This window comes from Hyperolius riggenbachi, chromosome 6 (genome assembly GCF_040937935.1).
Source record: "Hyperolius riggenbachi isolate aHypRig1 chromosome 6, aHypRig1.pri, whole genome shotgun sequence".
NCBI classification, from domain to species: Eukaryota; Metazoa; Chordata; class Amphibia; order Anura; family Hyperoliidae; genus Hyperolius; species Hyperolius riggenbachi.
The window spans coordinates 91,569,914-91,642,002 of NC_090651.1; the positions used below are offsets into that span (position 1 = coordinate 91,569,914).

Here is a 72,089-nt window from a genome sequence, read left to right on the forward strand (position 1 = left end):
ACATGTCAAACGTTCCATCATTTTGCCATAATTGGCCTGCTTGGTGTTAGTAGTTTTCAGATCATCAAATCATTATATTTGTGATCTGTTTATATAACGTTCTATTTGGCTACAAATTACCATAGTTTCTGTGTACAGATCACAAATATAATGATTTGATGACCTGAAAACTACTAACACCAAGCTGGCCAATCATGAATCCACAGTTATGGTTACTAATGCACTTAAGGAGCCCATACACTGGTCGATTTCAGCGATCGATCGATTCTATAGAAATCGATTCTATCAAATTCACCATTTGATCAATTTGCGGCCGATTTCGATCGATTTTATCTATCTGACAGGATGGAAAATTTAGGTCGATCTGCTGCTGGCAGCAGATCGATGGCCCATAAAGTTGCATTGGCTCTGATGGTCCAATAATGCATTTAAAGAGGATCTGTAACATAAAAAGATCCCCTGGGGGGTACTCACCTCGGGTGGGGGAAGCCTCCGGATCCTAATGAGGCTTCCCACGCCGTCCTCCATCCGTCAGGGGTCTCGCTGCAGCCCTCCGTGGAGTCCGGGCAGCGGTGACGTCATTATTTACCTTCCTGGCTCCAGCGCAGGCGCTCTGACGGCTGTCGGCTCCGAACTACACGGAAATACCCGATCGCCGTCGGGTCTGCTCTACTGCGCAGGCGCAAGTTTCCGGCGCCTGCGCAGTAGAGCGGACCCGACTGAGATCGGGTATTTCCGTGTAGTTCGGAACGGAAAGCCTCCACAGCGCCCCCCGCTGGAGCCAGCAAAGGTAAATATTAAACTAACAGTCGGCACAGTCGCCGGCTGTTCGGAGGGCTGCGGAGAGACCCCCGTGGGACAGAGGACGGCGTGGGAAGCCTCATTAGGATCCGGAGGCTTCCCCCACCCGAGGTGAGTACCCCCCAGGGGATCTTTTTAATGTTACAGAGTCTCTTTAAGGGGCCCATAAACTGGTCGATTTCAGCCATCGATCGATCGATTCTATAAAATCGATCGATCAGAAATCAATTTTATCAAATTCCCCATTCGATCGATTTGCAACCGATTTTGATCGATTTGATCTATCTTACAGGATGGAAAATCTAGCTCGATCTGCTGCTGATAGCAGATTGATGGCCCATAGAGTTCCATTGAATTTAATGGTCCAATAATGCATTTAGATCGATTTCCAATAGATTTCATTTTGAAATCTATTGGAAACCTGTTCCTAGTGTGTGGCACACAACAGATAGATTCCTGTAAGATTGAACTTGACAGGCATCTGCCAGAAAGCTATCTGATGGTCAAATCTGCTGCAAATCTATAAGTGTATGGCCACCTTTACACACAGCTCATACTCAGTGCTTAAAACTGACTGAGGCTGGGTGCACACATAACAGAGCGTGAAAGGTTGCGTTTTCTGTCATCTATGGGGGTTTTTGTGTGGGTTTTTAGTACATTTGCGTTTTTTCTTTGCAGATGCGTTTTTCAAGCGTTTGTGTGCGTTTTTATGCATTTGTGTTTCGCATATACAAAACCCATATGCGTTTTGTATGCGCTTTTCAATTGTATTTTATGGTAATCCCTAAGAAAACAACAGGAAGCGGAAATACATCAGAAAACAATTCTTTAAAATAAAAACGCATGTTAAACGCAAACGTAAAACAAAAAAAACCGCATACCATTGCGTTCTCATTGACTTCCATTATGTGCGTTTCTGAATATTATGCAACAAAACCTGCATTTTAAAAACGCATGTTTGCAAACACATATGCGTTTTTGTATGCATTTTTTCCTGCAGCCTATCGACTTCCATTAGCGACAAAAATGCAGTGTTTGCTCTGCATCGTTAGCGTTTCTGCTACATGTGCACCTAACCTGTATGTTCTTTATTCCATATACTTATTCTTCTTATATGCATCCTCTATTTATAACCAGCTGAGTCACTATCCGCTGGTCTCCTCCTCTGCATAGCCGCTTATACACACTATACTTCCTGCTGAACCGACACCCCGAAGCAGGAAGTATAGTGTGTATAAGCGGCTATGCAGAGGAGGAGACCAGCGGCTAGTGGCCGGTAATTGGAACTCAGGCAGGTGAGTTGCTCTCTACATTGCTTCCTGTTGCTCTCTACATTGATTCCTGCAGCTCCCCCTCCATCACTGCGCCCCCCTCAGGGCGGCCACACGGCTCTACAAAACAGGCCTGATCCTGACTCTATGGAAGGAGTTAATAAGCCTGAGGTAGAGAATATAACCTTGTGAGAAAATCATAACCATAAAGAAAAAGTAACATTAATAAGCAGATATAAGATGGAACTTTGCCCCATTGTAGAATGGAATCTCCACTTTCACACATATCATACTTGATCAGATAATGACTCAGATGCTTCCAGCTAGTTGTTATGCCTGGTACATACACACCATGCAATTTCCCATCAGATAGACGGGTCCAAACGATGATTTCTGGCAGGTTCTATCTGATCTGATTTCTGATCATTTTTCTGATGCATTTTTTGTAGAAGTTTTTGTAAAGTTTAATTGGAAAAACGATCTGAAATCAGATCTGATCTGTTGGAAATTATCAATTTTACCAGTCTATCTGAAGGAAATTGCATGGTGTGACCCAGGTATAACGCCTATAGGGCGTAGTCTTCCCAGTGAGTAAATCCTGGTAGACACTTTCAATTATAATTGGCCAATCACTAACTAACCTTACCAACATGCACTATGGGAGCCAACAGATATTGGATTGAATGAGCAGATTGTGTAGGCAAACAATCATACTACATATAGCTAGGTTCACACTTAGTCCGTTAACATACCTGTGGCTCCGTTTTTCAGGCCGAATCAAAGTTGGAGCCACGGATACCAGTGTTAAAGATAGCAGTTCTCTTCACCCATAAAAAAAACATATCTGTCTACGTTCAGCGGGACCCGTTTTCAATACCTGAACGGACGGTCTGAATTTGCAACATTTTCAAGGACCCCCACTAGAGGGAGAGCGGGGACAGGGGACCTAGGTGAGGGGGGGGGGGGGAACTACCCCCTCCCTGCTGCCATTTCCATGGACTGGAAATGTCCCCTGTGGCTTTACCCTAGCCTCCGTTTTGTTTAGGAAAAAAAAAGGGAACCGTTTAAAACGGATTCTATCCTGAACCGACAAGTGTGGACCTAGCCATAGGTGGTATAATTGGTCAGTAATTGGCCAATCATAATTGAAAGTGTGTACCAGGCTACTAAACATGTCAAACGTTCCATTGTTTTGCCAAGATTGGCCTGCTTGGTGTTAGTAGTTTTCAGATCATCAAATCATTATATTTGTAATCTGTTTATATAACTTTCTATTTGGCTACTAATTACCATAGTTTCTGTGTACAGATCACAAATATGATTTGATGATCTGAAAACTACTAACACCAAGCTGGCCAATCATGAATCCACAGTTATGGTTACTAATGCACTCAAGGGGCCCATACACTGGTCGATTTCAGCGCAATCAGAAATCGATTCTACCAAATTCCCCATTCGATCGATTTGCGGCCGATTTCGATCAATTTGATCTATCTGACAGGATGAAAAATTTAGGTCGATCTGCAGCAGATCTACCTAAATTTTCCATCCTGTCAGATAGATCAAACCGATCGAAATCGGCCGCAAATCGTTAGAATGGGGAATTTGATAGAATCGATTTCTGATCGATGGCCCATAGAGTTGCATTGGCTCTAATGGTCCAATAATGCATTTAAGGGGCCCATACACTGGTCGATCAGAAATCAATTCTATCAAATTCATCATTCGATCGATTTGCGGCCGATTTTGATCGATTTGATCTGTCTTACAGGATGGAAAATCTAGGTTGATCTGCTGCTGGTAGCAGATCGATGGCCCATAGAGTTGCATTGGATTTAATGGTCTAATAATGCATTTAGATCGATTTTCAATAGATTTCATTCAAATCTGTTCCTAGTGTGTGGCACACATCAGATAGATTCCTGTCAGATTGGACTTGACAGGCATCTGCCAGCAATCTATCTGATGGTCAAATCGGCTGCAAATCTATAAGTATATGGCCACTTTTAGATCGATTTCGAATTGATTTAATTTTGAATTCTATTGGAAATCTGTTCCTAGTGTGTGGCACACATTAGATAGATTCCTGTCAGATTGGACTTGACAGGCATCTGCCAGAAAGCTATCTGATGGTCAAATCTGCTGCAAATCTATAAGTGTATGGCCACCTTTACACTCAGCTCATACTTAGGGCTGGTGCACACCAAAACCCGCTAGCAGATCCGCAAAATGCTAGCAGATTTTGAAACGCTTTTTCTTCTTTTTCTGTAGCGTTTCAGCTAGCGTTTTGCGGTTTTGTCTAGCGGTTTTGGTGTAGTAGATTTCCTGTATTGTTACAGTAAAGCTGTTACTGAACAGCTACTGTAACAAAAAACGCCTGGCAAACCGCTCTGAAGTGCCGTTTTTCAGAGCGGTTTGCGTTTTTCCTATACTTAACATTGAGGCAGAAACGCATCCGCAATCCAAAAAATGCCTCACCCAGGCATTTTTCGTTTCTGCAAAACGCCTCCCGCTCTGGTGTGCACCACCCCATTGAGATACATTGACCAAGCAGATCCGCAGCCGCAAGCGGATCTGAAAACGCCCAAAAAGCCGCTCGGTGTGCACCAGCCCTCAGTGCCTAAAACTGACTGAGGCTGGGTGCACAGAGCGTGAAAGGTTGCGTTTTCTGTCATGTGTGGGTTTTTGTGTGTGTGTTTTTAGTACGTTTGCATTTTTTCCTTGCAGATGCGTTTTTAAAGCATTTGTGTGCGTTTTTATGCATTTGTGTTTCGCATATACAAAACCCATATGTGTTTTGTATGCGCTTTTCAAATGCGTTTTATGCTAATTCCTAGGAAGACAACAGGAAGCGGAAATACATCAGAATTTTTTTTAAAATAAAAGCGCATGGAAAACGCAAACATAAAAAACGCATACCATTGCATTCCCATTGACTTTCATTATGTGCGTTTTTGAATATTATGCAACAAGACCTGAATTTTAAAAACCGCATATGCGTTTTTATATGCATTTTTCCTGTGGCCCATCGACTTCCATTAGCGACAAAAACGCAGTGTTAGTTCTGCAACATTAGCGTTTCTGCTAAGTGTGCACCTAACCTGTATGCTCTCTATTCCATATACTTATTCTTCTTCCTATATGCTTCCTCTATGTATAACCAGCTGAGTACTGTGAGGTCATCAGGTAATCTCAGCATCCTCTATACCCAGCTGAGTATTGTGAGGTCATCAGGTAATCCAAGCATCCTCTATACCCAGCTGAGTATTGTGAGGTCATCAGGTAATCCCAGCATCCTCTATCTATACCCAGCTGAGTATTGTGAGGTCATCAGGTAATCCCAGCATCCTCTATTTGTACCCAGCTGAGTATTGTGAGGTCATCAGGTGGGAAAAAACAGCTGTAACTGATCAGTCAAGTTTTCATCTGGAAAGACAATTTACAGCATGTCAGTACTGTTTGCATGTAATTGATCATGTACTCTGTACTAAGGATTTGATTAAATTTACTTCTTTTCATAATTCACACTGATGTAATGCTTCCTGAGTGAGGTTTGTTGGCTTTTTTGTATATACTGACTTTGCTTATCTTTTCAATAAAACGTTAAAAGAAAAAATACATATATATATATATATATATATATATATATATATATATATATATATATATATATATATATATATATATATATATATATGTGTGTGTGTGTGTATATATATATAACTCTATGATTTTTTTTATCTATTTGACAGGTATATATAGCCATCATTTCTGATATCATTTGGTATATCTGCTCACATTACTTTTTCTCTGGCTACTATATATGTATATATACCACTTTCATTACCAATTTCATTACCATAATTGCTGTATTGAAATCCCTATGTGACTCTATGATTGTTGTTTAAATAATAAAAAAGAATAAATACTAAAACATTCCTTCCTTTCTTCCGTTTTGGCATCGGAGCTGCGATCAGCGGCAGAAGCGCCCCGCTCTGCTCGGCGGTTTCTAGGCGAATGCCTCGCTCCCGCTCCTCGCTCCTCGCAAAGCCACAGAGCGGACCATGTTGAGAACAGACACAGCCCCCGCGCGCAGCTGTGTCACACTTGTGCTTCTTCTCCCGCCTCTTCGCGGGGTTTTCAGGCGATCTGCGACCCCCAAACCCGGGACCACCCGCATATCTCCATCTCCGGACTCCCCCCAGAAGACCCGAACAGGAATCCCGGAGGAATGTCGCCGCTTTCATGTGGAAATCCCCCGATCCATGGGCGCCACCTGGCGGTCACAGCACTAGCGGCGGGGATACGGCTGTTCGGGGGCAGATTGCGGGGGTGAGAGGAGGCAGAGAGGGGAGATCGCTGCTGGGGGTGGAGGAGGCCTCTCTGGCAGATACCTGTAATGCTAATTGGGGCCTCCAGGGGGCAGTGATGGGGAGCTATGAGCAGTTTTGTGTGATAGGAAAAGCACAGAGCCTGTCACGTGACCCCGGAGCTGTCGGCACTGGAAGCTCAGAAGTGGCCCTGTCACCGTAGAGGGCACGTGCAGAGGGGAGGGGCTCTGGCACATCCCCCCGACCCCACTTCCATACAACAAAGGTGGCTGCAAGAAGCCACGCCCCTGGCTCCGATAAGCTCCGCCCCCAGTCGCGAGAAGCTCCGCCCCCAATCCAGGACACTTTGGAGAGGCAGCTCTGACAGGAATTTGGGAGCAGGTGAGACTGTGCATCCCTGATAGCAGCACCCACACTGATTCCCCCCCCCCAATCACCCTCACTGATCCCTCCTCCCCCCCCCAGCACCCGCAGTAACTTCTCCTTCATCCATACACCCACACTGACCTCTTTCCCAATCACCCACACTGACCCCTACTCCCTCCCCAGCACCCACAGTAATTTCTCCCTCACCCCCCCCCCCCCCACACACACACACACACACACTGACCTCTCCCTCCCCCAATTACCCACCACTGACCCCTCCCCCCCAGATCCCACAGTAATTTCTCCATCACCCACCCATCCTCCCCCCCTCCCTCCAAACACACACACTAACCCTTCCCCAGCACCCACAGTAACTTCTCCTTCATCCATACACCCACACTGACCTCTTCTCCAATCACCCACACTGACCCTTACTCCCCAGCACCCACAGTAACTTCTCCCTCATCCACACACACTGACCCCTCCCCCCCAGCACCCACGGTAACTTTTGCCTCACCCACCCACACTGACCTCTCCCTCCACTCACCCACGCTGATCCCTCACCCAGAACCCACAGTAACTTCTCCCCCCCACACACACACACACTCTGACCTCTCCTTCCACCAATCAAGCCATGCTGATCCCTCACACCCCCCCCCCCAGAACCCACGGTAACCTCTCCCCCCCACACCCACACTGACCTCTCCCTCCACCAATCACCTACACTTACCCATCACCCCCCCCCTCCCCGAACCCACAATAACTTCTCCCCCCCACACACACACACACACACACACACACACACACACACTGACCTCTCCCTCCACCCACACTAACCTCTCCATCACCCACACTGACCTTTCCCTCCCACCAGCACCCACACTGACCTCTCCCTCCCCCACTCCCACACTAACCTCTCTCACCCGCCACAATCCACACTAACCTCTCCCTTCCCTGACAACCACACTAACCTCTCCCTTCCCCACCACTCACACTAACCTCTCCCACCCCCCAGAACCCACACTGACCTCTCCCTTACCCAACAACCACACTGACCTCTCCCTTCCCTCACCCCTACACTAACCTCTCCCACCCCCCAGAACCCACACTAACTTCTCCCTTCTCCAACAACCACACTGACCTCCCCCGACACCCACACTGACCCCCCCCCCCCCCAGCACCCATCCTGACCTCTCCCTCCTCCCAGCACCTACACTGAGTTCTCCCTCCTCCAGCACAAGTGGCATAGGAATCACCATAGGAGCCATAGTGGCTGCTGTGGCGGCCTTAGCCAAGGGCCCTATTCTCTTTTCTGGCGTTAGGGGGGTCTGCTGCGAGCCTCATGGAGACCCATGGCGGTCCCCCTGAAGTGTACAGCTACCAAAGGGGGGACATTTCACCCTGGGCCGGCTTCACAGATGCAATAGAAAATACAGCTGTAACACCGCGACCACTCGATTAGCTCCACCCCCACCTCTGTACCAGTCCACCTGGCTGTCATGCCTCCTTACTGCTTTCTGTGTTGGGTGCCAGGGATGTGATGCTCCTGTCATGCTCCTGCTATTTGCTGCTGTGGTGCTGTGCTTCGCCCCTCCGTCCTGGAACTTTCAATCTGGAAACCGTGGCGCAAGTGCCACATGTAACATTGCTGCATTTTCCCCATGGGCTAAAGTGCTCTATTTTCCCTATAGGCTAAAGTGCTGCATTTTCCATATGGTCTAGTGTGCTGCATTTTATATATTGGCTAACGTGCTGCATTTTATATATTGGCTAATGTGCTGCATTTTCCATATGGTCTAGTGTGCTGCATTTTATATATTGGCTAACGTGCTGCATTTTATATATTGGCTAATGTGCTGCATTTTCCATATGGTCTAGTGTGCTGCATTTTATATATTGGCTAACGTGCTGCATTTTATATATTGGCTAATGTGCTGCATTTTCCATATGGTCTAGTGTGCTGCATTTTATATATTGGCTAACGTGCTGCATTTTATATTTCCCAATGCCTTATGTCATCACACGAATGGGTAGATGCGCCGCCCACTCTACCCCATAGGACGTCATTATTTATAAATTTGCATACCTAGCCTGCCCCCCCAGTCTTTTTTTCGTCCTCGGAACTCACCTCAGGGATGTATGTATACAGGAGGCTATTTTTAGCCACATCATTTTTATTTTTACCCCCTACCTACTGTATTTACAGTGTTTTATCTGGTGGCCTCGGCCAGTGAAACCCCGTATACTATAAACTAGTTTGGGGAGGGGCTGCCAGTTTGCTGGTGTCGGGCAGCCCGGGTAAGCTTTATGAGTGATCTAAATGATCTGGAGCAGTGCCCGAACAAACGTACGTGTAAGCCGCTAAATGCGTCTTCCTTTGGCTGTGGAGTCCTTTTCCCTTTCATGCTTCCCTTTGCCTCTCTCTCCCCGACGAGCGCCGTCTATGCGTGCGCTCCAGCTTCCCCTCTGCGCTCCACTGAGACTTCCGGGTTCCGGACTTCCGCCGGAAGTGAGGTAGCGGCCTCTTGCCACTCCACAATTGGCCAGATTGAGCCGGAGGTATGCGGAGAGCAGGGGAGGGTTATTTAATCTGTCAGACACGGCGTCTTCCGTGCTGACAGTCGGAATGGAGGGGGAGAGAGGCGCCCACGCTCCAGGAGAGAGCCGTGCGGATCCAGCACAGCACATGCCCTCAGGGCAGGAGACTGCAGATAGGTGCTGGCCAGCTCAGGAAATAGAACGTTTTTTTATAGTACCTTTTCTTTTTCTTCTTCTCACTTCTGTCCTTATCCTTTCAGCTCATTCAGCTGTACCTATGGACTCCACAGCAAGCACCTCAAACCAGCATCGCGCTGAAAGGTAGGGGGAATGCAGGTAGGTTCTCTTGCCCGCATTACTGAGTGCATGACTGACAGGCATGTTCTGTTCAGTCCTAGGAAACACCGCAGTAAGAAGAAAAAGAGCACCAGAAGCAGATCAAGATCGAAGAAACGAAGCCCTGTATGTTATTACTACCGGGACAGGAGCCGCTCGCCCAGGAGATACAGATCAATATCTCGGAGTCCAAGAAGAAAGGGATGCTGGGCTTGCAATAAGGACGTTATACCGGGGAAAACGGTTTGCGAAAGGTGCTTCACAGAAATGTCTTCGGAGTCGCAGCAACCTCCGGTGGATGTATCGGAACTAATAAAGCAGGCAGTCCAGGACTCCATAAAGGAGTACATAGCATCCCTCCCATCACAGCCTTCAACATCGACAGAAGCACAACAGCAACCGCTAGCACTCACTGATGACCTTACAGCGGCAGGTTTTGACTTTGCACTAGTTGAGCCCTATGTCTGCGCAGTACGTGAGGCTATACAATGGGAAGAGGAAACAGAGGAAGAACCAGGAGCAAAAAAGCAAAAGGAATACTATTCTCACTTAAAGAGGAAAGTCACGCCTTTTCCCTTCATGGATGAGATTGCTGAGGTAATCGATGAAGAATGGCAAAAAATCGAAAGAAAGCCTCCACTAAATAACAGACTTTCCAAATTGTATCCAATAGATGAGGAAAAATCTAAGGATCCACACGGTGCGTTTGCGCACTCGATTTCCCGCTCGATTCCCGTCAATTCGTTTATTTCCAACATGTCCGATTTGGATTTCGATGGATCGTTAGGTCGATTCGCATGCAAAGTATGCCGAATCAACCTAATGATCCATCGAAATCCAAATCGGACATGTTGGAAATAAACAAATCGACGGGAATCGAGCGGGAAATCGAGTGCGCGAACGCACCGTGTGGATCCAGCATAAGAAGTTAGATGATCCTCCAGTGGTGGATGCTTCCGTAATGAGGTTAGCTAAACCTACTACATTACCGAGAGAAAATACTGGTTCCTTTCGGGACGCCCTTGAAAGAAAAATCGACAGTGAACTAAGGAAGATCTATACTAGCTCAGGAGGAGCAACTAGACCGGCAGTGGCACTCACGTCAATCGCCAAGGCCTTGAGGGCATGGACTCTAAATATAACATCAATAGTTGCATTGCATAAGTTCCTGAGTCTCAGCAATCATGTTTGGTAATCTTAGAACCCCAGCATCTGGATTTTCCAATTTCACAGTTGAAGAGCTGTGGTTCAGATTCTCAGGCACTGTATCCTGATCTTTCTGTTTCTATACCTTGTTCTAGCTCCACGAGTGGTTCAGAGCATCTGTTATGCGAACTTGAAATCACACAATCATTGCCTTGTTTAGAAAATGTTCCAGTAAATTCGCCCTGTACCATGAATTACTCACTTGTTTAGCAGCTTTTTTGAAATTACAGTCCACTCTAGTAAAACTTGATGAATCTTTGTCATGTGAAGCAGAAGTGATTGAAGCATTGTCCTTGTCAGCAAGTGTTTTAGATACTTTGCCCTGTACACAGTCTGATTTAACCAATTATGTTGAGTCCCTCTCTGATATTGCAGCAGTCAGGGAACTCCAGGCCTGTCCTCTGAATGTTTCAGACATTTTGCCCTGTAACATGGATAATTCTGAGTCTCTGGAAAAAATAATAGAACTCTCAGAATTCCAGTCCGGTTTAGTGAGTGTTCCTGAAACCCTGTCTTGTACCTTAGGAAATTCTGGTTCTCTGGCCGGTGGGGCAGAGGTTCCAGAGTCCCCTTCCTGTCCAGTGAATTCCTCAGTTTTGCCTAGTTCAGTGGGGGTTGCTACAATACTGACTTGTTTTGCAGCTCTTTTGGAGCTCCAATCCAGTGTACTGGATGGGTCACTGTCCAGTCCAGAGGAAGTTGCGGAGTCCGTGTCTAGTTCAGTGCATACATCAGAAGACTTGTCCTGTCTTGTTAATGCCCCTAAACCTGATTTGTTAATAACCTTGCTAGATTCAGCGACATCTAAGTCTGATCCTGCATTCTTTAGTGAGAGTCCAGTAGCTGTGAAGTCTAGTCATGATGATTTTTTTTTGCCCAGTCCTGGTTTCGGTCCTAAAGTGACTGACTCTGAGGTCCGCAGTTCCTTGACATGCCCAGAAGCTTCTCTTGTGCCAGTGTGCCCAGATGTGCTTCGTGTGACAGAATGCCCGTGTATCTAATGTGTTAGCGTGCTCAGATGCTTCCTTAGTGGAGACATGTTCTGATATTGCCAGTCTGCCTGCATGCCCAGAAATGGTTCTGGTCCCTGAAAGCCCTGATCTTGATGTTTGTCCTTGTAACCCTGACTCTGGAATTGCCGTAGGTTCCATAGGGGTTCTTGATAGTTCCCCATGTGAGCCTAAGGGGCGTTCTAACCTTTTGGGATCTCTATGGAGCTTCAAAGTGTTCTGGGAGATCTCTGAGGTAACTTGTCCTGGTACCTTGGACTGGTTCAACAGTGGGTATTGTGTTGGTAAGGACAGTTCCGGTGGGCATTGCAAAGGGTTTGGCATTTTTGGACAGTCCCTGGAAGGTGGTGGGTATTGCTCAGAGAGTTTCAGGGGGCTTATTCCTGGAAATCACGGCTCTAATGGGTATCACACTGGGGCTTGTAGTACTGATGGGCATGGTTCTGTAGGTTCTGGTTCTCATGGATTCTAGTCTTGAGGTGAATGATTCTGGAATTTGGTCTTGTCGGGCTGTCCCGGCCATTAAGAATTATCAGTCAGATTGCTTTACTGGGAATGTCAGTTTTGAAAGGCGTCTAGTATCCGCCTTTAAAGGGAAGGTTCAGGGAGGGTGGTTAAAAAATAAAAATCAATTTCCACTTACCTGGGGCTTCCTCCAGCCCGTGGCAGGCAGGAGGTGCCCTCGCCGCCGCTCTGCAGGCTCCCTGTGGTCTCCGGTGGCCGACCCGACCTGGCCAGGCCGGCTGCCAGGTCGGGCTCTTCTGCACTCCAAGGCCCGGCACTTCTGCGTCCCACGCCGGCACGCTGACGTCATCGGACGTACGCCGGGCTGTACTGCGCAGGCGCAGAACTACTGCGCCTGCGCAGTACAGCCCGGAGGACATCCGATGACGTCAGCGCGCCGGCGTTGGACGCAGAAGTGCCGGGCCTTGGAGCGCAGAAGAGCCCGACCTGGCAGCCGGCCTGGCCAGGTCGGGTCGGCCACCGGAGATCACCGGGAGCCTGCGGAGCGGCGGCGAGGGCACCTCCTGCCTGCCACGGGATGGAGGAAGCCCCAGGTAAGTGGAAATTGATTTTTATTTTTTAACCACCCTCCCTGAACCTTCCCTTTAAGGGGGGGGGGGGGGTACTGTTATGATCACTTCTGCAGCATGTACTGCTGGCTGCAGTTGTACTGTAGCCAAGCAATTTTTGATTTCTTTACATGCATTTGCTCGCATAGTTTTGCTTGCATTCACACTAAGTGATTCCATCTGCAGTCGCTCTGCAGTTCATGGCAGTTTGGGATGCTCTTGTAAAATCAAACAAATTAATTGTCTGTTGCAGTGGAGCTGCAATCCCTTTCATGCAGGTTGCATAGTTTTGTCTACCTTTTCCTGCTGCCAGCTTGTGACTGATTATCATTCACCTGTGTGGGAATCTGCATGTCTGCTCCCATTGGATGACCTCAGTATAAAGAGCTGCTTCCTGCAGTGCTCCACGGGCTATCATAGTTTCAGTTTCAGTCTGTTACTCTGTTTGCGATTAGCTACCTCGTTTCAGTCTGTCTTGTTTATGGGCGCTTGCTGTTACTGAGTCAGTGACTAGTTTAGCAAGCATTCATTCTATCCACCTGTCCTGATCTTTCTGAGTCCGACCTTGTACTGAGCCACTATTAACCTCCTTAGCAGTATGGACGCGTTATTGCGTCCATTACCGCCGGAGGACGCCGCTCAGGCCCCGCTAGGCCGATTTTCATATTTTTATTTTAAAACACGCAGCAAGCACTTTGCTTGCTGCGTGTTGTATACGATCGCCGCCACTCGCCGCCGATGCGCCGCTACCCGCCACGTAAGGACCTCCCCCCCTCCCGAGACCCCTGCGCAGCCTGGCCAATCAGTGCCAGGCAGCGCTGAGGGGTGGATCGGAACTCCCGATGATTTCACAACGTCGATGACGTCATCACGATCATCGCCATGGCGACGGGGGAAGCCCTAAAGGAAATCCCATTCAAGAACGGGATTTCCTTATGGCTAACAGCGCCAGCGGCGATCGGAGGGGTGGGAGGGATGCGGAAAGGAGGGGGGCATCATGTAGCTAGTGCTAGGCTAGCTACATGATTGAAAAAAAATATTAAAAAAATAGCGCTGAGCTGCCCCCTGGCGATCTTTAATAGAACGCCAGGGAGGTTAAGTATTGTTTGTGGTTGCTCGGATCTACGCCTGCTCTGTGCGCCACATCTCTTACTGGAATCAGTCCTCTCCTCCACTAGTGCGTTCGCACTATAACTGGGGATATCCTGGTTCCTTGTGCTTGCGTGTGTGTCTCCTTCACGTCAGGATATGCATTACATGCTGACTGTGCAGAATATACCACCGAGCGTGACAGATAGGATATGCTCACACAAGAGCGTGATTAGGAATAAAGATAGGAAGCAGGCAGTCTCCACCCACTTTGCTGAACATGGCCATACTGTATCCCAATTAAAAGTGCAGATCATAGATGGGGTTCCCCCTAATTGGAGAGGTAGATTGAGTAGGGATGATGAACTATCAAAAAGAGAAGCGGGATGGATAAGAAGATTGGGTGTGTTGGGGGAGGGAGGCCTAAATCATGACTATGACCTTGGTTTTTGTATTTAGCGATATGATGCTGTATATTTTTATATGTATAATTTTCTTTTTTGCTCTATTTTTACAGAGCTTTCATCTTACTGGGAGGCGACCTCAGGAGGGGACATAGCAGATGAGGTTGGAAGTCTATGGCTCCTGGAGAGGTAAATGTGCTTTGCTAGCAAGCCGTTGTTGCTTTGATCAATGTTGACTACTTCTGTTTATGCCTATCACCATGACCACGCTTCCCCCATAGAGGTGGTGTTGGCGTCCGATTGGCCGCTTTGTGGCATGTGGCCGCTTGGAACTGCGTTGTGTAAACATGCAGGGCCGATCGGTGTAGTTGTTAGCCATTCCCCCCTTGCATCATTTGATGCTATCAGGGATGGTCGTAGTCAGCCAACTTCGCTACTCTGGAACTAGGAGTTTTACGCAATTACGCTTCGAAACTACGGCTTTGAAATTAAATATTCGCTTAGTATGCATTTTGCAGACTACGTGTTAAAATACGCATTTACGCGTAGTGGTAAGCATAGTGTATGCGGATGCTTATGCCTGTATGCAGAAAATGTTACGCAATAATTTCTCTATAAATGCTTATACCGGGAACTCTTGTATGCGTACATTCCCTTTCCAATGCGTAAATTTGTAAGCATACAATCGCACGCGGAAAATTAGCAGCGAGTAACGCATTCGTAGTTCACTACGCAATACACATGTTAACTACGCATAGTTGGTATAAGCAGTTCTTCTCTACACGTAAATTCGTAAGCGTAGTTTTGAAACTTTACCTACGAACTACGATGCATAGATGCGAACTGCGATGCGTAAATTCGCACTGGCGTAGTTTCTTCTCATCTCTGGACGCTATGCGCCCGGATTGGACACTGGGTGGAGGCTTGTCCATGTGCTGGTGACGTCAGTGGGTTTCCGTGCAGAGAGCCATAGACTCATATGTGCAGTGCTGTGGGCGGCTGCAGACCTCGTATGTCATTCTACACTTTGCATAAAAGGCTGTCAGTTCCCCACTGAGTCCGCCAATGTCCTAGTAAGCAGATTGGCTGTGGGAACTTTGATTTAATTGGTGGATGGGTCACATGGTTGCTATATAAGGATGTAATGTGTGATGCATTTGTATGGGCTTCTCAGCTTGATAAAGGGCTTTGAGACCAGAAACAGCGGGCTGTCTCTGCATAGCCCAATGATTTTATTGTTTTTTCAATAAAAGAGCTTATATTGTTGCAGTGCCAGCCTCCATCCAATCTTTGACTAGTCATTTAGGGAGGTCAGCCACGATGCTATGAGGTCTGATGTCATTGCATGCAATGTGTTCACATTTGCACTAAGAGGCTCACTGCTGTCTGTCATTTAGGGGGGTCAGCAGCACTGACATGAGGTCTGATGTTCTTGCATATCATGTGCTAAGGGACCCACTGCTGTCAGTCATATAAGGGGGTCAGCTGCACTGATTTGAGGTCTGATGTCATTACATATCATGTGGTAACAATTGCACTGAGGTGTCCACTGCGGTCAATCATGTAGGGGGGTCAGCCGCACTGACATGAGGTCTGTTATTGCATATCATGTGGAGATTTAATCCCTACCATAGTCTTATGTCTATATTGTAGTCTAGGGCCAATTTTGGGGGGAATACAATTAACATATCTGTATGTTTTTGGTATGTGGGAGGAAAACAGAGTGCCCGGAGAAAACCCACGCAGACACAGGGAGAACATACAAACTCCTTGGAGATGTTGGCCTGGCTAGGATTCGAACCACAGACCCAGCGCTGCAAGAAAAGAGTAGAGTTGGGCCGAACGGTTCGCCTGCGAACGGTTCCATGCGAACTTCAGTGGTTCGCGTCCCGCAGGCGAACTTTTGTGGAAGTTCGGTTCGCCCCATAATGCACCATGAGGGTCAACTTTGACCCTCTACATCACAGTCAGCAGGCCCAGTGTAGCCAATTAGGCTACACTAGCCCCTGGAGCCACTCCCCCCCTAATAAAAGGCAGGCAGCGGCGGCCATTACGCTCACTCGTGTGCCTGCGTTAGTGAGAGTAGGGCGAGCTGCTGCAGACTGTCTCTCATAGGGAAAGATTAGTTAGGCTTAGCTTGTTCCTGTCTGCATACCTGTTCTGTTCAGTGAGCCAACCATACCTGTTCTGTTCAGTGACCCCACTGGATACCTGCATACCTGTTCAGTGAACCTGCCACTGCATACCTGTTCTGTGAACTCACCACTGCATACCTGTACTTTGAACCCACCACTGCATACCTGTTCAGTGAACCCACCACTGCATACCTGTTCAGTGAACCCACCACTGCATACCTGTTCAGTTAACCTGCCACTGCATACCTGTTCTGTGAACCCACCACTGCATACCTGTTCTGTGAACCCACCACTGCATACCTGTTCAGTGAACCCACCACTGCATACCTGTTCAGTGAACCTGCCACTGCATACCTGTTCTGTGAACCCACCACTGCATACCTGTTCTGTGAACCCACCACTGCATACCTGTTCAGTGAACCCACCACTGCATACCTGTTCAGTGAACCCGCCACTGCATACCTGTTCAGTGAACCTGCCACTGCATACCTGTTCTGTGAACCCACCACTGCATACCTGTTCAGTGAACCTGCCACTGCATACCTGTTCTGTGAACCCACCACTGCATACCTGTTCTGTGAACCCACCACTGCATACCTGTTCTGTGAACCCACCACTGCATACCTGTTCTGGGAACCCACCACTGCATACCTGTTCAGTGAACCCACCACTGCATACCTGTTCAGTGAACCCACCACTGCATACCTGTTCAGTGAACCCACCACTGCATACCTGTTCAGTGAACCCACCACTGCATACCTGTTCAGTGAACCTGCCACTGCATACCTGTACTGTTCAGTGAACCCGCCACTGCATACCTGTTCTGTTCAGTGAACCCGCCACTGTATTCCTGTTCAGTGAACCCGCCACTGCATACCTGTTGTGTTCAGTGAACCCGCCACTGTATACCTGTTCAGTGAACCTGCCACTGCATACCTGTTCTGTGAACCCACCACTGCATACCTGTTCTGTTCAGTGAACCCGCCACTGCATGCCTGTTCTGTTCATCAGCCAAGCGACCATATGGGCTGTAAAGCCACCAAAACCTGCACTCTCGCCATGGTGCGCACCAGTCCAGCACAGCCGTCACTACACAAACAGCTGTTTGCGGTGCGTTACACGGTGAGTTTGGTGTGTCAGTGTGAAGCAGTACCTTAATTACACTACCTGATTGATGTATACACATGCAAGATGTTTTAAAGGACTTTAGGCCTGTCATTTAGCATTCAATGTGATTTCTGCCCTTAAAACGCTGCTTTGCGTCAAATCCAGATTTTTCCCGGGGACTTTTGGCATGTATCCCACTCCTCCACCTGGGGGTCCAGGTGTTAGACCCCTTGAAACATCTTTTCCATCACTTTTGTGGCCAGCATAATTTTTTTTTTCAAAGTTCGCATCCCCATTGAAGTCTATTGTGGTTCGCGAACTTTTACGCGAACCGAACCTTACGCGGAAGTTCGCGAACCTAAAATCGCAGGTTCGGCCCCACCAACCACTACGCCACCATGCTCACCACACCCTTATGCCGAATGCATCAGGTAACTGGGTGCAACAGCAGTTACAAATCACTCCTAGCTCTGCTGAGGTGTACTGGTTCTGAAAGAACCTGCTGCCATCATAACAAAAATTACAAATCAGTCATAAGTAATTATGTCACTACACAGTAATACTTTTATCTAAGTAAAATTTAAAAAAATATATAGTTTTATTAATGAAATGAGGTTTGATTAGAAGGATTTCACTCTTTCCTTGAATATAGCTGTGATATTCCAGAAAATATATCTGCAGTTATTCCTGTCTCCTTACACAGGTTGTGTTCCAGTAAATGTAGCTACTTTCCTTTAAATTACACCTCCAGCACACACTGAGCATGTACGAGATTTCAGAGGCAAGGGGAGCGGAGAGGGGCGGACTGGGGAGTGCAGTTTCACAGGCTGAGGGCAGGAGAAGCAGGCAAGTTTGCCTGTGTAATGTGACAAGCAAAACATGGCCGCTCTCATTTGATCACAGGAAGAAATAATCATATACTGTTGAAGCTGTTTGCAGCTAGATTCAGAGGAGTAGCTATGGGTGGGCAAGGGGGGACATATGTCCCCGTGCACAGCACTGTGAGGGTGCTCAGCATGGCCACTGCATCCCCACGTGCATGAGAGGTGGCTCGCTGGCTGCTCAAAGTGCCCCTGCTTCTCTCCCTCCCTCTGCAGAAGTGGTAACAGCAGCAGAATAAGGCTATCTAAAGGGGGCACATCGGACTATCTAAACAGGGCGAAGGGGGGCATATCTGGCTAACTAAAGGGGCACACATTTGTCTATTTAAATGGGGGCACATCTGGCAATCTGAATGGGGTAAGGGGGCACATATAGCTATCTAAATAACATTTGACTCCACCAATGACCACATTCTGATGTGTGGCCACGCCCATTTTGTCCAGAGGGGGCACAAAAACTGTCTTTGTCCCCGGGCGCTGAAAACCCTAGCTACGCCTCTGGCTAGATTTACTGTGTAAACCATGTAAACTTTAGATAAGATATATAGACAAGGTACTTGCTATAGTTAGTTTTTCATCTCGGATCCACTTTAATCATCCAGGAGTTTGAGAGCTCTATACCAGGGGTAGGGAACCTTTGCTTGGGAGCCATATGTGGCTCTTTTGATGGCTACATCTGGCTCACATACAAATCAGTAGGGGTTGATTCACTAAGCTACACTGCTCAAGCAGCGCAGCTTAGTGTGGCAGCGCAAGTAACGTTTTCAAAGTAGTGCATGCAACTGCTATAGCATGCACTACTAACTTACTCTTGCTCCCCCCAAAACGAACAACTGCTCCAATTGTCCCACTCTGGATCCTGTCAGGTCCAGTGACTTTGTAGAACGAGATCCCCGCACTTTGATTAGCTCAATAGGCTACCTGTCACTTGACAGGCAGCCTATTGGGCCAAAGTGTGGGTATCTCGTCCTACAAAGTGAATCAACCCAAGTCAGCTAGCTAATTGTACAAGCTGTTAGTCGGTATTTCTCCTGTCTAGCTCTTGGGAAAATTGCTGATGTTGCTGAAACCCAAGAGAAGCTGAAGACGTTTCTGACACTCCCGCTGCCCGGCGGATCAACTGTATACACATTACCATAGCAACAGGGACGTGAGCCCTACTGTCCCAGTTTGAAACATATTGTATGGCTCTTTTGGAGTTACATTTTAAAATATGAGGCGTTTATTGCTCTCTTAGCCAAAATGGTTCCTGACCCCTGCTCCATACTGTTTAAAAGCAGCAATAAAGAATGGTTTTACTATAAGATAAGTGGCTTTTTATGAGGTACTGTTGTAAAGAAACCGTTGACAGGTGTGGTGCTGGGCCAAGGGGGAGAGGTGGAGTGGAATAGACAGACATGCCCAAGATTTTGACCAAGGTATTGATGTTTAACCACTTTACCCCCAGCTGTACAGATATCTCTGTCCCTTTTTCCATCCTTTCACCCCCAGGGACGGAGATATCCGCACCTCCCGCCGCTTCCCGCGCTCCCGCTCGCTTGTGCACACGCACCAGCTCTTGTGCACGTCGCTGCCTGCTCGCCCGGAGATCAATGAACAGGAAAAACCGGTACCGTTCGTTGATCTAAGCCCTGCAATGATCCGCTACTTCTACGAGAAGCAGCGCGATCATTGTGAGGGAAAAAAAAACGTTTCCCAGCCTCATAGCACTTCCTGCAAGCGTCCTTTTGACGCTTGCAGGTCGCATAAACAAAAAGTTACTGTGGCCATCTTGTGGCCAAATAGTAAAACTACACCCTAAAGCATTTTTTATATTCAAATACATTAGTTTTACACAAAAAATTAACTCATTACCTCCCACCCTCCCCAATTTTTTTTTTGTAATAAAAAAAAAATTACATAAAAAAAACATAAATAGTTACCTTAGGGACTGAACTTTTTAAATATTTATGTCAAGAGGGTATAACACTGTTACTTTATAAACTATGGGCTTGTAATTAGGGATGGACGCAAAACTGAAAAAATGCACCTTTATTTCCAAATAAAATATTGGCGTCAAACATTGTGATAGGGACATCATTTAAACGGTTTTATAACAGGGACAAATGGGCACATACATTTCATGGGTATAAATTACAGTAGCATGCATTATTTAAAAACTATATTGTCCGAAAACTGAAAAATAAGGAATTTTTTCCCAAATTTTATTCCTATTTTCCCATTAAAACATATTTAGAATAAAATAATTCTTGGCATAATGTCCCACCTAAAGAAAGCCTAATTGGTGGCAAAAAAAAAACAAGATATAGTTCAATTCATTGTGATAAGTAATGATAAAGTTATAGATGAATGAATGGAAAGAGGGCTGAAAGGTGAAAATTGCTCTGGTGCTCAAGGGGTAAAACCCCTCAGTGGTCAGGGCCGGCGCAGGGGTGCAGCTAAAGTTTTTGTGGCCCCAAGCGGACTGTAGTAAGTGGCCCTTCCTGGCAAAAAATGGGTGTGGCTATCCTGCATAAGTGGGCGTGGCCATGACATGTGGGTGGAGCGGGAGGACGGATTGGGGCGGGGCTGTTTGCGGGGAAAAATGGATGTAGGGGTGATTGAGGCCTGTGCAGCACGCCGCGATGAAAGATGGGTGTGGCCATGACATTGTATGGGCGGAGCTTAACCGTAGCACAGCAAATATAACCAACTATGACCATTAAATAATAAATGCAGCAACAGTTACCCCAGACACCAGAAAATAAAACCGCAATTTGTGCAACATTTCAGCAGAAAACAAACGCAATTTGTGCAACATTTCAACAGAAAACAAACAGAATTTGGGCCACATTTCAACAGAAATCAAACGCAATTTGGCCCACATTTCAGCAGAAATCAAACGCAATTTGGGCCACATTTCAGGAGAAATCAAAAGCAATTTGGGCACATTTTCAGCAGAAATCAAACGCAATTTGGGCCACATTTCAGCAGAAATCAGACGCAATTTAGGCCACATTTCAGGAGAAATCAAACGCAATTAGAGCACAGTTCAGCAGAAATCAAACGCAATTAGGGCACAGTTCAGCAGAAATCAAATGCAATTAGGGCACATTTTCAGCAGAAATCAAACGCAATTAGGGCACATTTTCAGCAGAAATCAAACGCAATTAGGGCACATTTTCAGAAGAAATCAATCGCAATTAGGGCACATTTTCAGCAGAAATCAAACGCAATTTGGGCACATTTTCAGCAGAAATCAAACGCAATTTGGGCACATTTTCAGCAGAAATCAAACGCTATTTGGGCACATTTTCAGCAGAAATCAAACACAATTAGGGCACAGTTCAGCAGAAATCAAGCGCAATTAGGGCACAGTTCAGCAGAAATCAAACGCAATTAGGGCACAGTTCAGCAGAAATCAAACGCAATTAGGGCACATTTTCAGCAGAAATCAAACGCAATTAGGGCACATTTTCAGCAGAAATCAAACGCATTTTGCATATGTTAAGTAGTGTTGGGCGAACAGTGTTCGCCACTGTTCGGGTTCTGCAGAACATCACCCTGTTCGGGTGATGTTCGAGTTCGGCCGAACACCTGACGGTGCTCGGCCAAACCGTTCGGCCATATGGCCGAACTAAGAGCGCATGGCCGAACGTTCCCCGAACGTTCGGCTAGCGCTGTGATTGGCCGAACGGGTCACGTGGTTCGGACCCGAACGCGCTCTGATTGGCCGAACTGTCACGTGGTTCGGGTAAATAAATACCCGAACCACGTCATATCTCCGCCATTTGTCTGTGGGTTTAGCTTTGGGTAGGCAGGCAGGGTAGTTCGCGCTCCAGCCACGCTAGCCAGGGTCCCCCCCAGTCATTGTGTGTCACTGCTGGGAACAGTAGTACACCGCTCGTTCAGCCACACTATATAGCATTCTGTGTACTGTTCTGTGTCTGCTGGGAACAGTGGTACACCGCTCGTTCAGCCACACTATATAGCATTCTGTGTACTGTTCTGTGTCTGCTGGGAACAGTGGTACACCGCTCGTTCAGCCACACTATATAGCATTCTGTGTACTGTTCTGTGTCTGCTGGGAACAGTAGTACACCGCTCGTTCAGCCACACTATATAGCATTCTGTGTACTGTTCTGTGTCTGCTGGGAACAGTAGTACACCGCTCGTTCAGCCACACTATATAGCATTCTGTGTACTGTTCTGTGTCTGCTGGGAACAGTAGTACACCGCTCGTTCAGCCACACTATATAGCATTCTGTGTACTGTTCTGTGTCTGCTGGGAATAGTGGTACACCGCTCGTTCAGCCACACTATATAGCATTCTGTGTACTGTTCTGTGTCTGCTGGGAACAGTAGTACACCGCTCGTTCAGCCACACTATATAGCATTCTGTGTACTGTTCTGTGTCTGCTGGGAACAGTAGTACACCGCTCGTTCAGCCACACTATATAGCATTCTGTGTACTGTTCTGTGTCTGCTGGGAACAGTAGTACACCGCTCGTTCAGCCACACTATATAGCATTCTGTGTACTGTTCTGTGTCTGCTGGGAACAGTAGTACACCGCTCGTTCAGCCACACTATATAGCATTCTGTGTACTGTTCTGTGTCTGCTGGGAATAGTGGTACACCGCTCGTTCAGCCACACTATATAGCATTCTGTGTACTGTTCTGTGTCTGCTGGGAACAGTAGTACACCGCTCGTTCAGCCACACTATATAGCATTCTGTGTACTGTTCTGTGTCTGCTGGGAACAGTAGTACACCGCTCGTTCAGCCACACTATATAGCATTCTGTGTACTGTTCTGTGTCTGCTGGGAATAGTGGTACACCGCTCGTTCAGCCACACTATATAGCATTCTGTGTACTGTTCTGTGTCTGCTGGGAACAGTGGTACACCGCTCGTTCAGCCACACTATATAGCATTCTGTGTACTGTTCTGTGTCTGCTGGGAACAGTGGTACACCGCTCGTTCAGCCACACTATATAGCATTCTGTGTACTGTTCTGTGTCTGCTGGGAACAGTAGTACACCGCTCGTTCAGCCACACTATATAGCATTCTGTGTACTGTTCTGTGTCTGCTGGGAACAGTAGTACACCGCTCGTTCAGCCACACTATATAGCATTCTGTGTACTGTTCTGTGTCTGCTGGGAACAGTAGTACACCGCTCGTTCAGCCACACTATATAGCATTCTGTGTACTGTTCTGTGTCTGCTGGGAATAGTGGTACACCGCTCGTTCAGCCACACTATATAGCATTCTGTGTACTGTTCTGTGTCTGCTGGGAATAGTGGTACACCGCTCGTTCGCCACTGTATAGCATTGTGCTCTGTGTCGCTGCTGGGAATAGTGGTACACCGCTCACCCGTCACTGTATAGCATTGTGCTCTGTGTCGCTGCTGGGAATAGTGGTACACCGCTCACCCGTCACTGTATAGCATTGTGCTCTGTGTCGCTGCTGGGAATAGTGGTACTGTATAGCATTTCTGTACTGCCACTGTACTGCTGCCAGTCAGCGTGTACTGTAAGGATAAGTGAAATGAGGAAGAAATCCGGTGAAAGAGGGAGGGGCAAGGGAAGAGGTGTTTCCCCTGACGGTTCACGTACAGGCCACAGGGGAGCACCCAAGAAAACCCACTCAATACCGCCCATGTTGTCCAGGACAACAACCCTCACAAATCCAAAAGAACAGGACCAGATAATTACTTGGATGACCTCTCAAGCGTCCAGCAGTGGGTTAAGCAGCACCAGCACATCACGCACGAGGTCCGAGTCCTCAGCCAGTTACAAGGAGCCAGTGGGCACAAAGCTGACACAACCGGCAGCGACACCACGCACACAACTGCCAGATAACCAGTCCGATGAATTACCTCAGGACACAATGGGGTATTCGCAGGAGCTATTCCCAGCCCAACAAACTTCCACCTTTCAAAGGTCAATGGAGGAACAGCCAGAAATGTTGTGCCTGGATTCACAACCGTTAACTGTGGGAAATGCACCGCGCACTGAAATACAAGGCGAGTCCGAAGAGGACTCGGAAACCCAAATCCCAGAGCAATTTGGGCAGGAGGGGTTGCAATTGCAGGAGGTCGGCCGACAAGATCTGGAAGACGACGTTGGAGTGTGCTGCGCAGAGGTTGTTGTGGGGAGCTCTACTCCACGGCGGTGGCCCACAATGACATATGACGAGTTTGAGGAGATGGAAGAGGAGGGTATGGACAATGTGGACAGAGACCCAGATTTTGTTTGTGAACGAGAACATCGCCGTCGTAGCAGCAGCACAGATGAGTCTGTTGAAGAACACACTGCTGCACGAGTTCGCCTTGTGCCACAAGGTAGGCGGCGCGCAATTTCAGGCACCACAAGCGTGGAAGTTCAAGTGAGAGGCAAAAGAGGAGCAAACAGAAATCGCCAGCAAGGAGGCAGGTGCTCCAAAGTCTGGGCTTTCTTTGAAGACTGCACTGAGGATGTTACCATGGCGATTTGCAAGGTGTGCAAGACCCGCCTGAGCAGGGGGAAAAATATTAACAACCTCTCCACCACCAGCATGAGCCGTCACATGCTATCCAAACATCCCACTCTTTGGGCAAACGCGTCAGGACAGGGTACCAGAAACAACACTGCCTCCCTTGGGTTCACCAGACTCACCACCAGACCCGCCTCAGCAGCAGCAGTAGCCCAGCCATTGCGTGGTTCACAACATTCACAAACATCAGACGACGCTGACACTGTCACTTTCCGGAGTAGTGCTCTTGAGGTCTCCCAGTGTTCATCAAACACAACAACCAACAGCCCTTCCGTGTGCAGCGCTACGGTTCAGTTGTCTGTGTCGGAGATGTTTGAGCGCAAGAGGAAATTGCCAGCAAATGACCCCCGGGCCGTGGCAGTAACAGCCAGCATAGCCAAGCTTCTGGCCTGCGAAATGCTGCCATATCGATTGGTGGAGACAAACAGCTTCAAGGGCATGATGTCAGTGGCCATCCCACGTTACGTGGTTCCCAGCCGCTACCACTTTGCACGCTCTGCAGTGCCTGAGTTGCATGAGCACGTGGTCAGCAAAATAACCCGAAGCTTGAAGAATGCCGTTGCCTGCAAGGTTCACCTCACCACTGACACCTGGACGAGTGCGTTCGGCCAGGGTCGATACATCTCCCTTACCGCGCACTGGGTGAACCTTGTGGAGCCTGGCAGCGATTCCTCACCTGCTACGGCACGGGTGTTGCCCACGCCACAAACAGCTGCACCGCCGTCCCTCCCACTGGATAACAGCAGCACCTACCTCTCTGACTCCTTCTCCTCCAACGCATCTCAAAGCTGTACCTCATCCGGAAACGCTAACCCAGCAGCAGTAGGATCGTGGAAGCAGTGCAGCACAGCTGTTGGCATGCGTCAGCAAGCGTTGCTGAAGCTAATCTGCCTTGGGGATAAGCAGCACACAGGGGAGGAAATTTGGAGGGGAATAAAGGAACAGACGGATTTGTGGCTGGCACCGCTGGACCTGAAACCGGGCATGGTTGTGTGTGATAATGGGAGTAATCTCATTCGCGCTTTAAGGTTGGCTAAGCTGACACACATCCCTTGCCTGGCGCACGTGATGAACCTAGTAGTTCAGCGGTTCCTGAGGACATACCCAGGCGTGCCCGATCTGCTGTTGAAGGTGCGTCGAGTGTCCAAACATTGTAGAAATTCCAGTACTGCTTCGGGGGCACTCGCCAAGATGCAGGAGCGCTTCAATCTCCCCCACCATCGCTTGCTGTGTGATGTCCCTACGCGCTGGAATTCTACGCTGCACATGCTAGCCCGCTTTTGCGAGCAGAAGAGTGCAGTGGTCCAGTACATGACGGCGCAGTACCGAGGCGCATCCGGCCAGCTGCCAAGCTTCTGTGGATCCGATTGGGCCAACATGTTGGACCTCTGCCAAGTCCTCCAAAATTTTGAGCAATCCACGTTGCTTGTGAGCAGTGACAACTCTTCAGTCAGCATTACCATACCACTGCTGTGTTTACTGAAGAGGTCGATGTTAAAAATCAAGGAAACAGCTGTCATGATGCAACTGGGGGAATCTGAAGGAGAAAACGATCAGCGTGATGGTACCAACATCAGGCCATCCGCCTCAGGGAACGCTGGCCCCAGCAGCTATGACGAAGAAGAGGAGGAGGAACAGCTGGAGTTGGAGCAGGAATTTCATGCCACCACTGACGAGGGCCAGAGCGGTGCACGTTGGACTTCCACAATTCAACGCGAATGGTCAGCAGAAGCAGACCAGGAGGAAGGTGACGACTATGATGCATCACAACAACTATCACAACGCTCACAAGAGGATGATGAGGATTCTGGTAGGACTCTGGCACACATGGCTCAATTCATGCTAGACTGCATTGAACGTGACCCACGCATTGTGCGCATTCTGGACAACACCAATTACTGGGTTTATACCCTTCTGGATCCACGGTACAAACACAATGTTCCAAAACTGCTTGAAGAAAGAGTCAGACAGGTCAAAATGGAAGAATACCAGCAGGCCCTTGTGGAGACTTTAGAGAGGAGATTGACATCCTCCCCCTCCTCTAGCCAGTTGTACGCAGACAGACTGACTTCCGCAAACCCAGGACGACCAGGAGGGCAGCAAACAACGCAAGCCGCAGCTAGTACCCAAAAGGGAATGGTATCGGCAGTGTCCTTGGAGTGGGAAAATTTTCTGACACCCATGCAGCCGCAGCCCACTGAACAGCAAGCGTGCAGATCCACCTCCAACACCGATCGCCTGGAGAAGATGGTCAAGGACTACATGTCAGATGGCGTAGCTGTGTCGAACCATCCATCTGCACCCTTCAACTATTGGGTATCGAAGCTAGACACCTGGCACGAACTGGCAATGTACGCAATAGAGGTGCTGGCTTGCCCGGCAGCCAGCGTTATGTCGGAACGCTGTTTCAGTGCTGCCGGAGGCATCGTCACAGATCGGCGTATCCGCCTCTCTACAGAAAATGCAGACCGTCTGACTCAAATTAAAATGAATCAATCCTGGATTGGAAATGACTACGCAACACTCCAGGACCCCAACCAAGTAACATGACCAATGAACATCTGGGATGGTGTTGCGTTTCCGGGCCCTGTTTATTGAACCTCTCATCTGTATTACATTTATGACTGCATGGCGGCAAAAAGCATTGCTGCTATATCCGCACGCTTTTTGTCCACATGCAAGGCCTGGGTTGTTGTGTCTCACAAAGCGTGGCCTTCTCCTCCTGCGCCTGCTCCTGTTCCATCACGTCTGCTGCTGCTGGGTTAGCGTTGCCGCGTGGTCCCTGTTTATTGAACCACTTATCTTTATTACATTTATGACTGCATGGCGGTACAAAGCATGCTATCCGCACGCTTCTTGCCCTCATGCAAGGCCTGGGTTGTTGTGTCTCACAAAGCGTGGCCTTCTCCTCCTGCGCCTGCTCCTGTTCCATCACGTCTGCTGCTGCTGGGTTAGCGTTGCCGCGTGGTCCCTGTTTATTGAACCACTTATCTTTATTACATTTATGACTGCATGGCGGTACAAAGCATGCTATCCGCACGCTTCTTGCCCTCATGCAAGGCCTGGGTTGTTGTGTCTCACAAAGCGTGGCCTTCTCCTCCTGCGCCTCCTCCTGTTCCATCACGTCTGCTGCTGCTGGGTTAGCGTTGCCGCGTGGTCCCTGTTTATTGAACCACTTATCTTTATTACATTTATGACTGCATGGCGGTACAAAGCATGCTATCCGCACGCTTCTTGCCCTCATGCAAGGCCTGGGTTGTTGTGTCTCACAAAGCGTGGCCTTCTCCTCCTGCGCCTGCTCCTGTTCCATCACGTCTGCTGCTGCTGGGTTAGCGTTGCCGCGTGGTCCCTGTTTATTGAACCACTTATCTTTATTACATTTATGACTGCATGGCGGTACAAAGCATGCTATCCGCACGCTTCTTGCCCTCATGCAAGGCCGGGGTTGTTGTGTCTCACAAAGCGTGGCCTTCTCCTCCTGCGCCTCCTCCTGTTCCATCACGTCTGCTGCTGCTGGGTTAGCGTTGCCGCGTGGTCCCTGTTTATTGAACCACTTATCTTTATTACATTTATGACTGCATGGCGGTACAAAGCATGCTATCCGCACGCTTCTTGCCCTCATGCAAGGCCTGGGTTGTTGTGTCTCACAAAGCGTGGCCTTCTCCTCCTGCGCCTGCTCCTGTTCCATCACGTCTGCTGCTGCTGGGTTAGCGTTGCCGCGTGGTCCCTGTTTATTGAACCACTTATCTTTATTACATTTATGACTGCATGGCGGTACAAAGCCTGCTATCCGCACGCTTCTTGCCCTCATGCAAGGCCGGGGTTGTTGTGTCTCACAAAGCGTGGCCTTCTTCTCCTCCTGCGCCACCCTCCTCCTGTTCCATCACGTGTGCTGCTGCTGGGTTAGCGTTACCGGTCCCTTTTCCTGGAACCTCTTATATGTATTACATTTATGACTGCATGCCGACAAAAAACATGTTACCTGTGCAAAGAAAACAGACATTTCCCGCATTTAAAAGACAGTTTTCCCTTTGAAACTTTAAAATCGATTTTCTCAAAAACTATAAGCTCTTTTTGCTAATTTTTTTTTCCTCTTGTACCCACTCCCAAGGTGCACATACCCTGTAAATTTGGGGTATGTAGCATGCAAGGAGGCTTTACAAACCACAAAAGTTCGGGTCCCCATTGACTTCCATTATGTTCGGAGTTCGGGTCGAACACCCGAACATCGCGGCCATGTTCGGCCTGTTCGGCCCGAACCCGAACATCTAGATGTTCGCCCAACACTAATGTTAAGGAGACCATTGGGAATAAGAGGAAAAAACAATTTTTCAAAAAGACCTTATAGTTTTTGAGAAAATCGATTTTAAAGTTTCGAAGGAAAAAAAGTATACTTTTAAATGCGGTAAATGTCACTTTTAGTAGCAAAGCTAGTGTAATTTTACATGTATCAAAAGAAAGAGCAATACATTTCCTGAAGGGGTTTCCAGGGGGTCCATACGCAGCCGCAGCGCTTTGGCCAGGGAACGCTATACAGCTGCAATATGGCTGCATGAAGATCCCTGGCATTTTTACCTATTTTCCCAATTTTTTTTTATGTTTAGAGTGTGGGAAAGTTTTTTTTAAAAAATTATGTGGGGTCCCCCCTCCTGAAACTTTTTAACCCCTTGTCCCCCATGCAGGCTGGGATATCCAGAATGTGGAGCTCCAACCGATTGGGGCTTCACACCCTGACTATACCAGCTGTAAAAAAGGTCCCTTAATGCCGATTTTTGTTCCAGGGTATCTGTTGGGGGCCCCCCCCCCAGGTTTATTTTTCCATGGGGCCCCATTGTTGCTTAAACCGGCCCTGTCAGTGGTGAAGTGGTTAAAGAGGAACTATACCAAAATAAGTCAATACATTGCAAAGTGAGACGTTGAATGAGCGTTGCTCCCTCATGAAGGTTTGAAGGCAGCTGAAGTGTCCTAAATAGGGATGACCACTGATATGCAAATTGTTCCGAGCTGATGCAAATGTATGCATCTCATTGATCATCCCTAGTAAGTAGTGGAGCGTTTGCCTCGTGTAACAGCAGCACACTGAGTATCTTAAGCGGTGCTGGATACACAGGCAATTTCATCATGATATGAATGCTGGGGCCATGCAGCGGCACGGAAAGCTCGGGGGGGGGCGTGGCTACAAGCGCCTATTTAGCATAACTTTTAATTAATAATGAATTTTAAAAAAATATATAAAAAAGGTCCATATTTATTAGTGTTTATTGTATTAACCTCCTGAGCGGTATGGACGAGCTCAGCTCGTCCATCACCGCCGGAGGCTGCCGCTCAGGCCCTGCTGGGCCGATTTGCTTCAAATAAAAAGCAGCACACGCAGCCGGCACTTTGCCAGCCGCGTGTGCTGCCTGATCGCCGCCGCTCTGCGGCGATCCGCCGCGAGCAGCGGCGAAAGAGGGTCCCTCCAGCCGCCCGAGCCCTGTGCAGCCGGACCAATCAGTTCCGGCCAGCGCTAAGGGCTGGATCGGAGGCGGCTGACGTCAGGACGTCGTCTGACGTCCATGACGTCACTCCGCTCGTCGCCATGGCGACGAGGAAAGCCAAACAAGGAAGGCTGCTCATTGCGGCCTTCCTTGTTTGTTCTGGGCGCCGGAGGCGATCGGAAGAACGCCTCCGGAGCGCCCTCTAGTGGGCTTTCAGTTGGCTGCATGAAATAGTTTTTTTTTAATAAAAAAAAAACCCTCCCGCAGCCTCCCTGGCGATCTCAATAGAACGCCGGGGAGGTTAAGGCATAGTGAAATGTTAAGTTCAGGTCCACTTTAAGTGCATAAGGTTGCGGGGAGAGGAGAGCTGCATTATACATTAAGGATTGACATGGTTTTATAGCATGCTGTGGAAAAAGTGTAAGGGCTCGTCTCCACTAGTGCGGCGTGCGTCTCGCAGACGCACACCGCACTGAGCCGGTGGGCGGGATCGCAGGCGAATCCCATGAGCCGTGCCATGCACGGCTATGGGATTCGCAGCCTCCGAGGCGAAATCTGCGGGGGGTTCCGGGCGAATCGCTCCAGCAAGCGATTCCATCGCGGCGCCGTCATCCCCTATGGCAGAGTTTCTCCGTGCGAATGATGTGCGGGGAAACTCTGCAGAATCGCGGTGAAACCGCCCTAGTGGAAACGGGCCCTAAGGGACATACATGGGCTGAAAAAATGAATGCTACATCAATAGTACTCCAGCAATTAACAACTAGCAGTAGGAATGGATTATAGTAGAAAACGCAACGTGGACTTTAGTACTGAGCTCAACGTGTGCGTGGACTGTGGAGGCCTCAGGGTGTGCGCCGGTGAAGGGCCCACGGATGTCCAATTGTGATTGGGAGACCGATCTGGTTTGCATAGGTGAGAGCTGGGTGATCAGAATTGGTCATAACCCTCACAGTGATAGTGGGATTTACATATGCAATCTATATGTACTGACTGTGGAGGTTTATGCTTCACGGCATGCTGAGACTTTTTGTATGCCACTAATAAATTACAATTTTTATATTGACATGTAAAGATTGAGGTAGTGTGTTTTTTGGTGTTGTTATACTGGGTGCCTATCGGCATCTACAGATCACTCTGCTCCATCAGCGGGGGCCCCAGATGAATTCTACCTATAGGCCTCATTTCTAGAACCGGACCGGACCTTATTACTAGAACCGGACCTGGGTCAGAGCATCTCCAAAATGGCAGATATTTTACGGATGGTCTTGGTATGGAGTCCTTAACATCTATCGAAATTGATCCAAGAAAGGATAACCTGTGACGTGGTTCATAAGTTTAAAGTTCATTGATGTGCATTTAGCCTCATGTGCAGCCACAAACCAATCAAAAGTGACCCTACAATGGGCTTGTGAGTATCAAAACTAAATTGTGGAGCAAAGAGAGAGGGTGGATCTGATCTGATAAACCATATTTTCTTTGGCTTTAAAAATCCTCTGATTTTAGTCTAACTGAGCATCTTTGGGATGTGCTGGGAAAGCAAGCCGGATCTGAAAGCCCCATCTCATACCATGCAGGACTTAATAAACTTGATGCAAACATCCTGGTTCCAAATTCCGCAGGACGCGTATACACCTAGAAAATGACACCTGGAAATGTAGGTGCTGGATAAAGGTGCTAGTTAAATAACATCAATGTTACTGATATTCTACTTGTTACTGATATTCTACTATTGGGTGCCAGATAATGCCGATAGAAGAATATTGGTTATGTGTAATGATCAGTGGAACTCTGCTGGTCAGAGTGAGCTCAAACAGACTAGTTAGCAATACAACAGTAATAAGTACAGCAAAATGTCAGTATTTTAATAAAGGTGTGATCACACGTGTTTTGGTGCACAGTAGCTCAGGAGTACTAAGTGATAGTCCCTGGCTGTGGGGACTATCACTCCTAAGTGATAGCCCCTGGTTGTGGGGTCTATCACTAATTCAAGAGAGGTCGTACAAGCAGGGTCGGTAACAGATCGGTCAGGTGGCGGTACAAAATCAGTAAGCAGAATCGTAGTCAGAGTATAGCCAAGGTCGGCAACAATCAGAAATGTGGAGGTACAGAATCAGAAGGCTAGTGCAGAGTCGAGGTGGGGCCGAGGTCGGCAACAAGACAGAAAGACTGAGTACAGAATCGTGAGGCAAAAGGATAGTCAGAAGTTCAGGCAAGGTTCATACACATAAAGGCAACAATATCAGTTATAATTATAGCTATCAAAATAAGATCCTAAGCTATGTGTGAAATCCCTGGGGTCCTGCCGGATCAAAGCACACTAGGAACTAACTAAGGTCTGAGAGCTTAACCGCAAAGTTTCAGCAACAGCAGACAACGATGCACTGACAGCCCCGATCTTAAATACATAAGGTATACCTGCGGCTCCACCCACTAGCCCAGCCAATCAGACGGCAAAGGGTCAGACCAGAGTTGTCAGCTGACCGGCCGGTCAGCTGACCTTCCTCCTCAGCGCATAAAGGTCCTGTCTCTGGGGGCGCGCGTGCGCCCTTCTGTTCTGATGTACCCTGGAGAGACCTGACCTGGTGCGAAGCGATGTTGAGGAAGCGGCTGCGGAATCCGCCGTGACGTCAGACGCGAGAGCGGCGGTCGCGCAGCTCTCTGCTGCAGAGGTAATTTTGCTACTACTGACATTATGTTAATTATACTCTACTATCATTTAACTAAACCTACCTCTCACACTAGCTCTCCCCACCTACTCCTAACAATAACTTACCTCTTACCTGTGCCTAACACTAGCCTCACCCCACCCGCACCAATGCCTAATATTAATAGTTAATGGATGCGTGGTTCAGCTACATAATAGCTGAACCCGAGGCAACCTATCACTTGCCTCCATTGATATATGGAATTTGGCTACTTAGTAGCTGAAGTCTTTGTGCTGCTTTCTCATTCCCTCTGCCAATATCAGGGCTTTGGCTTTTTGATAACACCACTTAAACCACCTTTACTGCTATTTGGAGGTCAGTTGTTATGTCCATCTGTGCACCTAGGTGCTATGTACGCCACTTATACATTTAAAGCGTAGATATTAAAGAGAACTGTTGGTGAAAAAATAAGCCTATACAATGTAAGGCTCTCTATTACTGCTGCACGGATTGGCATGTGGTTGGATTAATCACTCACCTGCTCTCTGGTAATTCATTTATGTCCGAAACTCCACACCCCTTCACTGCTTACCGTCACGTTTCCGAAGTTTTCCGAATCTCTTCAGCCACCCTTACCGACCTTTCCGCAGCCTGCCCAAGCTGTGGCCTAATTGGTGGTTGCTAAGCAATGGGCAGGCCAATGCGACACAGATGAGAGTGGACTGGACACAGCTTTGTTAGACTTAGAGAACCTGAACTGAAAATTAAAAGTCAAAATAAACATACGCAGGTCATACTTACCTCCCGTGTAGTCTACTCATCAATCTCTTTCTCCTCTCTGTTTGTCCATTGTGGTGGATGGAATTCTCCATCCTCCATCTTGAAAATGGCCATTACTCCATAACAGCTTCCTGGTCAGCACAGTGTTAAACTGCAATATTGACCATTTGAGCCATAAGGAAACATGGACATTGCACATTCAATTGTAACTGATAGCAGCTGATATATAACTGACGGCAACTGGTATATTTTAGTTCTGACAAAATATTGTCAGAACTGGAAGGGATCACTGTAAGAAGAAAAAGGTGAGCTTCTGAGAGGAATTGACAGCGAGGTAAGTATGTAATATTCATTTGCATTCATCATGTGTTCATTTTAAATAATTTTACTCAGTTCAGGTTCCCTTTAAGAAAAAAACTGCTGTGTCAGCTTTGCCGGGAAGAGTAGTGGAGTTTCTGACACTATTTAATATGGGCAAGGGGTGAGTAACTAACACTACCACCCACCGAATCATGCAGCAGTAATAGGGAGCCTTGCATTGCAGGCACTCTATTTTTCACCAATGGTCTTATTTAAATGGTACACTGTGCATCGCTATAGCTGCAATTAACATTGTGGTTTATGCAGCACCCAAGCTTCCAGCCAGGAGGAGGCATCCAAATATCCTGCTTCCCACTGGACACCACTCGAGCTCTTGTGGAGTCCATACCTCAGTGGCGCCAGCACAATGTGAGGCAAGTGGTTGGACTGTTTTAGCCAATCAGTGTGTTTTTCCATGTATAATATATTCCTGTAATGCCATTTAAATAAATGTGATTTAAATGTGTTATTAATAGAGATTAGTTTTAATTATTTTTATAGCTACCAGAATCAGACTTTGAGGGGGCTGAGCTGGAACTTTATACGGGGCTAATTATAATTGGGAGTAAATAATTAATTATCCTGCAGCTTGATTAATTAATCAAGCTGTAGGTTAATTACTTCTTTGCTCCTAAATCTGATTAGCCCCATGCTAAGTCCGAGTCAGCCTCCATTAATTTGATTTATGTAGATCAAAATTGTAATGTGAAGTCAGAAGAAAACCGTAACTATTTTTATTGCATGGATGGAAGCAGACTTAAAAACAAACTGTACTAAAAGCAAATAAAAGAGGGATGATCAAGGCAAACGTTCCCTTACTTGCAATAATAAACTTACATCTGCTAGAAATGTAAATTAAGATAAATATATTAGTAAGTAATCCAGACCACAACAGTTAAAAATATTTTGACAATTATAAAAAAAAACAACTTCCCCCACTACACATGCTACTTATGCTACCCCCCCCCCCCCCCCAATAGCATTGGCCATTGGGGGTGGCAGGCATTACTTGCTTTCGGTAGGTGGTTTGCTACCTAGTATCCCCCCCCCCTTCCCCATCTGTATGGGCTCATCCATCTTTTCCAGGCAGGCCCACAGTCTAACTCAGTTTGATTAGTTTGGAGTGCCTACAGCAGTGTTGTATGTTCCCAGCCAGTGCAATGCATGCCAGGAAAGTCTACTTCTCCCAGCATGCATTGTGGCAGTAAAAGACTCATGACACCTCCTTGGGAGCTTGACATGGTGGCACCTGAGGGTCTGTCTGGAAAAGATGGAGGAGCCCATACATACTAGGGAGCAGAGCCGGATTAAGGCTAAATGGGGCCCTAAGCAAAGTAACTGATTTGGGCCCCCCCATCATGTCGTAATAGAATCAGAAGATGCAGCTGAACAGCAATATGCCGCACACACCGGGCAGCCGAGCTACTGGTTGCTATGGGCAACAGCACGCTTTCCTCTGTGGGTGCACAATGCAGGGAATAGCAGCGGCAAAATGCAGAGTGAGAGATGAATGGCTGGGACATTTGCACTCAGGGGCTGGGGCACCCCTGTGAAGAGGGCGCCAGATATCACAGCAGCAGCACTTTCCCCCTGCATCTCCAGCCTGGCAATAGCAGAAAGCTCTGGACAGCGCCAAACCGGAAGCCGTTCCCCAGACAGAATTACATAACCACTCCCACCACCGAACAACCAATTTCCTCCCAAACTAGACAGACACCATGCAGCCTCCATCCCAGTGAATACGATAGTCCAGCAGAGAAGGCAGCCGCAGTGGGGGAGAATTACAGCACCAGATGAATCACATTCACCTATTGCGATCCAAGCAATAGAGGTCCCGTCATCCGGAGCCCATCTGTCTCCTCTAGAGTGCTGCCGTTCTGTTACTACTACTATTACTACTTCCTACTTCCTGTCTGATCTGAGAATCAGGAAGTTCAGAGCGAGCGGCTACACTGTAGAAGAGAAAGATGGGTTTCAGATGACGGGATCTCTATCGCTTGGATCATGGATAGGTGAGTGAGCATTTGCCATCTGCTGCTATCATTCTTGCTGCAGCTGTGGTTCTCTGTGGGAAGGGAGGGTGGAGTGGGCAGCGGCAGAGCGCACAGTAGCAGGAGGGGGACCTAGGAGGAGAGCCTGGCTCTGAAGACAATCAGCAGCGCACGGCATCATTTGACAAGACAAGACAAATAACATTTATATCGCGCTTTTCTCCTGGTGGACTCAAAGCGCCAGAGCTGCAGCAACTAGGACGCGCCTGTAAGGCTTGGTGGTGTATTCTCCACAGTCAGCATGCAACGCATGAGCTGGCGTGGAGGAGGTACACACACTAGCACCAGGAAACAGGCTATCCCTAGTATAGTGGAGGGGAGGACTGACTCCAATAGGAGATTGTGGCGCACAGAGCCGGTGCAGATCTGACAGCCACAAACAATGCTTTCGTTATAACGTCTCAGCGCAAAGTAGCGCTGAGCGCATAAACCAGAACTGAGGAGATCAGGACAGGTAGACAGAATGAACGCTTGCTAGCTAGCGGCTACTTAGCGACAGCAAGCGTCCAAAACCAGACAGACTGGAATGAGGCAGCCAATGCGCTGCGGCGATGGCGTGCCTCACAAAGACAGGACAGGACAGTCAGAAAATAGCAGGATTAAGATAGATGAACGTAACACAGATAAATATACAATAAGTATGTTTTCCTAGCGTATTACAATTACAGCTATCAATGAAACTATTTGTAACTTCTGACTAACATATGTATATATCGGCAATGAACCGATATATGACATAAGCAGGAACGCTGACTAGGACTGGAGTAATACAGGGAACAGGACTCAGAAGGATTCGCTATCTCTTCGCAGAGATGAACGCAATCCACAAACAGTAACAGAACAGGATTCAGAAGGATTCGTTATCTCTTCGCAGAGATGAACGCAATCCACAAACAGGAACAGAACAGGATTCAGAAGGATTCGTTATCTCTTCGCAGAGATGAACGCAATCCACAAACAGGACCAGGAACAGGACAACTAGCTCAGCACGGGTGTTCACGGTACGCGCAAACTACCAAAACGTGCTGGAAACTGACTAACTGAACCCAGGAAATAAACAGTTCGTGTACGTATATATCAGCAACACTGATATATCAACGTAACACAAATACAAGGAAAATAATAAACGTGCTGGTATGCATATATATTGGCAATGAACCAATATATGATGCAAAGACCAGCAAAGTATCTTTAACAAGAAACACGATCGGGGGCTAAAGCGACAGCAAGACAGGCTTAAGCTGAAGCTATGAAAACCCAAGGAAACCCTGCAGGAAGCAGATCTTTATACTGAGGTCATCCAATGGGAGCAGACATGCAGATTCCCACACAGGTGAATGATAATCAGTCACAAGCTGACAGCAGGGAAAGACAGACAAAGCTATGCAGTTTGCATGGAAATAGATCAGAACTGCCTGAGCTGCAGCACTACTACTTCCAGCAACAGCTGCTGCAGCAGCGATCATCACAGTACCCCCGCCCTTAAAAGCGGATTCCAGACGCTTTTCAAAACTGAAATTCCCAACAAAACAGTCCGACTGATAATTCATGATGACCGGGACAGCCCGGCAAGACCGAATTCCAGAATCAGCCCCCACAAGACTGGACCCATCAGAACCAGAACCTACAGAACCATGCCCATCAGTACTACAAGCCCCAATGTGACACCCATCAGAACCATGATTTCCAGAAGAAAGCCCTCCGAAATTCCCTGAGCGATACCCAGCGCCTTCCAGGAACCGTTCAGAAACGCCAAAGCCTTTGCAATGCCCACCGGTACTGTCTTTACCAACACAAAACCCACTGTTGAACCAGTCCAAGGCACCAGGACAAGTTTTCTCAGAGACCTCCCAGAACACCTTGAAGCTCCAAAGAGATCCCCATAGGTCAGAATGCCCCTTAGGCTCACATGGAGAACTATCAAGAACCCCTATGGAACCTAGGGCAATTCCCGAGTCAGGGCCACAAGGACAAACATCAATATCAGGGCTTTCAGGGACCAGAACCATCTCTGGGCATGCAGGCAGACTGGCAACATCAGAACATGTTCCCACTAAGGAAGCATCAGAGCACGCTAACACCTTAGACACACTTGGGCATTCTGGCACACTAAGAACATCTGGGCACACTGGCACAAGAGAAACCTCTGGGCACGTCAAGGAACTGTGAGCCTCAGGGTCAGCCAAGACGGGACCAAAACCAGGACCGGCCAAAAAAAATCATCATGACTAGACTTCGCAACTACTGGATTTTTACACGAGAATGCAGGATCAGACTTAGATGTCGCTGATTCCAGCAAAGTCAGTAACAAATCAGATTCAGGGGCACTAACAAGACAGGACAAATCTTCTGATGTATGCACTGAACCAGATAGGGGCTCCACAACTATCTCTGGACTGGACAGAGACTCATTTAATATACTGGATTGGAGCTCATGAGGCGCTGCAGAACAAGTCAGTATTGCAGCAGCCCCCACTGGACTAGGCAAAACTGAGGAATTCCCTGGACAGGAAGGGGACTCTGGAACCTCTGCCACAGCGGCCAGAGAACCAGAATCTTTCAGGATACAAGGCAGGGTTTCAGGAATGCTTACTAAATCAGACTGAAATTCTGAGACTTCTGTTATTTTGACCAGAGAATCAGAATTATCCATGTTACAGGGCAAGATTCTGAAACATGCAGAGGACAGGGCTGGAGTTCCTCGGCTGTTACAACACTGGAGAGGGACTCAACAACATTGGTTAAATCAGACTGTGTACAGGGCAAGGTATCTGACACACTTGCTGACGAGGACAATATTTCAATGGCTTCTGCTTTGCTGGGCAGAAATTCATCAAGTTTTATTAGAGCAGACTGTAATTCCAAAACAGCTGCTAGACAAGTGAATATTACTGCAACACCAACTGAGGTAAGCAGTGCCTCAGACCCTTCTGCTAGAGGGTTTGAAATATCCAAAGTACTGGGTGAAGCATAAGACTCTGCGACCACAGCTTCACTGGACAGGATCACTGAACAGTCCATATTGCAGGGCAAAACCATGGAAGCACCTGCTGGACAGCATAATGATTCTGTGACCTGAGTTTCATTGGAGAGATCTACAGCACAATTCATGGTACAGGGCAAATTTATTGGAACATTTTCTGAACAAGGTAATAATTCTGCGATTTCAGGTTCACAGAGCAGATGCTCTGAGCTATTCACGAAACTAGAGCGAGGTGTAGAAACAGGAAGATCAAGACACAATGTTTGCGCATCTGAATCACCATTCAATTGTAAAATTGGAAAATTCAGATGCTGGGGTTCTGAGATTTCTGGACAGGATTGCTGGGACTCGGAAACTGATGTAGTGCATCTATTGGCATCTGCTGGATCAGACAGGAGTTGAACTTTATTAACACGGGTAATTTCTGCAGAAGTGTTTGCAGAGACAGGCAAGATTTTTCTGGTGTCTGTTTCACTGAACAAAGACTCATGAGTACTGGCTAGGCTGGACTCAGAAGTCAGCAGGACCTCTGGATTCTCTGCTGAGAAATTTGTGCAGGGCAAAGTTAAGAAAGTATCAGTGGCTTCTGTTTTACTGGGAAGTAACACTGAGTTATCCATGGTACAGGGTGGAGTTACAGGAACATTCACAAGACATGGCAGGGACTCAGTAACTGGAGAAGTGGGACAGTCTCCAATTGACAGTGTGTCTTCCCTGGTATCAACTGATTGAATCGCATAAAAATCATCCAAAATCATTTTCCACACATCGATCAATGGAGCCACAAAGTCATACCCACACACACCAGTTTTTATTAGGTTATAGGCAGACTTAATGCATGCATTCAATACTAATTCACCTTTTGCACTGTAAAATTGACAAAATGAACTTGAATCATTCTTCCATTCATTGACCAGAGCTTCCATCTCTCCTTTCTCAAATGGAGGATTCCAAGCATACTTAACAGGCCGATCACAGTTTGCAGATATGATTGTGGCAGGGACATATATTGGGTTAATTAGCAGGTGATTGGCAGATTCCTTATTCTTAAGAATCTCTAATACCTGTAGCAAGTGTTTAACTGTAGTGTATGCAAACTTTCCTTGCTTCACAAATAAGTTGATTTGTTCAATACTCTGTAATATCTCCTCATAATCATACTCAGATAATTCTTTTAAACAAAAATCTTTATTTTCCCTAGCCAGTGATGAAAGTTCATTAGTAGTTTCATAAGTCCATTTAACTCCCCTGAAAGACAATTGCATTTCATTATCTGTTAATGGCAGAATCTCATTATAGGTCTCAGTCGCTAAGGATAACGACTCTGCAGATTGGACACGTTTTTTAGAACGTTTGCGTTTTGCCTTTGACCTTGCGGTTTTTGATGATTTATTCAAAGCTGCAGGAAAATTATCAGTATCACTTTCTGCTTGCTGCTCATTCTTGCAAGCAATTGAAGGAGCAGCTGATTGGCCTGCTGCCAGGAGTTCATTTAGAGGAAAAGGCAATGGATCTATGCGCAACCAGTTATGGATCACAAACGCTAGAAATTCCAGTGGTCTCTCATTCAAATCGGAATGATTAAGAACATCACATGCCCACTGAAGCAATTGCCCTTTAAACAAAATATAAACTAGCTGGAGTGCCCAGGTTGAAACAGGAGTCGCTTGGAGATCGGGATTGGCCAGGAACCTGGCACATTCAGAGAAAAACTCATTTTCTGTTTCAGGGTTAAGTTCTTCAAATTTCTTAAAGGAACAAGAACCATAATTAACTGTGTCATACTTTCTGGGAATCCCCCCCACAATGGGGATTGGTAATGGGGTTTTCATAATGTAAGGCTTGGTGGTGTATTCTCCACAGTCAGCATGCAACGCATGAGCTGGCGTGGAGGAGGTACACACACTAGCACCAGGAAACCACCTATCCCTAGTATAGTGGAGGGGAGGACTGACTCCAATAGGAGATTGTGGCGCACAGAGCCGGTGCAGATCTGACAGCCACAAACAATGCTTTCGTTATAACGTCTCAGCGCAAAGTAGCGCTGAGCGCATAAACCAGAACTGAGGAGATCAGGACAGGTAGACAGAATGAACGCTTGCTAGCTAGCGGCTACTTAGCGACAGCAAGCGTCCAAAACCAGACAGACTGGAATGAGGCAGCCAATGCGCTGCGGCGATGGCGTGCCTCACAAAGACAGGACAGGACAGTCAGAAAATAGCAGGATTAAGATAGATGAACGTAACACAGATAAATATACAATAAGTATGTTTTCCTAGCGTATTACAATTACAGCTATCAATGAAACTATTTGTAACTTCTGACTAACATATGTATATATCGGCAATGAACCGATATATGACATAAGCAGGAACGCTGACTAGGACTGGAGTAATACAGGGAACAGGACTCAGAAGGATTCGCTATCTCTTCGCAGAGATGAACGCAATCCACAAACAGTAACAGAACAGGATTCAGAAGGATTCGTTATCTCTTCGCAGAGATGAACGCAATCCACAAACAGGAACAGAACAGGATTCAGAAGGATTCGTTATCTCTTCGCAGAGATGAACGCAATCCACAAACAGGACCAGGAACAGGATAACTAGCTCAGCACGGGTGTTCACGGTACGCGCAAACTACCAAAACGTGCTGGAAACTGACTAACTGAACACAGGAAATAAACAGTTCGTGTACGTATATATCAGCAACACTGATATATCAACGTAACACAAATACAAGGAAAATAATAAACGTGCTGGTATGCATATATATTGGCAATGAACCAATATATGATGCAAAGACCAGCAAAGTATCTTTAACAAGAAACACGATCGGGGGCTAAAGCGACAGCAAGACAGGCTTAAGCTGAAGCTATGAAAACCCAAGGAAACCCTGCAGGAAGCAGATCTTTATACTGAGGTCATCCAATGGGAGCAGACATGCAGATTCCCACACAGGTGAATGATAATCAGTCACAAGCTGACAGCAGGGAAAGACAGACAAAGCTATGCAGTTTGCATGGAAATAGATCAGAACTGCCTGAGCTGCAGCACTACTACTTCCAGCAACAGCTGCTGCAGCAGCGATCATCACAGCGCCCTATAGGCAGTAGCAGTGTTAGAGAGACTTGCCTACGGTCTCCTACTGAATAGGTGCTGGCTTACTGAACAGGCAGAGCTGAGATTCGAACCCTGGTCTCCTGTGTCAGCGGCAGAGCCCTTAAAGGGACTCCAAGCAGTGCCTGTGGATATGCCTTTAAGCATACCCACAACTAATTCATTACATCCTCACACCTACCAGCATGATGTTTGTAATTATATCCCCCTGGGTTCCTTATATTTCATTGCATTGTGCTGAATCGAGCTGCCAACTTTGGAGAAAAGTCGTCCTGTGGTCGTGATTTCGATCGCGGAAATTTTGAAAACTAAAAGGCATAGAGCAGCCGTTTATATATCATTGGAAAGAGGAGAAAAAGAGCTTTAAAATGATATGCATCTTTCCATAGTTACTGCACTGCTCAGAGTCCCTTTAACCATTCTACCATCCAGCCACCTCTGACTTTGGAGAAAAGTCGTCCTGTGGCCGCGATTTAGATCACGAAAATATCGAAAACTAAAAGGCATAGAGCAGCTGTTTATATATCATTGGAAAGAGGAGAAAGAGAGCTTTAAAATGATATGAATCTTTCCATAGTTACTGCACTGCTCAGAGTCCCTTTAACCATTATACCATCCAGCCACCACTGACTTTGGAGAAAAGTCGTCCTGTGGCCGCGATTTCAATCGCGAAAATATCGAAAACTAAAAGGCATAGAGCAGCCATTTATATATCATTGGAAAGAGGAGAAAGAGAGCTTTAAAATGATATGCATCTTTCCATAGTTACTGCACTTCTCAGAGTCCCTTTAACCATTATACAATCCAGCCACCGCTGACAGGATGGCAAGGGCTGGTTTATGTGCTGATGGGGCCCCTTTGACCAGGGCCGGATTACCGACCAGGCAACAAAAGCAGTCGCTTGGGGCCCCATTCAGAGTCAAAGGGGCCCCATCAGCACATAAACCAGCCCTTGCCATCCTGTCAGCGGTGGCTGGATTGTATAATGGTTAAAGGGACTCTGAGCAGTGCAGTAACTATGGAAAGATGCATATCATTTTAAAGCTCTCTTTCTCCTCTTTCCAATGATATATAAATGGCTGCTCTATGCCTTTTAGTTTTCGATATTTTCGCGATTGAAATCGCGGCCACAGGACGACTTTTCTCCAAAGTCAGTGGTGGCTGGATGGTATAATGGTTAAAGGGACTCTGAGCAGTGCAGTAACTATGGAAAGATGCATATCATTTTAAAGCTCTCTTTCTCCTCTTTCCAATGATATATAAACGGCTGCTCTATGCCTTTTAGTTTTCAAAATTTCCGCGATCGAAATCACGACCACAGGACGACTTTTCTCCAAAGTTGGCAGCTCGATTCAGCACAATGCAATGAAATATAAGGAACCCAGGGGGATATAATTACAAACATCATGCTGGTAGGTGTGAGGATGTAATGAATTAGTTGTGGGTATGCTTAAAGGCATATCCACAGGCACTGCTTGGAGTCCCTTTAAGGGCTCTGCCGCTGACACAGGAGACCAGGGTTCGAATCTCAGCTCTGCCTGTTCAGTAAGCCAGCACCTATTCAGTAGGAGACCGTAGGCAAGTCTCTCTAACACTGCTACTGCCTATAGGGCGCGTCCTAGTTGCTGCAGCTCTGGCGCTTTGAGTCCACCAGGAGAAAAGCGCGATATAAATGTTATTTGTCTTGTCTTGTCAAATGATGCCGTGCGCTGCTGATTGTCTTCAGAGCCAGGCTCTCCTCCTAGGTCCCCCTCCTGCTACTGTGCGCTCTGCCGCTGCCCACTCCACCCTCCCTTCCCACAGAGAACCACAGCTGCAGCAAGAATGATAGCAGCAGATGGCAAATGCTCACTCACCTATCCATGATCCAAGCGATAGAGATCCCGTCATCTGAAACCCATCTTTCTCTTCTACAGTGTAGCCGCTCGCTCTGAACTTCCTGATTCTCAGATCAGACAGGAAGTAGGAAGTAGTAATAGTAGTAGTAACAGAACGGCAGCACTCTAGAGGAGACAGATGGGCTCCGGATGACGGGACCTCTATTGCTTGGATCGCAATAGGTGAATGTGATTCATCTGGTGCTGTAATTCTCCCCCACTGCGGCTGCCTTCTCTGCTGGACTATCGTATTCACTGGGATGGAGGCTGCATGGTGTCTGTCTAGTTTGGGAGGAAATTGGTTGTTCGGTGGTGGGAGTGGTTATGTAATTCTGTCTGGGGAACGGCTTCCGGTTTGGCGGTGTCCAGAGCTTTCTGCTATTGCCAGGCTGGAGATGCAGGGGGAAAGTGCTGCTGCTGTGATATCTGGCGCCCTCTTCACAGGGGTGCCCCAGCCCCTGAGTGCAAATGTCCCAGCCATTCATCTCTCACTCTGCATTTTGCCGCTGCTATTCCCTGCATTGTGCACCCACAGAGGAAAGCGTGCTGTTGCCCATAGCAACCAGTAGCTCGGCTGCCCGGTGTGTGCGGCATATTGCTGTTCAGCTGCATCTTCTGATTCTATTACGACATGATGGGGGGGCCCAAATCAGTTACTTTGCTTAGGGCCCCATTTAGCCTTAATCCGGCTCTGCCTTTGACTCTGAATGGGGCCCCAAGCGACTGCTTTTGTTGCCTGGTCGGTAATCCGGCCCTGCTAGGGAGCAGCCCCTTGAAGCTTAGTCACCTCCTGTCACCTACCCCCAATGGCACTCTATTTATGAATCTCCCATAATGGGGGGGGGGGGGGGGCATTTTGTATATTTTGTCACATACAGTGCTGCCCATAATTATTCATACCCCTGGCAAGTTTTGGCTTAAAGAGAACCCGTGGTGGCATACTGGAATGTGTACAATGACATGCCTCTGGGTCATTGCAATGCCGCTACCAGCCCCCCTGTGCTGCGCTGCACCCCATTAAAAGATTGCCAGGCTAGCAACAAGATCTAGGCCGTCCTAGATCTATTAACCTCCCTGGCGTTCTATTAAGATCGCCAGGGAGGCTGCGGGAGGGCTTTTTTTAAATGAAAGAAAACTATTACATGCAGCCAACTGAAAGTTGGCTGCATGAAAGCCCACTAGAGGGCGCAATGAGCAGCCTTCCTTGTTTCGCTTTCCTCGTCGCCATGGCGACGAGCGGAGTGACGTCATGGACGTCAGCCGACGTCCTGACGTCAGCCGCCTCCGATCCAGCCCTTAGCGCTGGCCAGAACTGTTTGTTCCGGCTGCGCTGGGCTTGGGCGGCTGGGGGGACCCTCTTTTGCTGCTGCACGCGGCGGATCGCCGCGCTGCGGTGGCGATCAGGTAGCACACGCGGCTGGCAAAGTGCCGGCTGCGTGTGCACCTTTTTATTTCAACAAAATTGGCCCAGCAGGGCCTGAGCGGCACCCTCTGGCTAAGCTCGTCCATACTGCTAAGGAGGTTAAAAAGGCTCTTGCTATATGACTGCAATAATGCAAGTGCAAATCCATAACCCCACTGTGGTTTGGATCTTCCAATCATATTACGCTGCCCACTTTCAGCTGCTCTCCATCACATGACCATCTCATGACCCTGCAGTGTTCACTCACCCTCCCTTGCCTTATGCACACCTAACACACCCCCCCCCCCCTCACACACACACACACACACTCTTTCCCATATTGTCATAACCCATCTATAACACTTAGCGTTAAGCCAAAATAAACAGCCTTACTCCAGTCATATCTACAAGTTTACTCACAACAACAAAATTAAACAGTTAAATTAACAATGTATAAACAAAACAAACATTAAAGGTAGCCATACACTGGTCGATTTGCCATCAGATCGACCAACAGACAGATCCCTTTCTGATCGAATCTGATCAGATAAGGATTCTATGGCTGCCTTTCCTGCAAACAGATTGTGAATCGATTTCAGCCTGAAACCGATTCACAATCTGCTGAGCTGCCGCTGCCGCCTCCCCCCCCCAGCATACATTACCTGAGGCTGGCTCCCGGGCGTTATGTCCCCGTCATGTGGCACCTCCGGCTCCGGCATTCGCGTATAACTTACGCCATCACACCAGTGACAGCGGAAGTTCAAATAGAGCGCCCTCTATTTGTACTTCCGCTGTCACTGCAGTGACAGCGGAAGTTATACGAGGATGCCGGAGGTGCCATGACGGGAGCAGTGACGGACAGGATGCCCGGGAGCCAGCCTCAGGTAATGTATACCTGCGTCGAAATGCCCCGAATCGTACGCCGCAAGCGACGCGCTCCCTACCCGCGGGCGATCGACGGTAATTTCCCACACAGCGCGATCGACGGACCGATTGATATCAGGAGGAAATCAATCGGTCGGGTGCGTTTAGCACTAACTATTTGACAGCAGATTAGATCCCAGTGATCGAATCTGCTGTCGATCGGCGGGAAATCGGGCCAGTGTATGGCCAGCTTAACATAACAAATCCATACAATGGAACAGACAGTTATTCAAAATATTGGTCCCATTGCTAGAGGTAACTGAGGAGGCCCCACCTTAATTCAACCAAATGTGGATGAAAACCAAAGACCCACAGCTGACCTTTAGCGATGCTCTTCCGAGTAGCTATGAGTACGTAACGACTCATATTCGAAATGTAAATTAAACAGCTGTGACCGTGGGAGACGCGTGATAACTTACCCATGCATCCATTGGATCCTACACATCACGTTCCAGGTCACTCCCACGCTTCCTCCTTCCAGTTTGAAGAAGGAAGCATGGGAATGTCATGGAATGTGACATGCGACATGAATGGACGACATGCGTCATGAATACATCTTGTCTCCCACGGTCACAGCTGTTTAATTTACATTTTAATTTTTAAATCAGAGTAGCAGAACATCGCTATCAGTGTTCCACCCTCAACTTTCAAGGCCCCTCAATGCCTTCGAATACCACCTCCTTTAGCAAGGGGACTGCCACTAATGCTGTGACAACCTGAAAAAACAAAACAAAAGAGAAATAAATCAACCACACACAATACAATGGGAACAATTCTAGTTGTTTCGAACACATCCACACACACAGCCACATGCTTACAGCCTGCATTTCCCACTCTGCCCAAGGCGCCATAAATAGAGATGTCGCTGACCTCTAATTTTCGGTTTGCGAACATCAGCAAAAGGTTTGCAAATCTGCGAACTTCGCAAACCACCATAGACTTCAATGGGCAGGCGAACTTTCAAAACTACAAACACCGTATCTGGCCACAAAAGTGATGGAAAAGATGTTTCAAGGGATCTAACACCTGGAGGGGGGGGGCATGGCGGAGTGGGATACATGCCCAAAGTCTCGGGGAAAAATAAGGATTTGACACACAGCAGGGTTATAATCCCTAAAAGGCAGAAATCACATTGCATTCCTAATTTGGAGGCCTAAAGTGCTTGAAACATCTTGCGTGTGTAGACATGGATCAGCAGGTAATCAGAGGCGTCACAATAGACCCTGCAAGGATGCAGCCGCAGAGGGGGCCCAGAAACCACAGTAGGCCCCGTAGGGGGGGGGAGTTTCTTTTCCCTGTCATAAGAGACTGACAAGTAAAGGCACAGAGAAAAAAAGCTTTCTGGTCTCTGCACAATTGTCCTGACTGCATCTGCTCAGCCACTGATAATGATTCATACAAAGTTTTACAGACAAAGATTTGTAGACAGTCCCTATTTAGTGTGCAGCAGGCTCTTGTTTACAGGGCACTGTACCCAACCTCTCTACCCCCTCCCCAAGTGCTCTGTACTGTAGTGATGCTGGAGGAGTCTGCACAGCCAGTTCTGCTCCATCAGAGATGTACAGAGTGAGTGTAATAAGCTGAGGCTGAGAGCACACTCATCTGTTGGTTTTCTGTATGCATTTTCTGCACTCCATGCGTGTTTGTATGTGTGAAAACATGCAGGTGTTATCACAGAAGCTAATGTAATTGATATAGAAAATGCATGCAGTGCTTCACTGCTGTCTGTTTTTATCTGCATAGGGAAAACACATTCAAGTGTGCACAAATTAAAACCATTGGTTCTTAGTTTTCCTGTGCATAAAGCAGGGGAGGGGGGCCCATCAAAAGTTTTGCAGGGGGGGGCCAATGATTTCTAGTTACGCCCCTGCAGGTAATGTAAGTAGTGTACTGCTTCACACTGACAGACCAAACTCACTGTTTAACGCACCGCAAACAGCTGTTTGTGTAGAGATGCAATGCTGGACTGGTGCGCACCAAGATTGCTCTTCCTCAGTGATGTCAGGTAATGTCTGACTGCCTTATCAACTTTCGATGGTTCTTTCTCTACCATTGTTTAAGCTTACATCTATTTTTTTAAATTACTTTTTTTGCTGTCTGTTCAGTACCTTCAACGAGAATCTGTTATGGAGGGCAAGTCTGCCATTCATTCAACTGTGTGATAAACTTTCCATATTACTTTCTCTGTACCATGGTGACCACAGGTAAAACTTTCCATATTACTTTCTCTGTACCATGGTGACCACGGGTAATGGCCGGGGAATCAGGGTTCGATTCCGGTCAATGTGCAGCTGTCACACACACAGGTACCGTGAACAGGTATGCAGTGACTGGTATTACAAATGTGCAGCTGTCACACACACAGGTACCGTGAACAGATGCAGTGACTGGTATATAACACTGCGTACTGCTGTCACACAGGTGCAGTAAACATGAACAGGTATGCAGTGACTGGTATTACAAATGTGCAGCTGTAAAACACACAGGTAACGTGAACAGGTGCAGTGACTGGTATATAACACTGTGTGCTGCTGTCACGCAGGTGCAGTAAACATGAACAGGTATGCAGTGACTGGTATTACAAATGTGCAGCTGTCCCACACAGGTGCAGTGAAAAGGTAGTCACAGAATGTGCTGGGCCTTGCACAGTATAGCAATTAGCAAGGGCCAGCTGCCTGCGACTGACGGTTGTATATGCAAGTGTCAGTGGGCCACACAAAAAAAAAACACACACACATCAAAAGAACATTAGCTCTCAAAAGAGCTGTTTTGGGTTGCTTCTTAGCAATAAGTATCAGCAAGGAGCAAGCCAACAAGGCTTACAACAGCCTAACTAAGCTTTCCCTATGTCTACAGCAGGTTCCTCTCCCTCCTCTGATTACTGCAGCCACACCGAGTGAGATAATGGCCGACGCAGCTGCCTTATATAAGGGGGGCTCCAGGAGGGAGTGTAGCCTGATTGGCTGCCCTGTGTCTGCTGACTGTGATGTAGAGGGTTAAAGTTGAGCCTAATGATGTAGTATAGGGGGCGGGTCGAACTAGCATAAGGTTCGCTGTTCACCACAAATGCGAACCACAGATGTTCGCACGAATCGGTTCACGGTCAAACCATTCAGGCCATCTCTAGTGACTGGCAGACATTGGCTTCTTCCGCTCAAAGATTTCATTAACCTCCCTGGCGGTAAGCCCGACACAGTGTCAGGCTAGCTGCCACAGGGGATCACATGGCCCTGGGAGGATTTTTTTAAATAAAATGTGTTTTATATTCTTCAGCTAGCACTTGGCTATCTAACTACGCCCCCCAAGTGCCTCTGGTCCCCTCCGATTGCCGCCGCAATACATACCCCCCCTCCCCCCCAGGAATCCAGCGAGGGCGCAACCTCCTAATCAGCTGCAGGCTTCGCTATGGTGAGGATCAGGACTGATCATGACGTCATGTCCAATCGTCGCCATAGCGATGAGTGAAGCTAATTGGGAAGCTGCGGCTCTTGTGGGATCGCGGACGGATAAATATTACCAGTGGCGATCGGGGGGTCAGACCGGTGCCGGGGGACTTTCCGCACATAGTTAGCTAGCCCGGTGCTAGCTAAAATACAAAACATTTTTTTTTAAAAAAAATCCCTCCCGCGGACGCAGCCACTGCATCTGCGTACCGCCAGGGAGGTTAACGGACACCTGGCTGCTGCTGTGGGCAAAGGAGCAGGAACGGTTACCACCACACATCCAAGGAAGGCAGCAGGCATGGCACGCAAGTCCCGACTCATGGAGATAGTGACGGAAAATAACAATACGGGAGGACTCTTCCGAGGCCCTGCTGTATATGAGATGAATAAACTTTTAATCCTGTAACGACAATCTGTTATGGAGGGCAAGTCTGCCATCCATTCAAGGGAAAGGTATGCACGGACTGGTATATAAAACAGCGTGCTGTCACACAGAGGTGCAGTGAACGGGTATGCAGTGACTGATATATAAAACTGCTTGCTGTCACACAGGTGCAGTGAAAGGTATACAGTGACTGGTATTACAATACAATGTGCAGCTGTCAAACAGGCGTAGTTAACAGGTGTGCACGGACTGGTATATAAAACAGCGTGCGGTCACACAGAGGTGCAGTGAACATGTATGCAGTGACTGGTATATAAAACTGCATGCTGTCACACAGGTGCAGTGAAAGGTATACAGTGACTGGTATTACAATACAATGTGCAGCTGTCAAACAGGTGCAGTTAACAGGTATGCACGGACTGGTATATAAAACAGCATGCGGTCACACAGATGTGCAGTGAACAGGTATGCAGTGACTGGTATATAAAACTGTGTGCTGTCACACAGGTGCAGTGAAAGGTATGCATTGACTGGTATTACAGACAGTACAATGTGTAGCTGTCACACACACAGGTGCAGTGAAAAGATAGGCACTGAATGTGCTGGGCCTGGCACAGTATAGCAATTAGCAAGGGCCAGCTGTGACAGACAGGGCTGTACATGCAAGTGTCAGATGGCCACAAAAAAAGAAAAAAACACATCACAAGAACATTAGCTCTCAAAAGAGCTGTTTTGGGGGTGCTTTTCAGGAACAAATATTAGCAAGGAGCAAGCTAACAGACCTCCTAACTATCGCTTTCCCTCTCTCTCCAATGTCTCTCCCTTCTCTCACTAATACTGCATCACACAGAGTGAGAACATGGCCAACGCTGCTTCCTTATATAAGGAAGGGGGGCTCCAGGAGGGAGTGCAGCCTGATTGGCTGCCATGTGTCTGCTGACTGTGATGTAGAGGGTCAAAGTTTAGCCCAATTATGTAGTATAGGGGGCGGGTCAAACCGCCATAAAGTTTGCGGTTCGCCGTGAACGTGAACCCCCAATGTTTGCGTGAATAAGTTTGCCGGTGAACCGTTCAGGCCATCTTTAGCCATGGCTTGCAGCAGCTAACTAACAAATAAAACAAAAGAGATAAACAAACAAAACATCCCTGACTCCAAAAAAGTGTGGGCGGGTGGTATGTTTGTTCTCGCTGCTAAAGGATGTAAATGATGTGATTTCCAGGACTGCAATCTTAATTTAGTGCCCAATGCCTACACCACCTTCTTACCCGGCCGACTACGAGCAACATACAAATGACTCTGTCCTAGCCACCTTCCATCTAAATGCCACCCCCTGCCAGCAAGTTCACTAAGAGCTTGCAAGGGTCATGATGCTTTTGTGTTCAAGGCACAGTGCATCTCTTGACACAGAGAATCCAATAACACAGAGAGATTTTTTCCCAGGATTTAGTTGCCTGCATCGTCGTGAAAGGGGCTGTAGAAACTGTGATCATTGCTGAATCCAGCTCCTAGCCTGCTGTGCAGCGACGTCTGTAACAATGTTTGAAGGACATCAGAGACAAAAGTACAAATAGAGACAGTGAGATTGATAAATGAACCATATCAGTTATTACCGACACTGTTCATTGAACTTTTGTTGGTAACAAACAGCTGCAAGCTTTCACATCGCCGGTGAAGAACTTATCCAGGTGCTTGTGAAGTATCACTAAAAGTATTTGTAAATATTCTGAAAATAATGTATCGTTTAATTTTGTGGAAACTGAAGATTGTATTTGGTTGAGGTGGAAATCTGACCACTCCAAAGGACACTCAGAAACAAGTATGTTTCAAGGTATAACACAAAATAATTTATTTATACACTCCACGATTACGCAACACGTTTCGCGGGCGTGACCCCACTTCTTCAGGCATTTCAAAAAGGAGTATATAGCAGTAGTAGTCCAGGTCTGCACTAAAGAGACACTGAAGCGAAAAAAAAATGATGATATTATGATTTGTATGTGTAGCACAGCTAATGCTAGGTACACACCATACAATTTTCTGTTAGATTTTCTCTTAGATTTACCTGCCAGATAGCTTTTTTCCATGTTGTAGGTAAATCTAACAGAAGAATCTAACAGAAAATTGTATGGTGTGTACCTAGCATAAGAAATAAAACATTAAGTTCAGATACATCAGTGTAATTGTTTCCAGTACAGGAAGAGTTGAGAAACTCCAGTTGTTATCTCTATGCAAACAAGCCATTAAGCTCTCTGACTAAGTTAGTCATGGAGAGGGCTGTTATCTGACTTTTATTATCTCAACTGTTCCTGTACTATTTACTTTTCCTCTGCTAGAGGAGAGGTCATTACTTCACAGACTGCTCTGAAAGACTCATTTTGAATGCTGAGTGTTGTGTAATCTGCACATATTATAGAATGATGCAATGTTAGAAAAAACACTATATACCTGAAAATAAAAGTATGAGAATATTTTCTTTGCTGCTAATCTTCAGGTAATTATTCATAGTACACAACCAATTCACTATATCATATTTTTTTTTTTTTTGCTTCAGTGTCTCTTTAAACACCTCTGATGCAGACCTGGACTATTACTGCTTTTTGAATTGAAGTGTATAAATACATTCTCTTGTGTTATGAAACATACTTGTTTCTGAGTGTCCTTTGGAGTGGTCAGATTTCCACCTCAACCACATCCATGTTTTAAAAGTTTTATCTGTTCACTGGCATTGATTTTCATTATACGTTTCTTTCAATCTACAGAGAGCGACTTTTTATCCCTGAGTGGGGACAGGCATAATCTCCACACCTGCTGTTACAGTGGTTGCTTGAAAGGTAACCCTGGTTTGTGAGTATCTTATGCTTACCTTTCATCACTCTTCCCTTTTGTCCATACATACTACACAATATTGGGCTCTCAGTGTCCCTGTGTTCTTTTTTCCTTGAAGATTGTATTTAGTCATTTGGTCCTACCCCATGTTCTGACATGGGGTGAGGGTTCGAAACTGTTACAGAATTGCTGGATCATACATGTTTTCCAGTGTTCTTCTTAACTGTTCTGGGATGAAACGTCATATTAACTGAAAAAAAAAATCATCCTTTAAAGGGGCACTATGGCGAAAATTTTTAAAATGTAAAATATGTGCAAACAGACAAATAAGTATGTTTTTTTCAGAGTAAAATGAGCCAGAAATTACTTTTCTCCTATGTTGCTGTCACTTACAGTAGGTAGTAGAAATCTGATAGAAGTGACAGGTTTTGGACTAGTTCATCTCTTCATATGGGATTCTCAGCAGGGCTTTTATTCTTTATAAAGATATTGCCTAAAAAGGATTTAAACAATGATGCTGGCCAGCTTCCCTGGTCACTACACAGGTTTTTTTTTGGGCAGTTGGACAGAGCAAGTGCTTTTGAAAATAAATAAATCCTTGAGAGTCCCCCATGAAGAGATGGGCAAGTCCAAAACCTGTTGCTTCTGTCAGATTTCTACTACCTACTGTAAGTGACAGCAACATAGGAGAAAAGTAATTTCTGGCTCATTTTACTGGTAAAAAAACTTACTTATTTGTATAAGTTTGCACATATTTTAGATTTTACAGTTTTTCGCCATAGTGCCCCCTTAAGCAATTACTTATTTACCATACCTATCCTGTTCTTTTTAGTGTTCACTGTTAGATTTAGAAGACATGTAATATTAAAAAAAGGAATATTTTTTGTGGTTTTCATCTTTATTGTTTCTCTATGATGGCAAAAGTGACATCACTTCTACCCTTTTCTTTTTTCAACAAGCTCAGTGCTATTTTTTCCTCTCTATTGTCACAGATTACTGCCCCTTGGTAAACATCACCAAGACAACATGCTTACATCACTGTGTAAACTCTTCAAAGGGAGGTGGGATTCCATTACCGTCTGGTCATAGTATCCTTATTTTATCCAAACTAGGAAGCTTTCTGTTATGTGCCTGCTGAGATAAGTTTTTTTCTGTAGCTTTAAAAATCAAACTTTACACAATAGACTGACATTGCAAAGTTATTGCTGTTAGGTAACCCCACAGCCTTGCAATTTGAAAGATTTCTGTTGTTCAGTAGAAATGTTTTGAATTGTAAAAGAAAAATCTACCCAAAGAGTTAATTGGAAAACTATTCTTTGAATTGACACTTGATGAAGGGATGTTAATTTATTCCTTCCACATCAAATTATTATTATTACAAGCAAATCTGTGCCAGTTAAGTATGGTACGGGTCACATTAACCCAAAAAGTGGGGGGGAAGAGCACTGCATACATGGTGAATACAGACACACCCAAACATTTTTCAATTTACCTAATTCTTCCTCTGCTATGTTTTAAGTTTATGTTTCAAACAGCACTACCGGTATGTTCTTAACTTAACACACCTCCTTCATTACATGTATATTTCTCCTTCACCTTCTATCAGGGACGGATCTAGGGGGGAGGGGGGGGGGGCAAGCGGGTAGCTTGCCCCAGGCGCAGTTTATTGAATTCTTAAAAAGGTGTCAAAATGGATGGCAGTTTAGGCGCCAAAACCTGACCTTTAGGCGCCAAAACCTGACCTTGCCCCAGGCGCAACTTGGTCTTGATCCGTCCCTGCCTTCTATGGCTGCCATGATTACAACAACAAAACATTTGTGAGGCCTCTTGCAAACTACATGTGTTTTTTTTATACAATCAGATTTTTTATTCTGAAAGAAAAAAAAAATAAATAAAAATAAAAAACAGCAGCATGCAGTACTTTTTTTTTTTTTCATCTGAAATCAAAACGGAAAACGGAAATTGGAATTCCGTGGAAATCGGAATTATCGCAGCTGGGGAATTTTAGCCCAGTCACAGAACTCAGAAGGATTGGACCAATAAGAGAATGCAGATTTTTTTTCTGCAAAATTAAAATTTTAGAGCAATCACAATTTTTTATTTTTGTTTTCACATGTTGCATTTCTTCCATGTTTCTTTCATTTTTGTGCATTTTCTTATACAAAAAATGACTGCACTCCTCGGAAATTGGAAAACCGGAAAATCTGAAAGATGGAAAAATCAGAAAAATGGAAATCGAAAAATCGGAAATAGGAATTTCCTCAGAATACGGAAGGGACATTTCTCACCATACCTAGTCTTGATTAATTTTGGCAATGCATTTCACAGGGTAGGGGCAGCATGACAGAAAAGCTCTGGCTCCAAAGGTTTTTAGTTGAACTGGAGGTTAGTCAAGTTACTGGATCCTTTTGATCTAAGGTTGTGGGAGGCGTGACGCAGTTGCAACAAATCTTTCAGGTATCCAGGGCCTAAGTCGTGAGAGATTTGATTGTTAGCATGCCAATTTTGAAAAGGATTTTCCATTTTATGGGTAGCCAGTGTAGTGAGCAAAAGATTGGTGTTATGTGGCAATGGCCGGCGTTGGCTTGTTAATCATAAAAGATAAGATCATAAGATAAAAGTCTAGCAAAACTGCCAGAGTTGAAAGAGGAATGAAACTCAAATCTCATCTTTGGTCTAAAACAGTAAACACAGCATGAAACGAATAAAAAAAAATGATAGATAGTGTAACATCTGCTGTGCTTGCGGCTGCGGGCACGCAGAGTGTCTCCGCAGCCGCCACGGTTCCCTGCTCAGAGGTTTTTTCCGTTCCGCCGGCGTCTAGCATGCTGAAGACGGGACTGTCATTTGCACATAGGGTCACTGTATCGCGCGGCCGCGCGTGTAGACAGGACCTTTATGCTGGGAGGAGGCGCGTCAGCTGACCCGCTGGTCGGCTGACGTCAGAGGGATCTCACGCCGCTCAGGATTGGCTGATTGTTGTGGGTGTGGCTGTGAGGTCTCCTCTGCTTCTTAAAGAGGAGCTGTTAGGTATAAGGTCTCAGAGAAAATAAACACATATATCAGTAGCTAAAGATTGGCTGTACTTACATTACATATGCATTTCACTGTCCAGGTTTGGATTTCACAGAATTTGTATATAGTATATGCAGAGATAGATGCTCCTGACAGCTCATGGCAGGCTCCATGTTTTTCTGTCAAATGTGTCGTCATGTCCTGCCTGCTTCCTGATCACAGATAAGCTCGTACTTGAACAACACAGTGTGCAGTGAATATTAATGAGCCATGTGGCTAGGAACAATAGCTGACTCCTGCAGTGTACTCTGCCCGAGATTTATCAGTGCTACGCGATTACAAGCTGCTGTAACGTCTCATTAGCAGCCGAGGGGAGAGCCCCAGAATGCTTTGCAGTATGGTATGCGGCTTGCCTCTTCTTAAGAATAACAGCCTTGCTGATAAGCACACATCAAAGGTAACTGAGATTTTTATCTTCACTAATTGCTTTTGGGCTTCCTTCTAAACTGTTTAACACAGGAGAATAGAGGTTTAAATTAGCTTCTGCAGCCTGACAGTTACTCTTTAAGCCTTCCCTGTTCACTCGCAGCCTGTCTGCGGTTGCGAATACATACGTGTTAGCGCTCAGACCTTAGACTAGTATCTGGTGTGCTTTGATCTGGGAGGAAACCAGGGATTTCACACAAGACTAGGACTATTGTATTATTATTGATATTCTGTGTATGACTCTGGCTTATCTCTGACTCTGCTATTGCTTTACGTTTCTGTACCTCTGCCCATCTGATCTAGTTGCTGAACCTCTGCCTGAATACCTACTACTCTTTTGCCTACTGATTCTGTACTGTATCTGCCTCCCAGTTGCCGAACCTAGCCTGTCTGACCTCTCTACTCACCAGTGGGCCCTTGCCACTGGTGAGGTGCTCTTCTGATAGTACCCACCAGCTCCTCTGGTGAGGTCTCATTAAACTAATCAGTTACTGTTGCACCAAGCACATCTCATTCTGTATTCCTGTTAGCTATTCTTGCATTATTGGTGATTCTGCAGATCACCACATAATCAGGTATAGCGTCTGTATTATGTGGTGATTCTGCAGATCACCACATAATCCGACGTCTGTGTTGCTACACCAAAACGTTATACAATCGTTACAGATAGATCGATATATAGAGGGATGGTTTTTCAAGTTACTGGAAGGGTTTAAAGTTCAAGCCTCTCCTTCACTCAGGAGCTAAGTGATCAAATTGCCCTTATTAGAATGTGTTCAGCTGTTTGTGTAGAATAAATAAACATGAAAAGCTTCCCGTTTTATCTGTTCACTGGCATTGATTTTCATTATACGTTTCTTTCAATCTACAGAGAGCGACTTTTTATCCCCGAGTGGGGACAGGCGTAATCTCCACACCTGCTGTTACAGTGGTTGCTTGAAAGGTAACCCTGGTTTGTGAGTATCTTATGCTTACCTTTCATCACTCTTCCCATTTGTCCATACATACTACACTATATTGGGCTCTCAGTGTCCCTGTGTTCTTTTTTCCTTGAAGATTGTATTTAGTCATTTGGTCCTACCCCATGTTCTGATATGGGGTGAGGGTTCGAAACTGTTACAGAATTGCTGGATCATATATGTTTTCCAGTGTTCTTCTTAACTGTTCTGGGATGAAACGTCATATTAACTGAAAAAAAAAAATCATCCATTAAAGGGGCACTATGGCGAAAATGTTTAAAATGTAAAATATGTGCAAACAGACAAATAAGAAGTATGTTTTTTTCAGAGTAAAATGAGCCAGAAATTACTTTTCTCCTATGTTGCTTTCACTTACAGTAGGTAGTAGAAATCTGACAGAAGTGACAGGTTTTGGACTAGTTCATCTCTTCATATGGGATTCTCAGCAGGGCTTTTATTCTTTATAAAGATATTGCCTAAAAAGGATTTAAACAATGATGCTGGCCAGCTTCCCTGGTCACTACACAGTTGTTGTTTTTTTGGCAGTTGGACAGAGCAAGTGCTTTTGAAAATAAATAAATCCTTGAGAGTCCCCCATGAAGAGATGGGCAAGTCCAAAACCTGTCGCTTCTGTCAGATTTCTACTACCTACTGTAAGTGACAGCAACATAGGAGAAAAGTAATTTCTGGCTCATTTTACTGGTAAAAAAACTTACTTATTTGTATAAGTTTGCACATATTTTAAATTTTACAGTTTTTCGACATAGTGCCCCCTTAAGCAATTACTTATTTACCATACCTATCCTGTTCTTTTTAGTGTTCACTGTTAGATTTAGAAGACATGTAATATTAAAAAAAGGAATATTTTTTGTGGTTTTCATCTTTATTGTTTCTCTATGATGGCAAAAGTGACATCACTTCTACCCTTTTCTTTTTTCAACAAGCTCAGTGCTATTTTTTCCTCTCTATTGTCACAGATTACTGCCCCTTGGTAAACATCACCAAGACAACATGCTTACATCACTGTGTAAACTCTTCAAAGGGAGGTGGGATTCCATTACCGTCTGGTCATAGTGCCCTTATCTTATCCAAACTAGGAAGCTTTCTGTTATGTGCCTGCTGAGATAAGTTTTTTTTCTGTAGCTTTAAAAATCAAACTTTACACAATACGACTGGCATTGCACAGTTATTGCAGTTAGGTAAAGTCACCCATACAGGTAAAAACAAAACAAATGGGGTACATATGAAGACCTATTTTAAACCTATTGGATGTTATAACCCCTTTTTAAGCATTTTTTTAACCCCACAGCCTTGCAATTTGAAAGATTTCTGTTGTTCAGTAGAAATGTTTTGAATTGTAAAAGAAAAATCTACCCAAAGAGTTAATTGGAAAACTATTCTTTTAATTGACACTTGATGAAGGGATGTTAATTTATTCCTTCCACATCAAATTATTATTATTTCAAGCAAATGTGTGCCAGTTAAGTATGGTACGGGTCACATTAACCCAAAAAGTGGGTGGAAGAGCACTGCATACATGGTGAATCCAGACACACCCAAACATTTTGCAATTTACCTAATTCTTCCTCTGCTATGTTTTAAGTTTATGTTGCAAACAGCACTACCAGTATGTTCTTAACTTAACACACCTCCTTCATTACATGTATATTTCTCCTTCACCTTCTATCAGGGATGGATCTAGGGGGGGGGGGGGGGGGGGGGCAAGCGAGTAGCTTGCCCCAGGTGCAGTTTATTGAATTCTTAAAAAGGCGTCAAAATGGATGGCAGTTTAGGCGCCAAAACCTGACCTTTAGGCGCCAAAACCTGACCTTGCCCCAGGCGCAACTTGGTCTTGATCCGTCCCTGCCTTCTATGGCTGCCACGATTACAACAACAAAACATTTGTGAGGCCTCTTGCAAACTTCATGTTTTTTTTTATACAACCAGATTTTTTATTCTGAAAGAAAAAAAAAAAAAACAGCAGCATGCAGTACTTTTTTTTTTTTTTCATCTGAAATCAAATCAGAAAACGGAAATTGGAATTCCGTGAAAATCGGAATTATCGCAGCTGGGGAATTTTAGCCCAGTCACAGAACTCGGAAGGATTGGACCAATAAGAGAATGCAAATTTTTTTTCTGCAAAATTAAAATTTTAGAGCAATCACAATTTTTTATTTTTGTTTTCACATGTTGCATTTCTTCCATGTTTCTTTCATTTTTGTGCATTTTCTTATACAAAAAATGACTGCACTCCTCGGAAATTGGAAAACCGGAAAATCTGAAAGATGGAAAAATCAGAAAAATGGAAATCGAAAAATCGGAAATAGGAATTTCCTCAGAATACGGAAGGGGCATTTCTCACCATACCTAGTCTTGATTAATTTTGGCAATGCATTTCACAGGGTAGGGGCAGCATGACAGAAAAGCTCTGGCTCCAAAGGTTTTTAGTTGAACTCGAGGTTGGTCAAGTTACTGGATCCTTTTGATCTGAGGTTGTGGGAGGCGTGACGCAGTTGCAACAAATCTTTCAGGTATCCAGGGCCTAAGTCGTGAGAGATTTGATTGTTAGCATGCCAATTTTGAAAAGGATTTTCCATTTTATGGGTAGCCAGTGTAGTGAGCAAAGGATTGGTGTTATATGGCAATGGCCGGCGTTGGCTTGTTAATCATAAAAGATAAGATCATAAAATAAAAGTCTAGCAAAACTGCCAGAGTTGAAAGAGGAATGAAACTCAAATCTCATCTTTGGTCTAAAACAGTAAACACAGCATGAAACGAATAAAAAAAATGATAAGAGATAGATAGTGTAACATCTGCTGTGCTTGCGGCTGCGGGCACCCAGAGTGTCTCCGCAGCCGCCACGGTTCCCTGCTCAGAGGTTTTTTCCGTTCCGCCGGCGTCTAGCATGCTGAAGACGGGACTGTCATTTGCACATAGGGTCACTGTATCGCGCGGCCGCGCACGTAGACAGGACCTTTATGCTGGGAGGAGGCGCGTCAGCTGACCCGCTGGTCGGCTGACGTCAGAGGGATCTCACGCCGCTCAGGATTGGCTGATTGTTGTGGGCGTGGCTGTGAGGTCTCCTCTGCTTCTTAAGCCTTCCCTGTTCACTCGCAGCCTGTCTGCGGTTGCGAATACATACGTGTTAGTGCTCAGACCTTAGACTAGTATCTGGTGTGCTTTGATCTGGGAGGAAACCAGGGATTTCACACAAGACTAGGACTATTGTGTTATTGTATTATTATTGATATTCTGTGTATGACTCCGGCTTATCTCTGACTCTGCTATTGCTTTACGTTTCTGTACCTCTGCCCATCTGATCTAGTTGCTGAACCTCTGCCTGAATACCTACTACTCTTTTGCCTACTGATTCTGTACTGTATCTGCCTCCCAGTTGCCAAACCTAGCCTGTCTGACCTCTCTACTCACCAGTGGGCCCTTGCCACTGGTGAGGTGCTCTTCTGATAGTACCCACCAGCTCCTCTGGTGAGGTTTAGTTAAATCTACTCAGTTACTGTTTCTGATAGTACCCACCAGCTCCTCTGGTGAGGTCTCATTAAACTAATCAGTTACTGTTGCACCAAGCACATCTCATTCTGTGTTCCTGTTAGCTATACTTGCATTATTGGTGATTCTGCAGATCATCACATAATCAGGTATAGCGTCTGTATTATGTGGTGATTCTGCAGATCACCACCTAATCAGACGTCTGTGTTGCTACACCAAAACGTTATACAATCGTTACAGATAGATCGATATATAGAGGGATGGTTTTTCAAGTTACTGGAAGGGTTTAAAGTTCAAGCCTCTCCTTCACTCAGGAGCTAAGTGATCAAATTGCCCTTATTAGAATGTGTTCAGCTGTTTGTGTAGAATAAATAAACATGAAAAGCTTACCGTTTCCAGGGAAGAATCAGAGAACTTTGCAATACTATCAGTTAGCCAGGGGTGTAGCAATAGGGGGTGCAGAGGTAGCAACCGCATTGGGGCCCTTGGGCCAGAGGGGCCCTCCCTCACCTGTAGTATTAGCTCTCTATTGGTTCCTGCGCTCATAATAATCACTTCTATAGATCCTTTGAATAGTGGTAATCATTAACAAGCTATTCCCCATCACCTTCTTGAACTTTGCCTCCTTCCTGTCACATGCCGGTCTTCCACGATCCTCAGTTCCCCCTCTGCCAGCTAGTTTCTTTAGTCGACTTGTGTAAGTTGACAAACTGCGCCGGCATGCCTTGGGCCCCGCGTAGCTTATACTCGTAGCCCCAGGTAAGAGTATATCATGGAGCAGAACATTTTGCTTGATAACTCCTTCAAAGTTATGATGTGTTATAATTTAAACATGTTAATAACTGAGTGTTCTGTATTAGTTAATTTCATATTAAGGTGGCCATACACTGGTTGATTTGGCATCAGATCGACCAACAGATAGATCCCTCTCTGATCGAATCTGATCAGAGAGGGATCGTATGGCTGCCTTTACTGCAAACAGATTGTGAATCGATTTCAGCATGAAATCGATTCACCATCTGTGAGGCTGCTGCCGCCGCCACCCCCCTGCATACATTACCTGATCCGGCCGGCGCGAGTCCCCCGGTCTCCGTTGTCTTCTTCTCCGCGCTCGGCTCCAGGGCTGCAGCTTCACTGTACTTCCTCTCCGGGGTGCTCTACTGTTTAAACTTCCTGTCGGGACAGGAAGAAGTGAAGCCTGCCGGAACCCAGTGGAGAAGGAGCAGCGGTGACAGCAGGGACACGCGCCGGCGGAACAAGTAATGTATTGCTGCTAGCGTCGGTCGTCAGACATTCGAACACATATCGACACACTCCCAACCTGCCGGTGATCAAGGGAAATCTTCTGCATGGACGGATCGACGGGAACGATCGATTTTGGACGGAAATCGATCGTTCGGTCAGCGTTTGCACAACTATTTCACAGCAGATTCGATCACAGTGATCGAATCTGCTGTATATCGGCTGAAAAATCGCTATGTGTATGGGCCCCTTTAACCTAAATAACTAAGCCAATTTCATGTGGGGTGCGTAGTCCTCTTACATACAGTTAAAGGGAATCTGAAGTGAAAATAACCTTATGAGATAATGGTTGGTATGTGTAGTACAGCTAAGAAATAGAACATTACTAGCACAGATATCATGTCTTATATCATTTCCAGTTCAGAAAGAATTAAACTTCACTTGTTATCTATGCAAAAAAAAAAGCTCCTCTGAGCCCTCCGACTAATTTAGTCAGAGAGCAATGCCATTTTCTGAAGCATTTATCTCAACCTGTCTTTCACCATTTCTTGTTTGTTTAAGGATTTTCTGCCAGGAAGTTCAAAGGATCATTAGCTCTGCTTTGTTTCGTCATTTAAAATAGAGTGTAATTTGTAAACTGCAAATAATAGAGAATCATGCACGGTTATAGAAAAACAGCTATATAATTGAAAATAAAAATATGAGACTCTTTGCTTCTTTGCTACTAATGTTCTATTAAGTATCAGTACTACACATACAAATCATATCATAAGGTTTATTTTTTCATTTCAGTGTCACTTTAAAGTGTTTGACAAGGCACACTCCTAACTGAGCATACTGGACACTACCTACCTATACTGGGCACTATACTGGCTAAACTGGGCACTTTAAAAAATTTATGTGTAATACAAATACATTCTTTACAGAAATTCATACGCACATGAGAGTGTCCCTACCAAATGCACTTTGAGAAACATACAAAAGGAGTACACAAAAGCAATACATATATACATCTTGAGTTGGCCTCAATTGTACATACATGTTCTTTTATTGAAGCCACATACTGTTTGAAGCTATAGAGTAATACAAAAGGAAATGCTATCAAATATATTACCGTATATACTCGCATACAAGCCGAATTTTTGACCCCCAAAAAGGGGGTCAAAAGTTGGGGGGTCGGCTTGTATGCGAGTCTTTCCTGGTGGTCGGGTGGTCCGCACCCCCCTCCCCGCGGCCGCCGCTGCTATTACCTGCTTAGGCAGCGGCCGCTTCCTAATCCGCATTCCCCTCTCATGTTGCATATAAGTGTATCACAGCAGCGCGCACGGTGCTGCTGCTGTGATGATGCAGGGGGCAGGAAAGAGCGTTTTCCCTGGTAACGGCGATACAGATGCCCCCTGCATTGTCACAGCAGCAGCGCCGGGTGCGCTGCTGTGATACACTTATATGCAACATGAGAGGGGAACATGAGAGGGATTAGAGGAAGCCGCTGCCTAAGCAGGTAATAGCAGCGGCGGCCGCGGGGGGAGCGCTATACTGCCAACTACCTAGCTATACTGGGCATTTTACTAGCTATACTGGGCACTATACTAGCTATACTGGACACTACTTACCTATACTGGGCACTATACTGGATATACTGGGCACTATACTAGCTATACTGGGCACTATACTAGCTAAACTGGGCACTTTACTAGCTATACTGGACACTACCTACCTATACTGGGCACTATACTGGCTAAACTGGGCACTTTACTAGCCATACTGGGGCACTATACTAGCCATACTGCGGCACTATACTAGCCATACTGGGGTACTACTCCAGCTAAACTGGACACTATACTAGCGAAACTGGGCACTTTACTAGCTATACTGGACACTACCTACCTATACTGGGCACTATACTGGTTATACTGGGCACTGTACTAGCTAAACTGGGCACTTTACTAGCTATACTGGGCACTATACTGGCTATACTGGGTACTATACTGGCTAAACTGGGCACTACACTAGCTATACTGGGCACTTTACTAGCTATACTGGGCACTTTACTAGCTATACTGGGCACTATACTAGCTAAACTGGGCACTATACTAGCTATACGGAGGCACTACCTACCCATACTGGGCACTATACTAACTATACTGGGACACACTGGGGGGCTGCACCAATCCAGCATTTCCTACTCCCGGCTTATATGGGGGGTCAATCATTTTTCCCTGGTTTTTCAGGGAAAAGTTGGGAGGTCGGCTTATATGCGGGTCGGCTTATATGTGAGTATATACGGTAAGCATAATGCATCTGAGAAGCTTTAGTCAACAATGTAAGTCAACATCAATGCAGGCTTAATGGGCAGAGATTTACATACATGTGGAAGACTTAGGGATTAACCACTTTACCCCCGCGCGTACGTATTTCTCCGCCCCTTTTTCCATCCTTTAAAAACCAGGGACGGAGAAACACGTACTTTCCGCGTTCCCGACGCTGCCCGCGCTCCCGCTCGTAAACACGCCGCCCGCCGCTAGTAAAACCGCCGCCGCCCGCTCGCCCAGAGATCAATGAACGGGAAAATCCATTCCCGTTCGTTGATCTAAGCCCCGCAATGATCAGCTGCTCTCCTATGGGCAGCGCGATCATTGTGAGAAAAAACTCACGTGTCCATGCTCATTATACTTCCTCCAAGCTTCCGGAAGGAAGCTTGGAGGTCGCATTAAAACAAAAAGTTACTGTGGCCATCTTGTGGCCAAATAGTAAACTACACCCTAACATTTTTTAACATACAAATAAATGACTTTTAACACATAAAATTAACTCATTACCTCCCACACTCCCCATTTTTTTTTTTTTTTTGTAATTAAAAAAAAATTAAAAAATTTACAATTAAAAAAAATACATAAATAGTTACCTTAGGGACTGAACTTTTTAAATATTTATGTCAAGAGGGTATAACACTGTTACTTTATAAACTATGGGCTTGTAATTAGGGATGGACGCAAAACTGAAAAAAATGCACCTTTATTTCCAAATAAAATATTGGCGCCAAACATTGTGATAGGGACATAATTTAAATGGTTTTATAACCGGGACAAAAGGGCAAATACGTTTCATGGGTTTTAATTACAGTAGCATGCATTATTTAAAAACTATAATGGCCGAAAACTGAAAAATAATTATTTTTTCCCCCACATTTTTCCTATTTTCCCATTAAAACACATTTAGAAAAAAATAATTCTTGGCATAATGTCCCACCTAAAGAAAGCCTAATTGGTGGCGAAAAAAACAAGATATAGTTCATTTCATTGCGATAAGTAATAATAAAGTTATAGACGAATGAATGGAAGGAGCGCTGAAAGGTGAAAATTGCTCTGGTGGTCAGGGGGTAAAACCCCTCAGTGGTGAAGTGGTTAAATAATCAAGCATCAAAAATAAATAAAAATAAGAACAATAGATGCAACAAGTTATAACTTAATTATGTCAGCTAAAACTAATGTTAGTAGAGGTAAAAAAAAAATATATATATATTGCCACACTGAATGGAAAACTGTAGTTAATACGCATACATCCTGTATATACTATAGAGAAAAAAAACAGTTTAACCTCCTTACCTCCTTGGTGGTAATCCCGAGCTGGGGTCGGGGCGGAAAACTGCAGCTAAGAGCGGCAATCCTGACCTCTGCTCGGGGTAGCCGCCGGAGGCTGTGTGCAGAGCAATGCGGTTTTACATACCTCCCGCAGGATCCTGACGTCGGCCGCCATTCTTCTTCCTCTCCTCCGGGGCTTTGCTTCCTGCTGGTGAGATTGCCGGCTGTCGTCATGACAACAGCCGGCAATTTAACTTTAGAGTTGCAGCGCCACCCAGAGGATGGAGGCATAACTGCAGCGCTGGAGCCAGGGAGATGAGTGATTGTAGAACTGCTGCAGATCTCCCTGGCAGCATGATTTTTTTTCTTCCAGGCTTTAGGGTCTGAAAAGGTGCAAAAGAAAAAATTGCACCACTTTTAGACCCTAAAATCCGGAAAGAATCATAACGCCAAGGAGGTTAAGGGTTGGTTCACACTACAAGTGCTTTTTAGGTGCCAGCAATTTGAAAAGCATTTGCTAATGCAATGCTATTGGTGATTTTTACAGTGTAAAATCACATGGCTCAAGTGAGAACACGCACATAGAAATACATTAGCTAGAGCTTTTAAAAGCACAAGCACTTCGAAAAAGCTCTTGCAGTGTGAACCAGCCCAAAATCGGACACAACCAACAGATTTTGATCTAGTCCAGTGAAATTTTGGCTCTCCAGCTGTTAAGGAACTGCAAGTCCCACAATGCATTGCGGGAGTCTGACAGTCACAGTCACGATTCATAAAGGCAAATGCATTGTGGGACTTGTAGTTCCTTAACGGCTGGAGAGCCAAGTTTGCAGATCACTGGTTTAGTCCATCTCCTCATGGGGGATACTCAGGGTTTTATTTGTTTTCAAAAGCATTCCCTGAACGATAGTTTGTAAGTCTAACTGCCAAAATAGTAAGATACCAGCCAGCCTCCCTACTCGTTTGCATATTATTTTGTCAGACTTACCAACTACCGTTTAGGGAATGCTTTTGAAAACAAAGAAAACCCAGAGATTCCCCCATGAGAAGATGGACAGTTCTGTCAGATTTTAACAGTTTACTTTTTACTGTAGTGGGCCTCTAATCAGGTGTATGCCTGTGCTGCATAGGTACTTGCCTGGTGAATGCAGATGGCTTGCATGCTACCGAATCTAGTGCTTATTAGCAGGCAATCACTGGGTGAACATATATAAGCCTCAGATGTTTTGGGCTTTTATTTTTGCAATCACAATGAAATCGGGCCCTCAGTAATAGACTGGGAAAGGGATTAATGCTTGTTCTCGCTTGCAGCCTGACAGCACATCGTAAAAGCCCAAGTGTTGCACTTGCTATGTGATTTTTAGTGCACTTGCAAACTCACATTTAGTTGCACTGACGAGGACGCAGTGGTGTAACTACAATTCATGGGGCCCTGCAGCGAAACTTTGATGCCCCGCCCAATGTTCACACCCCTTCCCTTGTCTTCCCTTGATGCCCCTTACAACCTTGGGGCCCATCTCACAAGGCTCATAAAGCAAGTGTGGCCATCAATAGTCATGCCCATAACAAGTGTAGCCACAGACACCTGATTTGAAGTATAGTATCCTGTATCAGAGGAAGGGAAGGTTAAGCCCCTACTAGGACAGAAGCACAATTGCACCCAAGTAACAGCATGTCGTGCATATGTGACTCAGCAAGACTACTCTGAACATGGTCTTACTATAAGAAATTGGATGATATAGTAATTTCCCAAGTTGCAGCAAGTTTTATACAATGGAGCCAGCCTTACAGCAAAATGGCAATGTCAGACATAGTCCAACAATGGCCTCAATTCATAAAGCATTACCGCATGCGTTATCGCCCAAGCGGTAAATTACCGCATGGTATGTTTTTGTTCGTGGATTCATAAAATTTACCGCATGTTTACCGCATGTTTATCGGTAATATGCGGTAATAGTGCGGTATTAGTGCGATAATGATGCGGTAATGTAAACGTTATTTGTGTCGGTAAAGTGAGTAAAGTGAATTCATGGGGAAAAAAAGGGGGAGTAAGGAAGCGATAAATAACAGCTTGCTATCGCCAGCAAAGACCTGGCGAGTTTGCTCTACACAGTAGCATTTTAGGTGACAAATGGAGCCCTTGCAGCTTAATGTTATGGAATTTTTAAGGATACGAGGAGGAAGGGTTAGAAATCGTACAGGGTTATACAATTTATAAGAAAAAATAAGTTACATGTGTATAAAACTGCCCACTTCTACCCAGCATGCACCTTGTCATCGGGAAGTCAGCAGCAAACTACCGCACTCAGCAAATTTTACCAACAGCTCCCCGCACCACACCGCACCCTTACCGCACACTTACTGACTGCTATCGCACTCTGAATTTTTTTTATGAATTCACTGCAAAAACCCTCATTTACCGCTAGCGGTAATTTCCCGCCCGTCTCTGAACTACCGCACACATTTTTATGAATTGAGGCCATTGGAGGGAAATGAGACTAGAGTAAACCTCTAGACTCCCAAAGGGAAAAAATAGATACTAGTGGGAAGCCTCTGGATAGTGCAGAGGCTTCTCGTGTCTAGAGATGGGACGAATGGCCGGCGAACGGTTCCAGGCGAACTTCGGGTGGTTCGCCTTCGCCGGCGAAGGAGAACTTTCCCGGAAGTTCGATTCACCCCCATAATGCTCCATTGAGCAGAACTTTGACCCTCTACATCACAGTCAGCAGGCACATTGTCGCCAATCAAACTACACTCACTCCTGGACCCCCCCCTTATAAAAGGCAAGGTTCTCCTGTCGTTTTACTCACTCGTCTGCCTACAGTAATTAGTTAAGGGACAGCTGCTGATTGACTCTGCTAGGGAGAGTTTAGTTAGGCTCTTGTAGGCTTGTTCCTAGCTGATTATTATTCCTTAGGATTTGTAGTATGTCAAAAGCCAGCTTACATACCTTGGCCGGGAATTGAACCCAGGTCTAAGTGCGTGGTAGGTAGCTCACTTCACCACCACCAACACTACATACTGAAGCCAGCCTAGCATGTACCAGTATGATATATCCAAGAGAAAAATTAGCTTGCTTAAGGATTTGTAGTATGTCAAAAGCCAACTCACATGGGCCAGGAATTGAACCCAGGTCTGAGTGCGTGGTAGATAGCTCACTTCACCATTATACCACCACCAACACTACATGCTGAAGCCAGCCTAGCATGTACCATTATGATATATCCAAGAGAAAAATAAGCTTGCTTAGGGAATTGTAGGATTTCAAAAGCCAACTCACATTGGCCAGGAATCAAACCCAGGCCTACCGCGTGGTAGGCTGCTATCCTAACCATTATACCACCAACACAACACACTACAATGCTACATGCTGAAGTCTGCCTAGCATGTACCATTGAGATATACCCAAGAGAAAAATGAGCTCTCTCTCTCTATCTAGGACTTGATGCCATTGAAGTGAATTTTCAGCTTAAAACCATCAACGGATACCAGCAGAATTTCACAGGCAATTTCGGAATTCTGCCGTATTGAAAAAGCAATTCCGTTCCGACCAAACGGAATGGAATGACCAATTTCCGCCCAAAATTGTGGAAAATACAATTCCGCGGAAAGCGGTGACCATCCCTACTAGAGAGAGAGATGAATCTACATGGCTATCTGGGGTTCTCTTCGGGCAACTGTTGAACACAAAAGGCAAGGCCATGCCTGGGTGGGCTTGAACCACCAACCTTTCAATTAACAGCCAAACACACTAACCAATTGTGCCACAGAAACTGTGTACCACAAAGACTATGCACGCAGTTGCTGTTGAATGATTTTATGGGGATGTATGTGTATCTTTTGGAAGGAGGAAGTATGCATGCTCCAAGAAGATTCAGCATGTGTTGGTGGTATAATGGTTAGGATAGCAGCCTACAGAGTGGTAGGCCTGTAAATTGGCTTTTAACATACTACAAATCCTTAAGCAAGCTAATTTTTCTCTTGGATATATCATAATGGTACATGCTAGGCTGGCTTCAGCATGTAGTGTTGATGGTGGTATAGTGGTGAAGTGAGCTACCTACCACGCACTCAGACCTGGGTTCAATTCCTGGCCAAGGTATGTAAGCTGGCTTTTGAAATACAACAATTCCCAGGAAGACAAGACCCTCTGGGCTCCCTCCGGGAGGAGGGAGAGAGTGAGGGATTACACTTCCTGATGTTGTAAAGCAGTGTAGGCCTGCAATTGAACACTCAATGAGATTTCTGACCTTAAAACATTGCTTTGTGTTAAATCCAGATTTTTTTTCTGGGGCTTTTGATGTGTATTTCACTCAACCATGTCTTCCTCCAGGTATTAGACCCCTTAAAACATATTTTCCATCATTTCTCTAGTCAACAAAAATTTTTCAAAATGTTTACGTTCGCCTCCCTATTAAAGCCTATTGCGGTTCGCGAAAGTTCGCGCGAACTGCACCTTCCGCGAACCGAAAATCGGAGGTTCGCGACATCGCTACTCGTGTCCTCTTCAACCCCACTGCCCCTGGTCGGGACCCTCTGACAGTTCGCTCCCCTTTGTGAACTTGTGCAACTATGGGAGTACTGCTGTGTCTGCGCAGTAGTATGAAGCTGCTCTGGACTATCCAGAGACCTCCCTCTACCTAGTTGAGCATCTCCCCATGTTTTCTTATGTAGACTACAGGTTTACTCTAGCTTTACCTAGTCTTGTGCTGAGAACAGATTTCTGACCACCTGAGCACAGTGGCTTACCTAGAGATCATGGGGCCACATAGCAAAAAACTTTCATGGGGCCCTCAGATGGAGGCATTTTTAAGCAATGCGACTTTTCCCCACCCTATGGATATGCGTTAACTGGGCAATATACATTCTCATCCAATCAACACTGCACATGGGTCAAAGTTTGGAAGGTGGAGGAACACAAGAAAGTTAATGGTGAATACACCTGGGCCCCCTATGCTTCAGAGCCCCATTGCAGCTGCTATGGCTGCAATGGCTATTGCTATGCCCCTGTCCGAGCAGGTTCTTTTGTAGGACTAAATAAAAAAAAAATAGGACAAAACCTCATGTGTTGGGTGTAGCTGGGAAATTCCATTCATCTAGTTTCTTGTTATCAACTAGATTGGAATGGCAGTAAAAACAGCACTCCAGGATATAATAATCCAAATGTTTATCTCCAGTAGGTCATAGCAAAATGTCATCTAATATTTCAAAGCCACAAAGGTCCTTTATCAAGACATTCATATCACATGATACGCAAAGTAAAAATGTCAAGTAGTACATGCATACATAATAAACATACAATATATAATATAACATATATAGTGTAGAATATGTAAGACCAAAAAAAATCACTCTGAAATGTAAGAATATTATTATACATTTAAATATAACCTATAAATAGTGTAAAAAGATCAATTATTGTTTCCACCGGTTTAGTGAATTCTTTGCTCTTTTTCCCATTACCCTTCCCTGCTCGCAGCTTTGAACTCAGTTATTTTAATGCATTTGTGCAGATAGGGTTCACTTTGGTATTAACTATTAGAACTTACTCAAGCAGCGCACAGAATATCAAGGTTTTTTTTTTACTTAGCATATATATCTGAACCTAGGTATAAAAGGGGGGGGGGGGGGGGGAGGAACCGGTCTTCCGGGAGAGATCAATAGATACCCGATACCTTTGGTGACATTGCAGGGTTTAGGCTAGCAACATGTTCTCTTGCTATGCAGGGAAGAGGGGGCAGAGGGCCAATGGAATGCCATGGTATTTACAGCACATGGTGAGTGGGGTAAGTAGGGTGGACAATGTTCTGGACCGCCGATCAGCTGAAATGATTTGCCAGGTTGTTCACTGGCTGAAGCTTCTGGGAACATTGGAAGATGCTCAAAACATGCTAGATTCTCAACAGAGGTGGTCATTATCAGCCGCCTGTGCAGAGTTACATCTAACGTGTGGTTGAGGCTTTA

At 45.9% G+C, this 72,089-nt stretch overlaps 1 long non-coding RNA gene across 2 annotated transcripts; it reads left to right on the forward strand.

Annotated features, from left to right (window-relative positions):
- The first annotated feature begins 6,583 nt into the window (after positions 1 to 6,583).
- Positions 6,584 to 53,344, forward strand: LOC137522483 (uncharacterized). 2 transcript variants are annotated; one of them, XR_011022307.1, is made up of 3 exons: positions 6,584 to 6,784; positions 14,539 to 14,614; positions 53,269 to 53,344. It is a non-coding gene; the product is annotated as an uncharacterized lncRNA (long non-coding RNA). The 2 variants fall into 2 exon arrangements; XR_011022308.1 differs by lacking the exons at positions 14,539 to 14,614; positions 53,269 to 53,344 and adding exons at positions 9,568 to 9,628; positions 9,700 to 9,765.
- The last annotated feature ends 18,745 nt before the right edge of the window (positions 53,345 to 72,089 follow it).